Consider the following 62,093-nt stretch of genomic DNA (forward strand, 5'->3'; position numbering starts at 1 on the left):
TATGTTTACATGTTCTGTTGTGCTGCTGTACGTAATAATTTTATTGTTCTGTCTGGGATACATGACAATAAAACACTCTTGACTCTTAACTTACTGAGATTATTATATTCACAAATGGCGTTGGATAATGTCAGCTGCATGCAAGCAAAATATCCCCAGAAATATCCACTCCTTTTTTTTTTACAATTGTTAAATCAAGTTCTTTACCTTCAGTCTGAATAATCACACGTGATACTGGATTAGCACATCAGATTTATTCCACCATGGGGTTCTTCCCGAGAAGATCTCCAGACTCAACACTAGTGTCTGAAGAGATCTCAACTCAGGGCAGGGGAAGAACAACTTCTCCACGATTGTTTACATTTTTATACAGAAAAAGAGAGGTGTGACAAAAAGAAATCAAGGACCAATTACACATCTAATACAATGACTAATTACACATCTAATACAATTCCCATGGTTACAGAGAAGACAAAATCATTGATACAAGTCACATGCTTAGAAACCAAACCATTAATATAAGTCACATGTTTTTAGAGAAACGCATCAATTTACCTATAGTGGATTCAAAACTTTTCCTACTTTCACACGCACCCAAATAAGGAGTTGTTACTAAGAAAGAAACCTTCTTATCTCTATAGACGAGCAATCTCGTAGCTGCATGACCTTGCTTTACTGTTTCAATACACAGTACTCGCAGTCAGACAGAGTAGTGGGAGAGGACAATAGCCCATCTCTTCTGTACACTCCTTATCATTCGTAAAGGGACAAACACATTCTGTTCCCAAGGATAACATTTCTGCCACAAGCATCCATCTTACTGCTTTCCACTAAAATAAGCATTCATTTTATATTAGCTAAAACAACAAAAGAAACCATCTTTACTACAACAAAATATAATATCTCTAATTGACTATATCAGCTAATATCATAGATTCTCACAATCGCTAGAATTTTAACAAGAAACAGTCACAATCACAATGAAAACACATGTGTCGTACCTCTATGCATGACGTGTACTTAGGAAATGAGGCAGATGGTGATAATTTCTTGGTTTAGTGACTTTTTTTGCACTATTGCAAAGTGATCTAAATGGGACTCCATCTCAAATGAGGTCAAATCTTTCAGCAATTCAAAGAACAAGACCATCTAACAGAAATAAATCATCTGCTGGAGAGGCTATTGTGGGACAGTAAATATAGACTTCCGTTAAGATGACTGTAATCATTCATTCTTTTGCCCAATACCAGAGTTGTACTGATCCATTTAGCATTGACATGGGCAGCATGGTAGCGCAGTGGTGGAGTTGCTGCCTTACAGCCCTTGGAGCGAGAGCGGCAATCTCAACTACGGGCGCTGTCTGCACGGAGTTTGTACGTTCTCCCCGTGACCGCGTGGGCTTTCAGCAAGATCGTCGGATTCCTCCCACACTCCAAATTGGCTTGGTATAAATGTGAATTGTCCCTTGTGTGTGTAGGATCGTGTTAATGTGTGGGGACCGCTGGTCAGTGCAGACTCGGTAGGCCGAAGGACCTGATTCTGCGCTGTATCTCTGACCTAAACTAAATTAAACTAAATTTCCACAGTTCCAATCTAACTGCCTCTGATTAATTTTCCATTAGTACCCATTGAGCAAATGCAAAATGTAGACACAACGAACTGCAGGTTTCAGCCAAAGATAGACTCAAAGTGTCTGAAGAATAGTCCTGACCCGAAATATCACCTATCCTTTTCCTCCGGAGATGCTGCCTGGACTTGATGAGCACTTTGTGTCTATCTTTGAGAAAATGCAAATGTCAGGATCAGTATTGCCGGTTTTCAATTAGAAAAAAAACTAAAAGCTCAAACAATAGAAATGGTACAATCGATTATACTTCTGCTAATTCCCCATATACTAACTGGTATCGGGGCATTCACAGAATAGACAATAGACAATAGACAATAGACAATAGGTGCAGGAGTAGGCCATTCAGCCCTTCGAGCCAGCACCGCCATTCAATGCGATCATGGCTGATCACTCTCAATCAGTACCCCGTTCCTGCCTTCTCCCCATACCCCCTCACTCCGCTATCCTTAAGAGCTCTATCCAGCTCTCTCTTGAAAGCATCCAACGAACTGGCCTCCACTGCCTTCTGAGGCAGAGAATTCCACACCTTCACCACCCTCTGACTGAAAAAGTTCTTCCTCATCTCCGTTCTAAATGGCCTACCCCTTATTCTTAAACTGTGGCCCCTTGTTCTGGACTCCCCCAACATTGGGAACATGTTATCTGCCTCTAATGTGTCCAATCCCCTAATTATCTTATATGTTTCAATAAGATCCCCCCTCATCCTTCTAAATTCCAGTGTATACAAGCCCAATCGCTCCAGCCTTTCAACATACGACAGCCCCGCCATTCCGGGAATTAACCTAGTGAACCTACGCTGCACGCCCTCCATAGCAAGAATATCCTTCCTCAAATTTGGAGACCAAAACTGCACACAGTACTCCAGGTGCGGTCTCACCAGGGCCCGGTACAACTGTAGAAGGACCTCTTTGCTCCTATACTCAACTCCTCTTGTTACGAAGGCCAACATTCCATTGGCTTTCTTCACTGCCTGCTGTACCTGCATGCTTCCTTTCATTGACTGATGCACTAGGACACCCAGATCTCGTTGAACTCCCCCTCCTCCTAACTTGACACCATTCAGATAATAATCTACCTTTCTATTCTTACTTCCAAAGTGAATAACCTCACACTTATCTACATTAAACTGCATCTGCCATGTATCCGCCCACTCACACAACCTGTCCAAGTCACCCTGCAGCCTTATTGCATCTTCCTCACAATTCACACTACCCCCCAACTTAGTATCATCTGCAAATTTGCTAATGGTACTTTTAATCCCTTCGTCTAAGTCATTAATGTATATCGTAAATAGCTGGGGTCCCAGCACCGAACCTTGCGGTACCCCACTGGTCACTGCCTGCCATTCCGAAAGGGACCCATTTATCCCCACTCTTTGCTTTCTGTCTGTCAACCAATTTTCTATCCATGTCATTACCCTACCCCCAATACCATGTGCCCTAATTTTGCCCACTAATCTCCTCTGTGGGACCTTATCGAAGGCTTTCTGAAAGTCGAGGTACACCACATCCACTGACTCTCCCTTGTCAATTTTCCTAGTTACATCCTCAAAAAATTCCAGTAGATTTGTCAAGCATGATTTCCCCTTCGTAAATCCATGCTGACTCGGAATGATCCCGTTACTGCTATCCAAATGCTCAGCAATTTCGTCTTTTATAATTGACTCCAGCATCTTCCCCACCACTGATGTCAGACTAACTGGTCTATAATTACCCGTTTTCTCTCTCCCTCCTTTCTTAAAAAGTGGGATAACATTTGCTATCCTCCAATCCACAGGAACTGATCCTGAATCTATAGAACATTGAAATATGATCTCCAATGCTTCCACTATTTCTAGAGCCACCTCCTTAAGTACTCTGGGATGCTCTGGGGATTTATCAGCCTTCAGTCCCATCAGTCTACCCAAAACCATTTCCTGCCTAATGTGGATTTCCTTCAGTTCCTCCATCACCCTAGGTTCTCCGGCCCCTAGAACATTTGGGAGATTGTGTGTATCTTCCTCAGTGAAAACAGATCCAAAGTAACGGTTTAACTCGTCTGCCATTTCTTTGTTCCCCATAATAAATTCCCCTGCTTCTGTCTTCAAGGGACCCACATTTGCCTTGACTATTTTATTCCTCTTCACGTACCTAAAAAAACTTTTGCTATCCTCCTTTATATTATTGGCTAGTTTACCCTCGTACCTCATCTTTTCTCCCCGTATTGCCTTTTTAGTTAACTTTTGTTGCTCTTTAAAAGAGTCCCAATCCTCTGTCTTCCCACTCTTCTTTGCTATGTTATACTTCCTCTCCTTAATTTTTATGCTGTCCCTGACTTCCCTTGTCAGCCACAGGTGTCTCTTACTCCCCTTAGAGTCTTTCCACCTCTTTGGAATAAATTGATCCTGCAACCTCTGCATTATTCCCAGGAATACCTGCCATTGCTGTTCTACCGTCTTCCCTGCTAGGGCCTCCTTCCAATCAATTTTGGCCAGCTCCTGCCTCATGCCTCTGTAATCCCCTTTGCTATACTGTAATACCGACACTTCCGATTTTCCCTTCTGCCTTTCCATTTGCAGAGTAAAACTTATCATGTTGGTCCCTGGCATGTGTCCCTGGTATGTGGATTAGAAGCAGTTATTTGGAAAGATTTAACAGAAATCAATTGAAATTTCACTTACAAAATAAGACAATGCATGTTTCACGAAGTATGACAATAGATGAACTTTAAGTGGATTTATGCAATCTTTTTACTTCAATCACGCTTTGCTGGTTTAGCTTTCGACAAACAATTGCATGACTCATGGCTTCGGAATAATCATGACTGTATGCGGCACACATAATGTATACAAACAGGAGCAGGATTGTGAGAGGCAAGCAGTCATGAATTTACATTATTTGCCAGTGTAAGATGAAAATTTGCAACTCTGAAGAGTAGGAGTTTATTTTTTCTCATTTTACATTCTTGTGCCACAGTTTTGTTCCACTTATTCTAGTCTCCGAGATGGAAACAGGCCCTTCGGCCCATGGAGTCCATGCCGACCATCAATCTCCCATTCATGCTATGCCATTCTCCACTACCTAAACTGCTCTCAGATTATTGGCCAGTGCATTGACATGTATTATTTACACACAATTAGCCAACATTAAGGGCAGCATGGTGGCACAGCGGTAGAATTGCTGCCTTGTAATGCTTACAGCGCCAGAGACCCGGGTCCGATCCCGACTATGGGTTCTGTCCGTATGGAGTTTGTACGTTCTCCCCGTGACCCGCATGGGTTTTCTCCGAGATCTTCGGTTTCCTCCCACACTCCAAAGGCATACGGGTTTGTAGGTTAATTGGCTTGCTATGAATGTAAAATTGTCCCAAGAACGTCACCCATTCCTTCTCTCCTAGATGCTGCCTGACCTGCTGATTATTACTCCAGCATTTTGTGATACCTAAAATTGTCCCTGGTGTGTGTAGGGTAGTGTTAGTGTGTGGGGATCGCTGGTCAGTGCAGACTCGGTGGGCCGAAGGGCCTCTTTCCGCACTGTATCTCTAAAACTAATAATCTGATCGAGCTAAATTATGTACCGTTTAGTACTGAATGATATTACAGTCAAGAGGCTTGAAGGGATTTCCCTTAAGATTCCTTTAAATTGTCCTTGCCGGATTTTTACAGTGAAGCTATGAAATCATCGCCATAGAGTGAGCTGACGAGAGAACCACTTCAGTCACTAAACCACTGCCAAGATGTCAATTCCTATAATTGGTCAATCCCAGACTGCTGTACATCAAAGTGGACATTAATCGCAGATCTTCTTCGGGTCTACACACATCCCAAAGCAGCATTTGAAAATTGCTCTTGGTGAATTAAATATACAACTCAGTTAAAATAATAATATACCGAGATACTCAAATATCCCCAATACACTTAATGCAGATTCCTGCAACGTTCTACGAAAAGTTATCTCAAGTGCAAGTTTGAATACCAAACTGAGTTTAGAATCATGCACAGTGTGAAATTATTCAGTTTTTATATTTACTGCATTTTTTTATTTCACTGCTGCAATAAACAGTTAAAAGTCACGGTCCAACGACTCTTAATTTAAAATGGGCCTTTAGAATTTAAAACAATATTCGCAATTAATTTGAAATGGGTGATTAAATTATATAATCAACATACTAAAATTCACAACATAGGAACAGCACAGTGGTGTGGTGGTTGAGCGGCTGATTCACAGCACCAGGTGAAACTTCCTCACAGCCGACGCTTAGAAATCTCCCCTTAGTTCCTGCACGAGATGAGAATTGGCTCAAGATTTGGGGTGGCACGGCGGCGCAGCGGTAGAGGTGAGACCCGGGTTCGATCATGACCATGGGTGCTGCCTGTACGGAGTTTGTACATTCTCGATGTGACCCGCGTGGGTTTTCTCCGGGTGCTCCGGTTTCCTCCCACGCTCCAAAGACGTGCAGGTTCGTGGGCAAGATGTTGTTTCGATGAATAAAATGTACAGGGTTGATATTTATAACCTGCGTATAGAAGTATAATGGCAGTTTCTATACCATCTCGAAATCCCACTTCGATAGCCATTACTTCTCGGGGATGAAATGTAGTTATAGCTTACGCACAAGTCGCACCCTGACATGACAAAACGAATCTTCCAAACTTCTTTTCTTCATTAATTGGTTTTATTAAAGTAGCACAAATCATAGAGTAATTCATCAGTTTCCGTACTTTATCAACTGTTTCTTCTTCAAACAATATCTAGAATTCTTGCAGTTATTACCGTATGGTTCTTACAAATATAGCTATGGTACGAGCGCGTGTGTGTGGTAAAGAACTGTATGCTCACCATCCTCCGAGTCTAAACTGACCCACGACCTCTGTCCACACACTAGCCTCCCCTCCCATCTAGACACTCCCAATTACGCATTAAGTCACACCCACAAACGGGCAAAAAAGACATAAACTAGAAACATTAAAACATAGCCACAACACAACGACAGTAATTGAATTAAGCATAAATGGCTCCTACAAGAACAATAGACAATAGACAATAGGTGCAGGAGGAGGCCATTCGGCCCTTCGAGCCAGCACCGCCATTGAATGTTTAATATGGCTGATCATTCATAATCAGTACCCCTTTCCTGCCTTCTCCCCATACCCCCCTGACTCCGCTATCCTTAAGAGCTCTATCTAGCTCTCTCTTGAAAGCATCCAGAGAATTGTCTCAGAACATGGTGCTTTTACTTCAGTTGTCTCAGGACAGAACTTCAATGTCTCAGAACATAGAAGAAGAGTACAGCACACAGGAACAGGCCCATCAGCCCACAACATCTGTGCCCAACATATGCTGATCACGAATGAAAATATCCGTTAAAGTATAAAAAAGCAGTTCCTCTTGCTGCGGGCTTTAAAACATTTTCCGAAAATGTTTCCTGAATTACTTTGGAGCTTTGAGTTTACCTTTTGACAGGTTATTTACAAGTGTGGACAGTGCTGTACATCATGCACAATGATCTACCTTTGCAACGTTGCCGTTACAATTGAAAAGGCGTTCCAACTCAAATCAACTGATATGAAGAGCAAAGGTTTAGTCCCATGATCGAGGATGTTCAAGGCACGAGCTCTGAACTGACAGGTAAAACATAATATATTTTGGGGTGGAACAGCTTATTGCTAATATCAGAAATGATTCAGACCTGTCATGGAGTGACTATAAAAATTACAATTAATAAGATAAATGGCTCACCCCTAATCTCCTACTCCAACTATTGCATCTATTTTTGCTATCAATATTTATTTTGCAAGTATTAATTTATGACAACTTAATTTTAGTTTAGCAAGTCTGTAACAGGAACATCATTTTATCATCGTGATGTATTTTTCAAAAGAACTTCACTTAACCCGTCGAATGATGTTTAATGTCTCAGAATGTGTCCTTGTCAGTATTCATTAGTGTAGTTTAGTTTAGTTTAGATACAGCGCGGAAACAGGCCCTTCGGCCCACCGAGTCCGCACCTTAACCCTACACATACTAGGGCCAATTTACTCTCTCGAAGCCCTCCGTTTCTTCCTCGACCGTAGAACCAGCCAATCCCCATCTATTTGTGATTAAGGGCCAATTTACACATACACCAAGCCAATTAACCTACAAACCTGTACGTCTTTGGAGTGTGGGAGGAAACCGAAGCACCCAGAGAAAACCCACACGGTCACAGGGAGAACGTACAAACTCCGTACAGACAGCACCCGTAGTCAGGATCGAGCCCGAGTATCTGGCGCTGTAAGGCAGCAACTCTACCGCTGCGCCACCGTGCTACCCTTTAAACACAGCATCAAAATGCTGGAAGTCATTGTTCACATGTGAACCCGAGTCATTTTTATTTACTTCAATTTTTTATTAAATCAATTATAGTCCGGTTCTGGATTCCACTGGATTAAACGAGGCTGGGAAAAGAATTAGGATTTCTACATCTTAAATTAATAATATCACCAGAGCCTCCAGTTTGGTGTTTAAAAAAATAAATAAAGCCCGATAGCATCTTATGGTGAGAACCTTGGAGATTTTAAAAATGCAGTGGGAAAAAGTCATATTCATGTAATTAAACATCAATGCTCCAGAGATAATATCAAAGCCTCTTGCTCTACCTTTGAAGATTCACTTCAGTGAATTCAGTCTGCATTCATGTGTGGAAATGATTGCAATATTATTAAGAAGTACAGCAAAAAAGGTTGCTCTTAGAATCTATCTCGGTTCCCTCTGCCTCTTGAACTGAAAATGCAATGCAACCTCTGCTAACTTTTGCTCAAAACAAACTAAATTGCCCTGAGAATTAAATATATGCTTTTTTTTTTTTGTTCCTGCCCTTCCTGAGAAAAGAGCTTGTCAAAATCATAGACTGAAATCTAGGACCAGCAGTACATTACACTTTACTATTTGCCTAGTATACACGAAACAAATTGCTCCATTCAGATCATATTGTAAGCTTGTGAGCGCGACACAGAAGTTTTTTTTCCCCTTCAATATTTAATCAAAAATCTCCAATGCATGAAAAAATGTAAATTAAACAAAAGCTTTTTCATTCATTCGTGCATACTTTGAATTAGCATTCCCTCTGCCAAGAGGCCATCAAAACAAACTTAAATACCAAATCAGCCCTCTTTTCAGTGAAAGATGGGGTCTCTCATGTGTTAAGTGTCCATCGGCCCATGACCACAATAATGTGTAGGTTTTGTGAGCTTCAGCATTTCGTGGAATGAAGAACTGAAAATCAAAAAGGAGCCTGATAATGAATCCATGGAGAGCAGAATGATTGTGACTTCATGCTGAATATGAAACATTCCAACCATCGTAGTGCAGAGGTTAGCCGATAGCCTTCAATTATAACTGAAATAAAAGCTCCTTGTGATTTGGCCATGTTATACCTTGAGCGAAAACTCTCTCGAAACAATACATTCAACCCGTGGAGTTTTTAAAGTTAATTGGACAACAGGGGAATCAATTTTAGGCTCACTGTGAAGTCGGTTTTATATAATGACCATGGAAGGCAAGGGGGGACTGCATATGTAGGAACCTTCAGCAGAACACGAAGTGCTGGAGGAACTCAGCACGTCTGAAGAAGTGTCCCAACCCAAAGTGTTGTCTGTCCATTCTCACCGCAAATGCTCCCTGACCCGAGGCTCGTTAAGGCGCTGGTAAGGCCGCATTTGGAACATTGGGAGCAATTTTGGGCACCATATCTGAGGAATGATGTGCTGGCTCTGGAGAGGGTCCAGAGGAGGTTCACAAGAATGACCCCAGGAATGAGTGGGTTAACCTATGATGAGCATTTGATGGCACTGGGCCTGTACTCGCTGGAGTTTAGAAGAATGAGGGGTGAACCATATTGAAATGTACAGAATAGTGAAAGGCTTGGATAGAGTAGATGTGGAGAGGATGTTTCCACTAGTGGGAGAGTCAAGGACTAGAGGTCATAGCCTCAGAATTAAAGGACGTTCTTTTAGGAAGAAGATGAGGAGATTTAATTTTAGATTTAGAGATACAGCGCGGAAACAGGCCCTTCGGCCCACCGAGTCCGCGCCGCCCAGCGATCCCCGCACATTAACACTATCCTACACCCACTAGGGACAATGTTTACATTTACCCAATACATACTCCGTACAGACGGCGCCCGTAGTCAGGATTGAACCCGAGTCTCCGCCGCTGCATTCGCTGTAAGGCAGCAGCTCTACCGTTGCGCCACCGTGCCGCCCCCTAAGGAGGAACTTCTTTCGTCAGAAGGTGGTGAATCTGTTGGTGCCATTTTCAAAGTCGCAGATGTAGCTGGCCATGCATGTGGCCAATGGTTCATTGCCGCTGTCTCCATGATCTGCATTGACGATGAACCATTGTCCCTCGTCTCGACCAGCGATCCCCGCACATTAACACTGTCCTACGCACACTAGGGCCAATTTGTTTTACATTTAGGGCCAATTTGTCTCACATTTACACCAAGCCAATTAACCTACAAACCTGTATGTCTTTGGAGTGTGGGAGGAAACTGAAGATCTCGGAGAAAACCCACGCAGGTCACGGGGAGAACGTACAAACTCCGTACAGACGGCGCCCGTAGTCAGGATCGAACCCGGATCTCTGGCGCTGCAAGGCAGCAACTCTACTGCTACGCCACTCCATTGAAAATAATTGCTTTACAACACCTCTGCAATATTGCTGCTCCAGAACAGAACTGGGGAAGCAGAGAAAGCCTAATGTTCTGAATGCAATGCTTCAAACAGGAAACTCAGTGAAAAAAGTTTGAGTGAAAACCACCCCCAAAAAAATCGAAAAATCAATCATTATGGAAACAAAATTAAGCACGTTCTTCACTGCGGGATGTATAGTCACAAACAAATTAAGTTTCTTTTGCAACAATTTCCATTTGAAAATTTTATCCCAAGGTCTGTAAATCATATTGAAATTTTTAACATCAAACCCTTTAAAAATTAATAAAGGAAATATCACTGACTGAGCTTCCTATGCAGTCAAAATCAAATCACAGCGGCTGTGTGTTTGTCGGTAATATAAAAATGTTAATGGGCCCAAGTAATTGCTTAAAATGAGTTTTATGTTTGAGGATATATTTCAACTGTTTCTTCGCCGATGACAACCAGTTCTTGTGTGATAGTCAAGTAAAGAAAAGCGCTGGAATTAAAAACAGCAATAATCACCCTGGCAAGACGCTATCAGTTCTGTTTCGTTCAGATATACAGCATGGAAAAAAGACCCTTCGGCCCACTGAGTCTATGCTGACCATCAACTACCCATTCCCAGTAGATCAATATCATCCCACTTTCATATCCACTCCCTACACACATGGGGCAATGTTACAGAGGCCAATGAACCTATAATAGACCGGTTAGCCAGGCAGTGATATGGTAGACAGTCAGAACCTTTTTCCCCAGGGTGGAAATGTCCAACACTGGAGGGCACAGCTATAAGGTGAGAGGGGGGAAGTTTAATGGCGATGCGCGGGGCAAGTATTTGGTTTTTAAACGCAGAGGGTGGTGGGGGCCTGGAACACATTGTCACGGGTAGTGGTGGAGGCAGATACATAAGTGGCATTTAAGAAGTTTTTAGATAGGCACATGCACAAACAGGGAATGGAGGTATATGGATCATGTGGAGGCTTAAGCCCACACGACTTTGGGATGTGGGAGAAACTGAAGCACCTGGAGGAAACCCACGTGGTCAAGGGGGAATGTGCAAACTCCACTCAGACAGCACCCCAGGTCAAAATTGAACTGGGTTTCTGGAGGATGAGGGGTGATCTTCTGGGAGTGTATCAAATCATGAGAGGAGTAGGAAAATAACTGCAGATGCTGGTACAAATCGAAGGTATCACAAAATGCTGGAGTAACTCAGTGGGTCAGGCAGCCTCTCTGGAGAGAAGGAATGGGTGACGTTTCGGATCGAGACCCTCAGTAGATCGGGTTGATGCACAGAGTCTCTTGCCCAGAGTAGGTGAATCGAGGACCAGAGGACATAGGTTTAAGGTGAAGGGGAAAAGATTTAATAGGAATCTGAGGGGACACTTCTTCACACAGAGGGTGGTGGGTGTATGGAACGAGCTGCCAGCGGAGGTAGTTGAGGCAGGGACTATCTCAACGTTTAAAAAACAGTTAGACGGGAACATGGATAGGACTGGTTTGGAGGAATATGGGCCAAATGCGGGCAGGTGGGACTAATGTAGCTGGGGCATGTTGGGCCGAAGGGCCTGTTTCCACACAGTATCACTCTATGACTCTATATACTTGTTCATGCTTCAACTCTGACTTTATTCTTACATTATAAATTTGATGTCAACGCCAGACCAGGTTTATATTCATGAATGGTACTTTTGGAAAACATTTTTTTTTTACCACGTGGCACATTTACGTCACATTGTTCAATTGCCACTCTGTTCCTTTGTGAATACTTCATTTAATTGGAAGCTTCACACACGCTGAACTTAATAGTGAATGTAAAGTAGGTCATTAAAGCGGCAAAATTATCACTTCTTTTAACCTAAACACACAGTTAATGATAATAGATTTGTCTAGGTCATGTAACTGCACAGCACATATTCTGTTGTGATTGGAAATTTCCAAGTATCTAGTGTTTTCATTTGCTGATCTGGTGAGAACAATATTGAAATATAAAAGTGGAGTGGAGCGGTAGTGTTGCTGCTTTACAGCGAATGCAGCGCCGGAGACTCAGGTTCGATCCTGACTACGGGTGCTGCACTGTAAGGAGTTTGTACGTTCTCCCCGTGACCTGCGTGGGTTTTCTCCGAGATCTTCGGTTTCCTCCCACACTCCAAAGACGTACAGGTATGTAGGTTAATTGGCTGGGTAAAAGTAAAAATTGTCCCTAGTGGGTGTAGGATAGTGTTAATGTGTGGGGATCACTGGGCGGCACGGACTTGGAGGGCCGAAAAGGCCTGTTTCCGACTGTATATATATGATATGATATGATATGAAAGAAGCTCGGCAGCAAAATGCTGGAGTAACTCAGCGGGACAGGCAGCATCTCTGGGGAGAAGGAATGGGTGACGTTTCGGTTCGAGACCCCTTCTTCTGAGGGTCTCGACCCCGAAGCGTCACCCATTCCTTCTCTCCAGAGATGCTGCCTGTCCCGCTGAGTTACTGCAGCATTTTGTGAGTCTCTGCGGTGTACAACTAACATCTGCAGTTCCATCCTTCACAATGGAGAGAAGCCTTTTAGCTCAAGAACTTTCCATTAAATAATCGAGTCGAGGGATAATGTTCTCAATTTCCCAACAAACATTTACTTTTATGGAATCACAAGGAACTGCAGGTGCTAGAACCTTGAGCAAAATACCGAGTTCTGGAGGAACTCAACAGGTCAGGCAAGATCTGAGGGGGTAATGGACAGATTATGTTTTTAGGTCAAGATCCCAGTCTAAAACACTGTCCATTCCCTCCACAGATGCTGCTTGACCCACTGTTTTCCTTCAGCGATTTGTGTTTTACTGTTTTGGAATGTTAGTTTCCAAGACACCATCTTAAAAGAGATTGAGAGAGTTAATCCAAAATTCTTGCCAATATATATTGATCAATAAAAATATTGACAGCCAGTTATCTGGTCATGAGGACATTGTTGCACCATGCACTTTGCAAGATGGTTATTGGGCTTGCTACAATTGAGTTATAATAACCACACGGATTAATTAATGTCGGTAAAGGGCTTTGCAGCTTAATTTAGTTTAGAGAGGCAGCGTAGAAACAGGCCCTTCAGCCCACCGAGTCCACTCTGACCATCGATCGGCTGTTCACGTTAGTTCTATGTTATCCCACTTTCGCATCCACTCACTCCACACTAGGGGCATTTTACAGAGGCCAATTATCGCTACAGACCAGCACATCATTGGGATGTGAGAGGAAACTGGAGCACCCGGAGGAAAGTCATGCAGTCAGAGGGAGAACGTGCAAACTCGACACAGACAGCACCCGACATCAGGATGTAACCTGGGTCTCTGGTGCTGTGAGGCAGAAGCTCTTCCAGCCACACCACTATGCCGCCCTGTAATGACTTACAGTATATGCCCTGTATGGTAATGACTACACGTGTAAATTAATATCCTTTGAGAGCTTAGTAACATCCTGAAGTCATGGAAATCTCTACACCTACTTTTCTTTCTTTCTTTAGTTTAGTTTCGAGATAGTGCGGGGAAACAGGCCCTTCGGCCCACCGAGTCCGTGCTGACCAGCGATCCCCGCACACTAACATGAGCCGACACACACTAGGGACAATCTACAATTTTACAAAGCCAATTAGCCGACAAACCTGAATGTATTTGGAGTGTGGAAGAAAACCGGACCACCTGGAGAAAACTCATGCAGATCACAGGGAGAACGTACAAACTCCGTACAGACAGCACCCGTAGTCAGGATCGAACCCGGGTCTCTGGCGCTGTAAGGCATCAACTCTACCTCTGCGCCACCGTGCTGCCCCCTCCTTAAATTTTTTAATTTTTCCTTAATATTATATCAGTTGCCTAATTGTTGTTTGAGCTATGAAATAGCACTGTTGGAGTTCATTTATTACTTTAATTGTAAAGCCAATGTATGTTTACAAACTAATGCTTTAATTGGTCCAATACAACAACATAATGCTTGTAATCCACACCCTCAAAATGCACTCTAAATTAAACCAACACTGACTTTTAGAGTCTCTAATCAGAATGCCTTCATCATGTATGATTCATCGTGTTCATCTTGTGCTGATAAATATTATTTTCTATTAAATGAGAGGCTTGCAATCAACAAATATTTTTCAAATAAATAATGCATGAACAGTTCTGAACTACAATTTATCTTGAGAGTTTGCACAATATCACGTTATCCTAATGCTGAGGTTGCTCAAAATTTTGTATGCTTCGATGACTCAATGTGCAGACTGAGGAGTTCTTTCAATTTACCTGTCGGAAGGAACTGCAGATGCTGGTTTATACCAAAGATAGACTCAAAGTGCTGAAGCGACTCAGTGGTTCGGGCTGCATCTCCGGAGAAAAAGGACGGGTGACGTTTCGGGTCAGAATGAAGTCTGAAGAAGGGTTACCTGCTCGAAACGTCATCCATCCTTTTTCTCCAGAGATGCTGCCTGATGCGTTGACTTACTCCGGCACTTTGTGTCTGTCTTTTAATTTATGTCCTGAATCCAACATGTCAAAGATAGATGTGTGCATAACTATTCAAATTCCATGTGATATGTGTTCAAGATTTGAATGCAAAAAAAAGTGCCACGTTACATTCCAAAGACATACAGGTTTGTAGGCTAATTAACATATAACATATAACATATATAACAACTACAGCATGGAAACAGGCCTGTCCGGCCCTACCAGTCCACGCCGACCATTCTCCCTGACCTAGTCTCATCTACCTGCACTCAGACCATAACCCTCCAATCCCCTCCTATCCATATACCTATCCAATTTACTCTTAAATAATAAAATCGAGCCAGCCTCCACCACTTCCACCGGAAGCCCATTCCATACAGCCACAACCCTCTGAGTAAAGAAATTCCCCCTCATGTTACCCCTAAACCTTTGTCCCTCAATTCTGAAGCTATGTCCCCTTGTTGGAATCTTCCCCACTCTCAAAGGGAAAAGCCTACCCACGTCAACTCTGTCCGTCCCTCTCAAAATTAAAAAAACCTCTATCAAGTCCCTCCTCAACCTTCTACGCTCCAAAGAATAAAGACCCAACCTGTTCAACCTCTCTCTGTAGCCTAAGTGCTGAAACCCAGGCAACATTCTAGTAAATCTCCTCTGTACCCTCTCCATTTTGTCGACATCCTTCCTATAATTTGGCGACCAGAACTGCACACCATACTCCAGATTCGGCCTCACCAATGCCCTGTACAATTTCAACATTACATCCCAACTTCTATACTCGATGCTCTGATTTATAAAAGCAAGCATACCAAACGCCTTCTTCACCACCCTATCCACATGAGATTCCACCTTCAGGGAACAATGCACAGTTATTCCCAGATCCCTCTGTTCCACTGCATTCCTCAATTCCCTACCATTTACCCTGTACGTCCTATTTTGATTTGTCCTACCAAAATGCAGCACCTCACACTTATCAGCATTAAACTCCATCTGCCATCTTTCAGCCCACCCTTCCAAAAGGCCCAAGTCTCTCTGTAGACTTTGAAAATCTACCTCACTATCAACTACTCCACCTATCTTAGTATCATCTGCATATTTACTAATCCAATTTGCCACACCATCATCCAGATCATTAATGTAAATGACAAACAACAGTGGACCCAACACAGATCCTTGGGGCACTCCACGAGACACTGGCCTCCAACCTGACATACAATTGTCAACCGTTACCCTCTGGTATCTCCCATTCAGCCATTGTTGAATCCATCTTGCAACCTCACTATTAATACCCAACGATTTAACCTTCTTAATCAACCTTCCATGTGGAACCTTGTCAAATGCCTTACTGAAGTCCATATAGACAACATCCACAGCCTTGCCCTTATCAATTTCCCTGGTAACCTCTTCAAAAAATTCAAGAAGATTAGTCAAACATGACCTTCCAGGCACAAATCCATGTTGACTATTTCTAATCAGGCCTTGATTATCCAAATAATTATATATATTGTCCCTAAGTATCTTTTCCATTAATTTTCCCACCACAGACGTCAAACTAATAGGTCTATAATTGCTAGGTTTACTTTTAGAACCTTTTTTAAACAAAGGCACAACATGCGCAATGCGCCAATCTTCCGGCACCATCCCTGTTTCTAATGACGTTTGAAATATTTCCGTCATAGCCCCTGCTATTTCTGCACTAACTTCCCTCAATGTCCTAGGGAATATCCTATCAGGACCTGGAGACTTATCCACTTTTATATGGCTTGGTAAAAATTGCAAATTGGTAAAAATTGGTCATTTTCAATCAGTACCCCGTTCCTGCCTTCTCCCCATACCCCCTGACTCCGCTATCCTTAAGAGGTCTATCTTGCTCTCTCTTGAATGCATTCAGAGAATTGGCCTCCTGAGGCAGAGAATTCCACAGATTTACAACTCTCTGACTGAAAAAGTTTTTCCTCATCTCCGTTCTAAATGGCCTACCCCTTATTCTTAAACTGTGGCCCCTTGTTCTGGACTCCCCCAACATTGGGAACATGTTTCCTGCCTCTAATGTGTCCAACCCCTTAATCTTATATCTTATATGTTTCGATAAGATCCCATCTCATCCTTCTAAATTCCAGTGTATACAAGCCTAGTCGCTCCAGTCTTTCAACATATGACAGTCCCGCCATTCCGGGAATTAACCGAGTAAACCTACGCTGCACGCCCTCAATAGCAAGAATATCCTTCCTCAAATTTGGAGACCAAAACTGCACACAGCACTCCAGGCACGGTCTCACTAGGGCCCTGTACAACTGCAGAAGGACCTCTTTGCTCCTATACTCAACTCCTCTTGTTATGAAGACCAACATTCCATTGGCTTTCTTCACTGCCTGCTGTACCTGCATGAGTACCTGCATGGGTCATGGGGAGAACATACAGACTCCGTACAGACTGCACCCGTAGTCAGGATCGAACCCGGGTTTCTGGAGCTGTAAGGCAGCAGCTCTACCGCTGCGCCAACGTGCTGCCATTGCCAAAAAAGCTTTGTAACATTTTAAGCATGCTTCCTAATGCTTGCTAAAAGAGAAGAAATATATTGAAATTGAAAAGATAAGTTGGAAAATCTTCCCCAAATCTCTGTCCATTTGCTCCTATTTCTCCCAGCGTGATGCTTGGCGCAGTATTTTGCTGGGAGTCCATTTCTCAAACATGGGGTCCATCTCAGCCCAAGTAGGGTCTGCACTCACAGAAAGGTTTTAACAGCAAGTCATGCCCCCAATCCCCAGGCTTACCAGATGTTAATGCTATATTAAAAAAAAAAAAAGTTCATGAAAATGAGAGGGGACCTCTTTGAAACTTCAACAGTAAAAGGCCTGGACAGATTGGATGTGGAGAGGATGTTTCCACGAGTGGTTGAGTCTAGGACCAGAGGCCACAGCACAGAATAAAAGGATGCACCTTTAGAAAGGAGATGAGGGGGAATTTCTTTAGTCTGTGGGTGGTGAATCTGTGGAATTCATTACCGCAGATGGCGGTGGAGACCAAGTCGTTGGGTATTTTCAAGGCAGAGATTGACGGATTCCTGATTAGTAAGAGTGTCAAAGGGTTATGAGAAGAAGGCAGGAGAGTAGGGTTGAGAGGGACTCGAAGGACACTCAATGTGCTTAGTTTGATTTAGGGTTACGGTGCAGAAGCAGTCCCTTCAGCCCACCAAGTCCGCATCGACCAGCTATCCCCGCACACTGACACGATCCCACACACACTTGGGACAATTTACAACTTTTATCAATTTACCAATTGTACCTGCATGCTTCCTTTCAGTAACTGATGCACTAGGACACCCAGATCTCATTGTACCTCCCCTGTTCCTAACTTGACACCATTCAGATAATAATCTGCCTTCCTCTTCTTACCACCAAAGTGGATAACCTCACACTTATCCATACTTATGCCTTACAGCGCAAGAGACCCGAGTTCGATCCTGACTACGGGTGCTGTCTGTACTAAGTTTGTACGTTCACCCTTGCGTTTTGTCCGAGATCTTCGGTTTCCTCACACACTCCAAAGACGTACAGGTATGTAGGTTAATTGACTTGGTATAAATTAATTTTAAAAGGGCAGTAGGGATAAACCTGGGAACTACAGGCCGGTGAGTCTGACATCGGTGGTGGGGAAGCTGCTAGAAAAGATTCTGAGGGACAGAATCAGTCTTCACTTGGAGGATCGAGGGTTAATTAAGGATAGTCAACATGGCTTTGTTAAGGGAAGGTCGTATCTGACTAACTTGATTGAATTTTTTGAAGGGGTGACCAAGGAGGTAGATGGGGGTAGTGCAGTGGATGTGGTATACATGGATTTCAGTAAGGCTTTTGACAAGGTCCCACACAGGAGACTAGTCAAGAAGGTAAGAGCCCATGGGATCCAGGGCACCTTGGCAAAATGGATAAAAAACTGGCTTAGTGACAGAAGGCAGAGGGTGATGATAGAAGGGTGCTTCTGTGACTGGAGGCCGGTGTCCAGTGGGGTGCCGCAGGGATCGGTGTTGGGTCCCTTACTGTTTGTAATCTACATAAATGATCTGGATGTCAACGTACAGGGCATGATCAGCAAGTTTGCAGATGACACAAAGGTAGGGGGGGTGGTGAATAGCGAGGAAGGGATCTGCAAGCTGCAGGAAGATATAGATGAGATGGTCAGATGGGCGGAGCAGTGGCAGATGGAATTTAATCCTGAAAAGTGTGAGGTGATGCACTTTGGCAGAAATAACTTGGAGAGGGAGTACACCATGAATGGAAGGACCCTAGGGAAGACAGGGGTACAGAGGGACCTTGGAGTACAGGTACACAAGTCCTTGAAGGCAGCAGGACAGGTGGACAGGGTGGTCAAAAAGGCATATGGGTTACTGGCCTTCATTAGCCGGGGCATCAAATGTAAAAGTAGGGGGGTAATGATGGAATTGTACAGAACACTGGTGAGGCCACAGCTGGAGTATTGTGTACAGTTCTGGTCCCCACATTATAGAAAGGATGTGATAGCTTTGGAGAGGAGGAGATTCACCAGGATGCTGCCAGGGATGAAGGGCCTCGGCATGATCGAGGTGTACAAGATCATGAGGGGCATAGATAAGGTAGATGGCGGGGAACTTCTTCCACTGGTGGAAGGTTCAACAACGAGGGGACATAGATACAGGGTAAGGGGAGGGAGGTTTCGGGGGGATGTGAGAAAGAACTTTTTCACCCAGAGGGTGGTTGGAGTCTGGAACTCACTGCCTGGGGTGGTGGTGGAGGCGGGAACACTCACAACGTTTAAGAGGCATTTGGATGGGCACTTGAAATGCTACAACATTCAGGGCTACGGTCCAAATGCGGGAAAATGGGATTAAAATTAGACTGTGTTTGGTAACGGGCGGCACGGACACGATGGGCCGAAGGGCCTCTTTCTGTGCTGTAGGACTCTATGACTCTATGACTCTATGAAATGTAAAATTGTCCCTCGTGTGTGTAAGGTAGTGTTAATGTGCGGGGGTCGCTGGTCGGCGCGGACCCGGTGGGCTGAAGTTTCCACTCTGTATCGCTAAACTCAACTAAACTAAACTAAAGTGTTTAAAAACTTCTGTAGTGATCAGTAACACTAATTTACTCATCAGAACATGTCAGGTTCAGAAAGGAAATACATTTTTAACGGCAGTAAATTATATTATGTTGTGGTGATTTACTAACTGGTTCAGCAGCTCATGGTGTTAAATGATAAACTATTTCAGAGTTTATACTATCTCATCTATTTGTATTCAATTTTTTTTTAACGATAGAGGTTCGGATGTGCAAGTTAATATTAAAATGAATGTGATTCTTGCTTCTACTGTGGTATCAACACCATAGAAGAGATATTATATGTTTAACATTAATAGAAAAAAATCATTTGAGATATATATATATATAAATTATATACATATCATTTGAGATATATATATTTCTCAAATAGTTTTATTGTATTCTATACCCACACGCATATATGTATCTAAATGTATAAATTAACAAAATCATTTGATATATATATATATCAAATGATTTTGTTATTTAGATTTATTTTCGATTTTTAGAGATACAGCGCGGAAACAGGCCCTTCGGCCCACCGAGTCCGCGCTGCCCAGCGATCCCCGCACATTAACACTATCCTACACACACTAGGGACAATTTTTACATTTGCCCAGTCAATTAACCTACATACCTGTACGTCTTTGGAGTGTGGGAGGAAACCGAAGATCTCGGAAAAAAACCCACGCAGGTCACGGGGAGAACGTACAAACTCCGTACAGACGGCGCCCGTAGTCAGGATCGAACCCGAGTCTCCGGCGCTGCATTCGCTGTAAGGCAGCAACTCTACCGCTGCGCAGATTTAGATACATATATGTGTGTGTGTGTATATAATCTCAAATAATTACACATGCACATATATATATACACACATATTGTAATATATATTCACAAAATGCTGGGGTAACTCAGCAGGTCAGGCAGGTAATATATACATATATGTATATATACACATATATATACATAAATATATGTATATACACACATACATATGTGCGCATACACACACACACATATTTATACACACACAGATATAAATCTTGCACTACACGTTATGCCCTTTATCCAGTGTCTGTACACTGTGAACGGCTTACTGAATAGCACACGACAAATCACTTTTCGTTGTATCTCGGTACACGTGACAAAAATAAGCTAAAGTAAAGCCAGTAATTAAGGTCAACTACAGCAGCTGAACATTGGTGGTTGTTAATCGGTGATCTGTGCATAACATTACACGTGTTTACAGAGCTCTCCTTTACGAAGCTCTGTCGAAGAGCAAGCAACATTACCTCCCCTGCATGCTGCTAAATGAAAGATTAGTACAGCAGCATCAAATGCTTCAACAAATGTGGTGGAAACAGATGGTGAAAACATTTCATTAAATACTTCTTACACCAGGCACAGTTCTTGTTCAATATGTAATCTTGCTTTACCATTATATATTCTTCCACTTGTGGTAACCATCCATATCTGTTTGTATTTCGAGAAATCATTCAACGATTTCACGTGGTACATAGATGTATTGATAATATTGAGAGTAGCAAAAATTGTTCTTCCAAAGAGATTGGGTCTATCTTCCAGTACATGCTGCATCATGTCAGCTCATGAGAAAAATAGGTATGGGAATAATGAGTGTACAACGGGAGAGTGATTTGAAGTTGATCAACATCTAGAATTGACAGGAAATAGTGTTTTTGATGTTATTAAATATTTCAACAAATAATGTGATGAGAAATATAATCTTGCTTTCATGCGGTGATACAGCGTGGAAACAGGCCCTTCGGCCCAACTTGTCCACACCGGCCAACATGTCCCAGCTACACTAGTCCCACCTGCATGTGCTAGGTCCATATCCCTCCAAACCTGTTCTATCCGTGCATTGTTAAAGGTACCAAAGGGACCCATGTGCTTATTAAAGGTTTAGCTGAACTGTTTGCAGTAGATTTAAAGAAATAGGTATTGTAAATTAAAATATCTGTTGAAAGTAACTCTGTGCATTTGCTGATATCCAGAATAATGAACACTTCATTTGCAAAGACAGAATTTAAAAAAAAAACATTCACTTAACAAAAATGCACATTATTGTTCTTACCTTTCATGTCGAGCCAATCTGCTTGGAACTGCTACCCACTAACTCCCCTCACCTAAACTCTCTAGATCCAGGTGCAAAAATAGTGGGCAGCACGGTGGCCCAGCGGTAGAGTTGCTGCCTTACGGTGCCAGAGACCCGGGTTCGATCCTGACCACGGGTGCTGTCTGTACTGAGTTTGTCCGTTCTCCCTGGGACCGCGTGGGTTTTCCCCGGGTGCTCCGGTTCCCTCCCACACTCCAAAGATGTACAGGTTAGTAGGTTAATTGGCTTTGGTAAAGACTGCAATCGTTCCTCGTGTGTGTAGGATAGTGTTAAAGTACGCTGGTCGGCGTGGACTCGGTGGGCCGAAGGGCCTGTTTTCCACAAAGTATCTCTAAACTAAACCTAAAACTGAAACTGAAGCTAAAATGAAAACTGAAGCTGAAGCTAAAACTAAAACTAAAGCTAAAACTAAAACTAAAGCTAAAGCTAAAGCTAAAACAAAAACAAAAACAAAAACAAAAACAAAAACTGCCTACCTTGCTGACCTGAAGCCCAAATGCCTCCAATAGCAATAAGCATTGGGCGAGCCCCACCCTCAAACTATCCCAGGATGGTCAGTAAAGGCCCCACCCTGGTCTTTTACTGGCAGTCAAGACTGAGAGTATCACTTTATACTTTCTAAATGTTTTATCATTTCCTCAGCCATCAAAACTGATGTAGGTAAAAAAAGAAAAGTTGTTTTTCTTTTATAAAATGAAAGAAAAGTTACCTATCATGACCGAAAAACACAAATATTTCAAAGTTTTAAATTAATCTGAAAAAAATGTTAAAAAGCAATTGAGCTTCACTTTTGTCCCCAATCTACTGCTCAGCAATCCCAATAAATTGGCTCACAGTTTAGTTTTAGAGATACAGGCCCTTCGGCCCACCAAGTCCACGCCGACCAACGATCCCCGAACACTAACACTATCCTACACACGAGGGACAATTTACAATCTTTCACGAAGCCAATTAACCTACAAACCTGTATGCTTTTTGGAGTGTGGGAGGAAACCGGAGCTCCAGGAGAAAACCCACGCGGTCACAAGGAGAACGGACAAACTTGCTACAGACAGCGCCCGTAGTCAGGATCGAACCCGGGTCTCTGGCGCTGCAAGGCAGTAACTCTACCGCTGGGCCAGCGTGCCGCCCCAAATCTTGTGCAAATTCTCACCACATGCAGGAACTAAGTGGCGATTTGCAGTTGTATGTTGTGGGGGCTCTGTGTGGGTAGTGGAATCCAGAGAAATTGCGTACGTTGACGGATTGGCATTTAGTAAGCCCTGAGCATTTTTATTTGGTGTACATGTATGGAAGACCCACACTAGCTTGTATTTAGAGGCGTAAATATCAGCAGCTCATTGTGGAATAATTGACACTTGCCTACATTAAAATGGTTGGTGTTTGAACACTTGGATCTAGCATCTACAAAGCGCAGTTTATTGCTTTGACATCATCAATTTTATTGAGATTTAATGTACATCTGAGTCATGGGTTTTCATTGAAGTCTACTTTTATACGGAACATTAAAATGTTGGAAAATCACAATGCATTTATTACTCATAGCTGACAAAAACACCATCTGTACAGGAACATTAATTTACCATTTTTAATCAGTTTAATTATCTCTAGAAGTTTGGAGTTTATCGCACTTCAAAATGCAAAAAGAATTTGAAAGTGAGAAAAAGTCAGACATTTTTTTGTTTACTGGTTCTAATTCAGCGCTACGAGGTTAGTGGCTGCTGCCAATCTATAAACATTGCAATTTATCCCATATGCTGTTATTTACAAAGGGGTAACTTTAACAATAAGTCCATCCTAGCCACGGAATAATGCGGCATTGTGCGTTGTGAGAAACTCACTCACTCCAGAGATGCCGCCTGTCCCGCTGAGTTACTCCAGCATTTTGTGTCTACTCACTATCTTAACAGCCTACTTAGGGAACATCGATTTAATATTTCTCGATTTCTCTAGTAACTCTTGCACCCCCCTCTCTCTCCACCCCATCCACCACCCAGGTCGTACCAGCTTCAAAGTCGTCAGACACAAAATGCTGGAGTAACTCATCGGGACAGGCAGCATCTCGGGATAGAATGGGTGACGTTTCGGGTAGAGACCCGTCTTCAAAATCGTCTTATTGAATCTAATTGTCAGTAACTCATTTTTACACACAAAATGCTGGAGTAACTCAGCAGGTCGGGCAGCATCTTGAGAGAGAAGGAATGGGTGACGTTTCGGGTCGAGACCCTTTCATCAGACTGATGTCAGGGGGGCGGGACAAAGGAAGGATATAGGTGGAGGCAGGAAGACAGAGGGAGATCTGGGAAGGAGGAGGGGAAGGGAGGGACAGAGGAACTATCTAAAGTTGGAGAAGTCGATGTTCATACCACTGGGCTGCAAGCTGCCCAGGCGAAATATGAGGTGATGTTCCTCCAATTTCCGGTGGGCCTCACTATGGCACTGGAGGAGGCCCATGACAGGAAGGTCAGACTGGGAATGGGAGGGGGAGTTGAAGTGCTCGGCCATCGGGAGATCAGTTTGGTCAACTCAGCGCACAGCTGACAATGGCATGTTTCCTGTACCGTTACTGTCTTGCATTTCTTACATTCATTTGTGTAAGAAGGAACTGCAGATGCTGGTTTAAACCGAAGACAGGCACAAAAAGCTGGAGTAACTCAATGGGCCCGCTGAGTTACTCCAACTTTTTGTTTCAATCTTCTTTAATCCATTTGTTCTGTATCTCTCTGCATTATCGTCTATATCTCTCGTTTCCCTTTCCCGTGACTTTCAAACTGAAAAAGGGTCTCGACCCGAAACGTCATACATTTCTTTTCTCCAGAGTTGCAGTCTGACCCATTGAGTTACTCCAGCTTTTGGTGTCTATCTTCGGTTTAAACCAGCATCTGCAGTTCCTTCCTTTGCATAGATTTGCTATAATGAACATAATAATACATGTGGGTGAAAATAAACCAGAGCAAAAAAGAGACTACAGACTTTGGTTATTGAGTAGAACTATCACTTGTGGAAAAAAGCTGTTTTTATGTCTGGCTGTGGCTGCTTTGACAGTCCGGAGTCGCCTTCCAGAGGGAAGTGCTTCAAAAAGTTTGTGGCCAAGGTGAGAGGGGTCAGAGATGATCTTGCCCGCTCGCTTCCTGGCCCTTGCAGTGCACAGTTCGTCAATGGGGGGAAGGTTGCAGCCAACAACCTTCTCAGCTCAGGATCCGTTGCAGCCTGCGGATGTCGTGCTTGGTGGCTGAGCCAAACCAGACCATGATGGAGAAGGTGAGGACGGACTCAATGATAGCAGTATAGAATTGGACCATCATTGCCTGTGGCAGATTGTGTTTCTTCAGTTGCCGCAGGAAGTACATCCTCTGTTGGGGCTTTTTGACTGTGGAGTCGATGGTGGCCCCCCATTTAAGGTCCCTGGAGATGATGGTTCCAAGGAACTTAAATGACTCCACAGATGTGACTGTGGTGTTGATGATGGTGAGTGGGGGGAGGGGAGGGGGATCTCTTTGAAAGTCTACAATTAGTTCCACTGTCTTGAGAGCATTGAGCTCCAGGTTGTTGCGATGGCACCAGGATGCCAGCTGTGTCACTTCCTGTCTGTAGGCAGATTCCTCCCCATCCTGGATCAGTCCAATCAGGGTTGTGTCATCCGCAAACTTGAGGAGCTTGACAGAGGAGTCTGTGGAGGTGCAGTCGTTGGTGTAGAGAGAGTAAAGGAGAGGGGAGAGTACGCAGCCTTGCGGTGCTCCTATGCTGAGGGTCTGCGGATCTGAGATGTGCTTTCCCAGCCTCACATGCTGCTTCCTGTCCGTCAGGAAGTTGATGATCCATTGACAGAGGGGTTCAGGCACAGTCAACTGGGAGAGTTTATAGTGTAGTAGCTCTGGTACAATGGTGTTAAAAGCAGAGCTAAAGTCCACAAACAGAATCCTGGCATAGGTCCCCTTGCGGTCTAGGTGCTGGAGGATGAAGTGCAGGCCAAGGTTGACTGCATCATCCACCGATCTATTGGCCCTGTGTGCAAACTGCAGGGGGTCCAGCAGGGGGTTTGTGATGTTTTTTCAGCTGGGCCAGCACAAGTCTTTCAAAGGTCTTCATGGCTACAGAGGTAAGTGCGACAGGCCTGTAGTCATTAAGGCCTGTGATCTCCTGAGACGCTGACTGGCCTGCTGAGTTACTCCAGCATTTTGTGAAATAAATACCTTCGATTTGTACCAGCATCTGCAGTTATTTTCTTACAGGGCCAGTGATCCTTGTCTTTTTGGGTACAGGGACAATAGTGGAGACCTTGAAGCAGGCAGGGACAGTGCAGGTTTGCAGGGACTGGTTGAAAATGTCTGTATAGATCGGTGCCAGTTGATCGGCACAGAGCTTGAGGGTAGAGGGGAAACATTGTCCGGTCCTGGAGATTTCCGGCTTTCCTGTTTTCTGAATAGCCTCTCCACCTCCGCAATTCCTACTGTTAAACTGGAGTCATTCCGTGAGGATGTGCAAATTGGTATAAATTGGAATTATAAATTTTTCAGGCATTTCCATCTGAATTATAATCTGAAGTGTCCTGACCCAAAATGTTACCTGTCCCCTCCACTGATGCTGCTTGCTAAGACAATGGATATTTTTAAGACGGAGATTGACAGATTCTTGATTATTAAGAGTATCAGGGGTTATGGGGCGAAGGCAGGAGAATGGGGTTGAGAAGGAAAGATTGATCAGCCATGGTTGAATGGCGGAGTGGGCTTAATGGGGCAAAAGGCCTAATTCTGTTCCTAGAATTTATGAACTTATGACATGCTAAGTTCCTCCAGCACTTTGTGTTTTGCCCAAGATTCCAGCATCTACAGTTCCTTGTGTCAACATTTGCTTTCAGATCTTTGTAAAGCATAGTTTGACTAAAGATTTTGCAGGAAAATTCCAAGTATCGAAGCAGCCTTGTTGATCTGTGAATGGAAGCATGATGTTGCCTCGAGGGCAAGGCACACAAGCTACTTATGGAAGGAAACGAAGAACTGCAGACACAGACTCCACCAGTCGGAAGAAGGGTCTTGACCCGAAACGTCACCTATCCATGTTCTCCAGAGATGCTTCCCGACCCGCTGAGTTACTCCAGTACTTTATGCCTTTTTTTGCTTATAAAACCTTCAGTTAACTGTTTAAAATAAATGAGTTGTGAAAAAACATTTGTGTTACCAAATGTCACAAGAAACTGAGGTGAGATACGCCAATTTTCTCAGAATGCTTTCCCGTCATATAAAAAAAACCTGTATATAACTTTACCTTTCTAGTTTAGTTCAGTTTATTGTCACGGGCATCGAGGTACAGTGAAAAGCTTTTGTTGCGTGCTAACCAGTCAGCGGAAAGACAATACATGATTACAATCAAGCCATTTACAGTGTGTACAGATATATGATTAATGGAATAATGTGAATATCTATTCTGTTTATTTACTTGAGTTATTTGATACAGCTCTAGGTTTATTATTGTCAAGTGTACCGAGGAACATTGAAAAGCTTTGTTTTAGATGCCACTCAATCGAAACATCACCCATTCCTTCTCTCCAGAGATGCTGCCTGTCCCGCTGATTTACTCCAGCTTTTTGTGTCTATCTTCAGATAATATTATCCATAAATCCAATCAAGCTAAACTCAAGTATAATCGGTGGAGTGAAGGGGAAGATACAGAGTGCAGGACATAGTATAGTATCCAGCATAAGGGTGCATCAGTTCCAAAGACAAAGTCAAATATCCGCAGTTTCTGCCCAGCCGTTATCAGGCAACTGAACCATCCTCCCAACATCTAGAGAGCACTTCTGAGCTACCATCTAGCTCATCACTGTGGATGGCTCGATCGTGATCATGCATTGTCTTTCCGCTGACAGGTTAGCCCGCAGCAAAAGCTTTTTACTGTACCTCGGTACACGTGACAATAAACTACACGAAACAAAGGAAGAGGAGCATCAGACTGTAGCCTAGCTTATGTCAGGGGTTATGGGGAGGTCAGGGGTTATGGGGAGTCTGGGGTTATGGGGAGGTCAGGGGTTATGGGGAGTCTGGGGTTATGGGGAGGTCAGGGCTTATGGGGAGTCTGGGGTTATGGGGAGGTCAGGGGTTATGGGGAGTCTGGGGTTATGGGGAGGTCAGGGGTTATGGGGAGGTCAGGGGTTATGGGGAGTCTGGGGTTATGGGGAGGTCAGGGGTTATGGGGAGTCAGGGCCTATGCAGAGGTCAGGGGTTATGGGGAGTCTGGGGTTATGGGGAGCTCAGGGGTTATGGGGAGTCTGGGGTTATGGGGAGTCAGGTCCTATGGAGAGGTCAGGGGTTATGGGGAGTCAGAGGCTATGGAGAGGTCAGGGGTTATGGGGTGTCAGGGGTTATGGAGAGGTCAGGGGTTATGGGGTGTCAGGTGCTATGGGGAGATCAGGGGTTATGGGGAGGTCAAGGGTTATGGGGAGGTCGTGGGTTATGGGGTGTCAGGGGTTATGGGGTGTCAGGGGTTATGGGGAGGCCAGGGTTTATGGGGTGTCAGGTTTTATGGGGTGTCAGGGGTTATGGGGAGGTCAGGGTTTATGGGGAGGTCATTGGTTATGGGGTGTCAGGGGTTATGGGGTGTCAGGGGTTATGGGGTGTCAGGGGTTATGGGGTGTCATGGGTGATGGGGAGGTCATGGGTTATGGGGAGGTCATGGGTTATGGGGAGGTCATTGGTTATGGGTTGTCAGGGGTTATGGGGTGTCAGGGGTTATGGGGAGGTCAAGGGTTATGGGGAGGTCAGGGTTTATGGGGAGGTCAAGGTTTATGGGGTGTCAGGGGTTATGGAGAAGTCAGGGATTATAGGGAGAAGGCAGGAGAATGGAGTTAGGAGGGAGATAAAGATGAGCCATGATTGAGTGGCGGAGTAGACACTTGCTGGGCCGGATGGCCGAATCCTGCTCCTCTCACTTATGACTTTATGGTAGCTGTGAAGAGAATAACAACTTACTGTTGGGTGGGCTGTTCCAGTATGATATCCTTATCCTCAGCATCAGAAAGTCTACCAATCAATGCTTGTCTTTAACATTTTTAACTTTGTGTCTCATGGTGATTTAACCAGCCAGCCTGTGGGCTAAGGCTGCTAAATTAAACTGTCAAAGTGGGGAAAAGAAGCTACACACAGCAGTGAATTTGAAAAGCTTGCTTGGTCCAGTTCAATGCATCCGTGTGCTTGAACTAACGACGAATGACAGATAAGGAAAAAAACACGTTGATTTGGGTGGTAATTGTGAGATTCGTTCCCGTAGTGAAGGAGTCTTGAATTGGTGACACTGAGTCAGGGTAAGAGCATTACATACAAGATCGAGATAAGAGGACATTTCTTTTATTTTCTCAGATGACGGTGAATCTTTGAGATGCTTTTCCCAGAAAGCTGTGACCACTAAGGCATTAAGGTTGACGATTTGTGTTTTAGTCAAGAGGAGAAAAATTACAGGTGTGGGGTGAGAAAATGGATTTGAGGACTATAATCAATCGTAGAAAACAGAACAGTGCAGCACGGTAATAGGCCCTTTGACCCGCAATGTTTGTGCCGAACACGATACCAGGTTAAACTGATCTCATCGGCCTGCTCATGGTCGAGATCCCTCTTCTCCCTGACCTTCCACGTGCCTAACTTAAAGCCTCTTAAACGCCACTACCAACACCTCCCTGGCAGCGTGTTCCAGGCACCGACCACTCTCTGTCCAAAAACAAAATTGCCCCTTGCATCTCCATTAATCTTCCCCCTCTCATCTTTACGGCTACGCCCTCTAGTGTTGGACATTTCTACGCTGTGAATAAGGTTCTGGCTGTCTACCCTATCTCGTTCGGCCTCTCATAATGTTATACGCTTCTAACCAAGTCTCCCCTCAACCTCCGACCTTTTAGGGAAAAACCTAAACTATTCAACGAAGCTGTACCAAACTGTCATGAAGCATCTGACATAAGTGAACAATTTCCTTTTGGTCTTAAAACTCTAATCAGTTTGAGAAGCCCTCAGCTACTGGAGGTTTCCTGTGGAAGTGGAAACTAATTTATTTGTTTCCTGAACGCTCCTTATTTTAAAAAAAGATGTTAGAAAAGATTACTTAGACAAGTAATAAACAAATTGTCCAAGCCGTCTGCAACCGGCAATCACATCTCTATAATTGAGAGTATAATTCTTACCCCTCACATCCTGAAGATTGTGGTAACACGCTGGAAGACGTTAATGTTTACTATCCTGGAATGAGTAGGAAACATCTCAATCTCTCCTTGTATCCAAACCTCTCAAATCCAGCCGACTTCCTCCACTATTTCTTACATATTTATCCATTGACTAATGGAATAACATAATAGTCATTTTCATAGATTTTCTGAAAAATTAGCAGCACCCGGAGCTTTTAATTGGCAGGTAAATGACATTGCCTTAATTTTAACTTCCAAGTCGTTCTTCATTTAGTTTCAGTTTTTAGTTTCGAGATACTACTACATCGAACCAGGAAGACCATTCTTGCTATTGAGGGAGTAGGTTCACGAGGTTAATTCCCGGAATGGCGGGACTGACGTATGTTGAAACTGGGCTTGTATACTCTGGAATTTAGAAGGATGAGAGGGGATCTTATTGAAACATAAGATTATTAAGGGATTGGACACACTAGAGGCAGGAAACATGTTCCCAATGTTGAGGGAGTCCCAAACCAGGGGTCCCAGTTTAAGAATAAGGGGTAGGCCATTTAGAACGGAAATGAGGAAAAACCTTTTCACTCAGAGAGTTGTGAAACTGTGGAACTCTCTGCCTCAGAAGGCAGTGGAGGCCAATTTCCCTGGATAGTTTCAAGAGAGAGTTAGATAGAGCTCTTTCCTAATGATAGCGGAGTCAAGGGGTATGGGGAGAAGGGAGGAACGGGGTACTGATTGTGGATGATCAGCCATGATCACGGTGAATGGCGTTGCTGGCTCGAAGGGCCGAATGGCCTCCTCCTGCACCTATTGTCTATTGTCTTTTCCGCCCACTGTCGGCAGGCGTGGAAAATTGTCCCGTTCTGAAGGTTAACTCTCCAAAACAGAACAGTACAGCACAAGAACTTGTCCTTCGGCCCGCCATTTCCGTGCCGAACACAATAAACAATCATTCGGGTTAGGCAGGAAATGGTTTCATTAGGCAGGAAATGGTTTTGGGTAGACTGATGGGACTGAAGGCTGATAAATCCCCAGGGCCTGATGGTCTGCATCCCAGAGTACTTAAGGAGGTGGCTCTAGAAATAGTGGAAGCATTGGAGATCATTTTTCAATGTTCTATAGATTCAGGATCAGTTCCTGTGGATTGGAGAATAGCAAATGTTATCCCACTTTTTAAGAAAGGAGGGAGAGAGAAAACGGGTAATTATAGACCAGTTAGTCTGACATCAGTGGTGGGGAAAATGCTGGAGTCAATTATAAAAGACGAAATTGCTGAGCATTTGGATAGCAGTAACGGGATCGTTCCGAGTCAGCATGGATTTACGAAGGGGAAATCATGCTTGACAAATCTACTGGAATTTTTTGAGGATGTAACTAGGAAAATTGACAAGGGAGAGTCAGTGGATGTGGTGTACCTCGACTTTCAGAAAGCCTTCGACAAGGTCCCACATAGGAGATTAGTGGGCAAAATTAGGGCACATGGTATTGGGGGTAGGGTACTGACATGGATAGAAAATTGGTTAACAGACAGAAAGCAAAGAGTGGGGATAAATGGGTCCCTTTCGGAATGGCAGGCAGTGACCAGTGGGGTACCGCAAGGTTCGGTGCTGGGACCCCAGCTATTTACGATATACATTAATGACTTAGACGAAGGGATTAAAAGTACCATTAGCAAATTTGCAGATGATACTAAGTTGGGGGGTAGTGTGAATTGTGAGGAAGATGCAATAAGGCTGCAGGGTGACCTGGACAGGTTGTGTGAGTGGGCGGATACATGGCAGATGCAGTTTAATGTAGATAAGTGTGAGGTTATTCACTTTGGAAGTAAGAATAGAAAGGCAGATTATTATCTGAATGGTGTCAAGTTAGGAGGAGGGGGAGTTCAACGAGATCTGGGTGTCCTAGTGCATCAGTCAATGAAAGGAAGCATGCAGGTTCAGCAGGCAGTGAAGAAAGCCAATGGAATGTTGGCCTTCGTAACAAGAGGAGTTGAGTATAGGAGCAAAGAGGTCCTTCTACAGTTGTACCGGGCCCTGGTGAGACCGCACCTGGAGTACTGTGTGCAGTTTTGGTCTCCAAATTTGAGGAAGGATATTCTTGCTATGGAGGGCGTGCAGCGTAGGTTCACTAGATTAATTCCCGGAATGGCGGGACTGTCGTATGTTGAAAGGCTGGAGCGATTGGGCTTGTATACACTGGAATTTAGAAGGATGAGGGGGGATCTTATTGAAACATATAAGATAATTAGGGGATTGGACACATTAGAGGCAGATAACATGTTCCCAATGTTGGGGGAGTCCAGAACAAGGGGCCACAGTTTGAGAATAAGGGGTAGGCCATTTAGAACGGAGATGAGGAAGAACTTTTTCAGTCAGAGGGTGGTGAAGGTGTGGAATTCTCTGCCTCAGAAGGCAGTGGAGGCCAGTTCGTTGGATGCTTTCAAGAGAGAGCTGGATAGAGCTCTTAAGGATAGCGGAGTGAGGGGGTATGGGGAGAAAGCAGGAACGGGGTACTGATTGATAGTGATCAGCCATGATCGCATTGAATGGCGGTGCTGGCTCGAAGGGCTGAATGGCCTACTCCTGCACCTATTGTCTATTGTCTATTGTCTATTGTTTTTACATAAAGAACAAAGATTATTGTGAGAGACGAACATAAAAAAAAAAGAGAATGAGTTAATATTCTATCATTTATTAGTGCCCAAGGTCAATAATGATAGGATAGATTCACCAGCAGGCTCAAAGAACAAATGAAACAATATATAATGAGAAGACAGAGTTAATGCTTTAGATCAACAGCTGTTAATTATCTATTGCAAAACAGCGGAATTTACTGCTGATATAAATCTTTGCAAACTGCTTATAAACAAACGGTGAGGTTTGTAATCTCAAGAGCCACTTCGGCGGCCCAGTACTTCGTAGCTTCACTAACCCAGATTTGCTTCTATTCCCAGTCTTCCAGTCCTAGTCCTGCTTCCATCAACGTGCAGCGTAGGTTCACTAGGTTAATTCCCGGAATGGCGGGACTGTCGTATGTTGAAAGGCTGGAGCAATTAGGCTTGTGTACACTGGAATTTAGAAGGATGAGGGGGGATCTTATTGAAACATATAAGATAATTAGGGGATTGGACACATTAGAGGCAGGAAACATGTTCCCAATGTTGGGGGAGTCCAGAACAAGGGGCCACAGTTTAAGAATAAGGGGTAGGCCATTTAGAACGGAGATGAGGAAGAACTTTTTCAGTCAGAGAGTGGTGAAGGTGTGGAATTCTCTGCCTCAGAAGGCAGTGGAGGCCAGTTCGTTGGATGCTTTCAAGAGGGAGCTGGATAGAGCTCTTAAGGATAGCGGAGTGAGGGGGTATGGGGAGAAGGCAGGAACGGGGTACTGATTGAGAGTGATCAGCCATGATCGCATTGAATGGCGGTGCTGGCTCGAAGGGCTGAATGGCCTACTCCTGCACCTATTGTCTATTATCAACGTGCAGTGCTGTGTCTGGGGTGGGAGCTGCTTTATGTCCTCGTCGTGCACCCTGTGTAGTTCTACGGAACTGGCAAAATCTGCAGCAAACCCTCAACTACAGTACTCTGAAGCACCGATTGCCACTTTTGATTGTTGTAGCTGACATACGAAAGAAGAAGTGCTGTGTCTTATTCCACTCTTCCCCCATTTTAGTTCAACAGCACAACTGCTTTGCCATCCACGGCCCTGGTCTCATTCCCAGCTTCAGGACTCTGCTTTCCTGTTCTAACTGGGCCTCCACCAATACATCTACAGCCCTCAGTCTTGCTCTGTGTACTCAATTTATAAGTTAATACTGGCACTGAAATGAGAAGAGGCAGTGGCAGTATTCCAACTTCAACGTTGCCCTGGGTTACATTTAAACATATCTGAAACAAACTGGGGCGTGCGGCACGCTAGCAGTGCGCTCTGCCTTACAGCGCAGAGATCCAAGTTCGATCCTGACTACGGGCGCTTTCTGTGCAGTTTGTACATTCACCCCGTGACCTGCGTGGGTTTTCTGCGGGTGCTCCGGTTTCCTCCCACACTCCAAAGACGTACATGCTTGTACCTCAATTGACTTCGTTAACATTGTAAATTGCCCCGAGCGTGTATAGGAGAGTGTTAGTGTGCAGGGATCGCAAAACTAAATGAAACAAAATCTCTATTTATCTAAATCACATGAAACATTTTGGACACTGAAGTGTTTTGCATTTATTAAAACATTTAAATTGAATAGAATGGGACATCTTAATGTTCATAAGTTATAGGAGCAGAATTAGGTCATTTGACCCATCGAGTCTACTGCACCATTCAATCATGGCTGACCTATCTTTCCCTCTCAACCCCAATGACAATAGGCAATAGGTGCAGGAGTAGGCCATTCGGCCCTTCGAGCCAGCACTGCCATTCAGTGTGATCATGGCTGATCATTCTCAATCAGTACCCCGTTCCTGCCTTCTCCCCATACCCCCTGACTCCGCTAGCCTTAGGAGCTCTATCTAGCTCTCTCTTGAATGCATTCAGAGAATTGGCCTCCACTGCCTTCTGAGGCAGAGAATTCCACAGATTCACAACTCTCTGACTGAAAAAGTTTTTCCTCATCTCCGTTCTAAATGGCCTACCCTTTATTCTTAAACTGTGGCCCCTGGTTCTGGACTCCAATGACTTGGCCTCCACAGCCATCTGTGGCAATTAATTCCACAGATTCATCCCCCTCTGACTAAAGAAATTCCTCCTCATCTCTTTTCTAAAATGTACTATGTTGTTAAATACACTTCAGAAAATAAACCACTAAAAACCGAGTTGCCATTCTAGAAATAATGAATTTCAATTTAATAAGTACAGAAATAAGAACACATTTTATGAAAGACATTTTGTAATGTATCGGGTTCGAATTTTTAAATTTTACATATTTTTATAAAAAGTTAAAATGAATGAAGCTTTAACATCCACTCTCTCAAAATACAGGACCTTCTCTTGAAGATTCGTATAATTCATAATGTCAAGTGCATAACAACGTACGATCACAGAAATACTTGGTTATAATACTTAGGTGAAGAAGGTTCCTTTAGAAAGAAAATATGCAGCAAATACAAACTATAACTATGGACGGCACGGTGGCGCGGTGGTAGAGTTGCTGCCTTACATCGCTTACAGTGCTGGAGACCAAGGGTCGATCCTGGCTACAGGTGCTGTCTGTACGGAGTTTATACATTCTCCCCGTGACCGCCTGGGTTTTCTCCTAGAACTTCGGTTTGCTCCCACACTCCAAAGATGTACAGGTTTATTAGTTAGTTGGATTGGCCTAAATGTATAAATTATCCCCCGTGTGGGATAGTGTTAATGTGCGGGGATCGCTGGGCGGTGTGGACTCGGGGAGTCGAAGGGCCTGTTTCCGCGCTGTATCTTTAAACTATTCTAAACTTATTGGGAACTATAACAGACTTGCAAAATTGGCACTCAACAAAACTGCCTCTCTCTATCAGATTCCATTATTTATTAAATAACAGATGTCTCTTTCCAGTTGTAAACAGCTAGAATTTTCTGAAGAACAAGTTTCTAATAGCATCTGTCTTTATTTAGACATGCCCTTGTCTGCTTAATGTCACAAATATTTTATATGGTACATTTTTGCAAATGGAAAATGGTAAAGACACCAGCAAAGCAAGAGCAACTGAAATTTGATTGCACAGGGAAAGCATGTTTATAAAGTCAGAGTCATACAGCACAGAAACAGACCCATTTGCCCAACTCATCCATGTTAACCAAGATGCCCCATCCAAGTTAGGCCCAATTGCCCTCATTTAGCCCATATCCATCTGGAACTTTCCTATCCATGTACCTGTCCAACTATCTTTTAAATGATGTTCTACCTGCCTCAACTACCTCTTTGGTCATAAGTGATAGAAGCAGAATTAGGCCATTCTACCCAACAAGTCTACTCCGCCATTCAATCATGGTTGATCTATCTTTCCCTCCTAACCCCATTCAATCATGGCTGATCTATCTCTCCCTCCCAACCCCATACTCCTGTCTTCTCCCCAGAACCCTTGGCACCTGTACTAATCAAGAATCTATCCATCTCTACCTTAAAAATATCAATCGACAGCCTCCACTGCAGTGAATTCCACAGATTCACCATCCTCTGACTAAAGAAATTCCTCCTCATCGCCTTCCTAAAGGAACATCCTTTAATTCTTCAGTCCTAAATCCCCCTAGACATTCCCACTAGTGGAAACATCCTCTCCACATCCACTCTATCCAAGCCTTTCACTCTTTTGGCAGCTCGTTCCAAATATCCACCACCTTCTGAGTGTAAAAAAGTTGCCCCTCAGGTTCTTATTAAACCCTGTGTTCTCTGGTTCTTGATTCCTCTACTCTGGGTGAGAGGCACCATGCGTTCAGCCTATCTACCCCCCTCATTATTTATTTGCCTTTATAAGATCATCCCTCAGCCTCCTGCGCTCCAGGGAATAAAGTCCTAGCCTGCCCAATCTCAACCTCCCAACAGTTCAGCCCCTTATTTACTCCCTTAGCTAATCAAAGTGAAGAATTGTAAAATTACTGTCACATGTTTGGAACAGTAAGTGTGCAAGTTGATGAATTCTATGCCAGATCAAGACTGTGCAAGAAAGGTAATAAAAATGAAAGACTGGATTATGAATAAGAAAGTTTCCATTTAAAATTTCACATATAAAATCGGCAATAGTTGAAGCATGTGGTGTGATATTGTTTCGTTATGCTAATTGTTGTGTGTGGCAGACATTACGAGAATCTATGAAAGGCAAAGTAAAATTAAATAATTGTGGATATTGACAGATTTTAACCATGGCTCCCTGCAACATTTCAGTGCTGCACTAGCCAAGTAAGTAATTGCATGGGTGCAACAACTTTACACTGGCCTCTTGATTTTATAATGGACCACAGCCTGTTTCAAGTCCACCTCCCGTACTGGCAACAGTTAGAGCTAGCCGGAGGTTTCGACAGGAAAAGCAAGCATTCTCGAGTAAAACTGAAAGTTAGAATCCGGGAGAAAAATTCATGCTGTTAAGTGATAGGAGCAGAATTAGGCCCATCAAGTCTACTCCGCCATTCAATCGTGGCTGATCTATCTTTCCCTCTCAATCCCATTCTCCTGCCTTCTCCTAATTACCCCTGATACCCATACTAATCAAGAATCTATCAAGTTCTGCCCTAAAAATATCCATTGGACTTAGCCGCCAAAGCCTTCTGTGGCAAAGAATTCCACCCTCCAACTAAAGAATTCCATCTCCTTTTTAAAGGTACATTTGTTAATTCTGAGACTATGGCCTCTGATCCTAGGCTCTCCCACTAGTGGAAATATCCTCTCCACATCCACTCTATTCAGACCTTTCACTATTTGGTAAGTTTCAATGGGGTCCCTCCCATCCTTCTAAACTCCAAAAGAAGAACAGGCCCAGTTCTATCGAACGCTCATCACATATGTTTACCCAATCATTCCTGGGATCATTCTTGTAAACTTCCTCTGGGCCCTCTCCAACGCCAGCACCTCCTTCCTCAGATATGGGGCCCCAAAACCGCTCAGACCTGAAGGGCATGGCAACGGAAGATGAACAAATATGGAGGAGAAAACGCTGTTTAGAGTAAATCTGGCCATTTCTGGTGTCTTCTGGATCATTGAGGGAAATCTTCCATCAACATCATTGATTACTCTTCGTTAAGAGGGCACCAGATTGGGATCCCTGTAAGACCTTGCCTTCAATTCCTCAGTGCTCCCTCCCACTTAGACCAGACTTCCGAAGACAGGTAAAGACTGCATCTGAAGAAGAGCCTTGACTCAGAACATCGCCTACCCATGTTCTCCAGCGATGCTGCCTGCCTGACACTTTGCTAAGTTCCAGTGGTTGCTATGACTTTTCACTCTAGGCCGTGACCTTTCTCATTTTTAATTACGCAACTCATGTGCGTGTCTGTGTTTGCATGGGTGGGGGGGGGGGGAGAATAGGGGGGGGTGGGGGGGGGGGAGAATAGGGGGGGGGAGGGGGGGTGAGAGTGGAGGGAGGATGACATGATTTATGTGGCACAGTTAATTGAAATCTTTTATTTTTTTTTAAGAAAAAAAATCATCGATGGCAAGCTTTTAAATCATATTTGTTCTATGTGATATTGCAGATATAGTCTTTAATGCGATATGTTACATGGCATGTAAACCATTTAAACCGCAATGCCATTTTACAGAAGTGAATCTTACTGCTTATGTACTGTTACACCGGTCTTTTCTGTTGTTGTAAGCGCTGAACTTAGATTTCCAGTCTGACATGTAAGCATTCCACCTGTGGAATTCCTCTTTCCATTGTTGCTCCACTTCATCCATGTGTGCTGAGATAAAGATGGTGTAATTCGTCATTACAACCCCCAATTGACAAATTATTCCAGTACAGAACATTTGGTATTACATCGGCAGTGTTAGGCTTATTAATAACAATGGAAGATCAACAATTTAAGACTGAGATGAGGAAAAACTTCTTCACCCAGAGAGTTATCTTCTCTATTTTAACTTTAATTTATAGAAACATAGAAAATAGGTGCAGGAGAAGGCCATTCGGCCCTTTGAGCCTGCACCGCCATTCAATATGATCATGGCTGATCATCCAGCTCAGTAACCTGTACCTGCCTTCTCTCCATACCCCCTGATCCCTTTAGCCACAAGGGCCACATCTAACTCCCTCTTAAATATAGCCAATGAACTGGCCTCAACTACCTTCTGTGGCAGAGAATTCCACAGACTCACCACTCTCTGTGTGAAGAAATGTTTTCTCATCTCGGTCCTAAAAGACTTCTCATCTCGGTCCTAAAAGTTATATGCTGTAACTGTAATTATTTTTTTGCACAATCCGCAGGTGTTGCCACTTTCATTTCACTGCACATTGTGTATGTGTATGTGACAAATAAACTTGACTTGACTGTGGAATTCTCTGCCACCGAAGGCAGTGGAGGCCAATTCACTGGATGCATTTAAGAGAGAGTTCGATTTAGCTCTTTGGACTAATGGAATCAAGGGATATGGGGAGAAAGCAGGAACGGGGTACTGATTCTGGATGATCAGCCCATGATCATATTCGCTCTATGGGCCAAATGGCCTACTCCTGCACCTATTTTCTATGCTTCTATATTTGGAGGAGAAAATGGCCTCTGTTTGGAGTAAATCTGGCCTTTTCTGGTGTCTTTTGGATCATTGAGGGAAACGTTGCACAACATCATTGATTACCCCTAGTTAAGAGGGCACCAAATTGGGATCCCTATTAGATATGCCCCTTGCCTTCAATTCTTTGACCAATTTTGACCAATTTCCATGTTTGACCGATTTCCCTCCTGGGATAAATAAAGTTCTATCGTATCATATCAATAGACAATAGACAATAGGCAATAGACAATAGGTTCAGGAGTAGGCCATTCGGCCCTTCGAGCCAGCACCGCCATTCAATGTGATCATGGCTGATCATTCACAATCAGTACCCCGTTCCTGCCTTCTCCCCATACCCCCTGACTCCGCTATCCTTAAGAGCTCTATCTAACTCTATCTTGAAAGCATCCAGAGAATTGGCCTCCACTGCCTTCTGAGGCATCTAACATCGACATCAGCTCTTGGGGCTAGTGGAATCAAGGGATATGGGGAGAAGACAGGCACGGGTTATTGATTGTGGACGATCAGCCATGATCACAATGAATGACCAACTATATTGCTGGCTCAAAGGGCCAAATGGCCTCCTCCTGCACCTATTTTCTATGTTTCTATCATTGCAAAATTATTAAACTCGAATATCAGCATTGCAAATATATTTTAAGAAAAGGTTTGTGGTAAATTATACTGCGCTGGTTATGGTCTATTAACATTTTTAGAGGATTTTTTGCAGCGGTTTATAGCTCGGTGATAATTTTGTTCTGAAAAACACCAAGGAGTTATTTCATTGCAAACTGTGTTCCATACGGCATTTATCCTTTTTTGGCTCTGTAGCTCATCTATGTAAATACCAGCTACTTGGGCTGACGTGGATGTACAGAAAGCTAAGCGCACAATTCCTGGCTCCTTTCCCATTACTATTACACGGATGGAAAAATAAACGCCAGAGACACAAACAAAACTGATAAACATTAACTCAATTTGCCTCATATCATCTATTGATCATTACCTAGAACAGCACAGCAGAGGAAGAGGCCCTTCGGCCCACAACGTCTGTGCTGAACACGATGCCATGTTGATCTAATCTTCTCTCCATTCCCTGCATATCCATGTGCCTATTTAGAACTCTCTTACATGCCCTTATTGCATCTGCCTTCACCCTCGTCTTTGGGAAAGTGGGGGAAAAAACGAGCACTCAGTTTGGTTGGCCCCTGTAAATTGCTCCTGGTGTGGCAGAGAGTGAATGAGAAAGTGGGATAACATACATCGAGCATGGATTCAGTGGGCCGAAGGGCCTGTTCCATGTTGTATCTCTAAGCTAAACCTACTGGTACTGAAAACGGGAATGTTTTTGGAGGTTACTCTTGCTTTTACAGCGAATGCAGCGCCGGAGACTCAGGTTCGATCCTGACTACAGGTGCTGTACTGTACGGAGTTTGTACGTTCTCCCCGTGACCTGCGTGGGTTTTCTCCGAGATCTTCGGTTTCCTCCCACACTCCAAATTCGTACAGGTTTGTAGGTTAATTGGCTGGGCAAATGTAAAACAATTGTCCCTAGTGGGTGTAGGATAGTGTTAAGGTGCGGGGATCGCTGGGCGGCGCGGACCCGGTGGGCCGAAGGGCCTGTTTCTGCGCTGTATCTCTAAATCTAAAAAATAAAATTGTATGGGAGGCGCGTTGTACCCCTGTACAATGACAATAAAGATATATTGTATTGTATTGTATTGTATTATAGTCTATTGTATTGTACTGTACGAGTGCAAAACTATAATCTGATCCACTGACGAGTGTATCGCTCAGATCTGGCTGTTACTCGCTCTTGGGCACACACACATTCTGTACTCCTATGTCACAACTCCACCAGGATGCACCTCATTTATAAGTAAGCCTGCTTCTGCCGCCTTCATGCCCTTTTCGAATCTCTGTTTATTCCTCTGGGGTAAATGGTAGAGTTTCGTGAGATTACAAATCAAAAACAAATCAGCCCATTCTATCAAGAATAAGAATGATACTTCAAAAATAGTGATAAACAACGGCCCTCGTTCTGCAATAAGTCTTTCTTACCTGTCTGTTGTAGTAATTTTGGAAGAAATAGATTCCAGAAGGCACATTGCTGAGCTCGGTATTTCATATAAATTCTCGTTGCTTCCGTGTTCAAAGTTATAAATTGTTGGTCAGTGTGTTGATATTCAGGCCATGTTATTCCTTGCATTTTGCGCTCATTTGGGTTACTTTAACAGAACAGGGGACAAAAAAAAAAAGAGGCAATTAAATCGTCATGTGTACCGAGGTACAGCGAAAAGCTTTTTGTTGCATGCTAACCAGTCAGCAGAAAGACAATACATGATTCCACGGCAGCTCCGGTTTCCTCCCACACTCCAAAGCCGTACAGGGTTGGGGCTTGATAAAATTGTAAAAATTGTCCCCAGTGGGTGTAGGATAGTGCTAATGTGCGGGGATCGCTAGTCGGTGTGGACTCGGTAGGCCGAAGGACCTGTTTCCACTCTGTATCTCTAAACTAAAACGAAACTAAACTAAATCAATCTGCTTTGAGGAAATCCAGAATGCAATACCATGAAGGCCAAATCACAATACAACTAGAACTGGCTGTGAAACATCGACTTCTCCAACTTTAGATAGTTCCTCTGTCCCTCCCGTCCCCTCCTCCTTCCCAGTTCTCCCACTGTCTTCCTGTCTCCACCTATATCCTTCCTTTGTCCCACCCCCCTGAGATCAGTCTGAAGAAGGGTCTCGACCCGAAACGTCACCCATTCCTTCTCTCCCGAGATGCTGCCTGACCTGCTGAGTTACTCCAGCATTTTGTGAATAAAAACCTGGCTGTGAAAGAAGGTGGAATCAAAATAATTATAAATGCTATCTCCTTGGCTAATGCATTGATAGGAAGCAAAATTACATGCTTAAAGCATTTCCAACAATGCCTCTGAACTTGTGGAAGGTTATTGATTCCCCATTTCAGTATAACCCACTCTTGTGCATCAGATTTTTGGTTACACTTGCGAACAAATAATATTAATCTTTTTATTTGCTAAACTCACACGTGACTTCACTTCATCAATACTTCCAGAAAATAATAAATACTTGTTCAAAGAAAAATCAATACTGAACTTTAGTAAACAGATGTTTAAACTGCCTTCAAATGATGAAAGGAAGAATTACCACATCAAGGCAGTAAACCAATCTTTCCCAGTAACAACAAACCATTGCCGGGAAAAGAATAACAAGAGTATCCAGAAAAGAAAATGTGTGTTCAAAAAGGAACATACTGCTTTCAAGGGCGGCACGGCGACGCAGCGGTAGAGTTGCTGCCTTGCAGCGCCAGAGACCCGGGTTTGATCCTGACTATGGGTGTTGTCTGTACGGAGTTTGTACGTTCTCCTCGTGACCTGCGTGTGTTTTCCCTGGAATCTCCGGTTTCCTCCCACACTCCAATAGCGTACAGGTTTGTATGTTAATTGGCTTCGTGAAATTTGTCCCTACTGTGTGTGGGATTGTGTTCGTGTGGGGGAATCACAGGTCGGTGCGGACTCGATAGGCCGAATGGCCTGTTTCCACGCTGTAGCTCTAAATAAAATTAAAAAATAAAATTTCTGTAAATAAGAAAATAGAAGCAAATATAATCACCCACCCCTTCAAGTCTGCCCTGCCATTCAATAAAGAGAGACATAAAAGTACTGGAGAAACTCAGTGGGTCAGGCAGCATCTCTGGAGGAAAAGGATTTGCGATGTTTCGAGTCTGGACCCTTCTTCAGACCAGTCAATGATATCTGCTCCAGACTCCATCTCCTCTACCAATTCCACTTTGCCCTCAATTCCCCACTCTTTCAAAAATGTCTCCACTGTCTCTTTAAATACCCTCACCGATCTAGTTTCTGCAATTTTACTTTTGCTTAGAGATACAGCGCAGAAACAGGCCCTTCAGCCCACCGGGTCCGTGCTGACCAGTGATCCCCGCACATTAACACTATCCTGCACCCACCAAGGGCAATTTTTACATTTACCGAGCCAATTAACCTACAAACCTGCACGTCTGTGGAGTGTGGGAGGAAACCGAGGATCTCGGAGAAAACCCACGCAGGTCACGGGGAGAACGTACAAACTCCGTACAGACGGCACCCGTGGTCGGGATCGAACCCGGGTGTCCGGCGCTGCATTCGCTGTCAGGCAGCAACTCTACCGCTGCGCCACCGTGACCACGACCGACCGGATTTTTCATCAGCCTCAGGGGAGAGATTTAATAAGAATCCAAGGGGCATTTTGTTTTCACACAGATGGTGATGGAACGACTTGCCAGAGGAGGTAGACACAAAATGCCGGAGTAACTCAGCAGGTCAGGCAGCATTTCAGAAGAAAAAGAAGAGGTGATGCTTTCTGGTCGGACCTGAAACGTCACCTGTTCTTTTTCTCTGCCTGGCCTGCTGAGTTACTGCAGCATTTTGCCTCTATTTTTGGTATCAAGTAGCATCTGCAGTTCCTTCCTACACATTTTGTCTGCCAGAGGAGGCAGTTTTTTTATTTTTAGATTTTTAGAGATACAGCGCAGAAACAGGCCCTTCGGCCCACCGAGTCCGCGCCGACCAGCGTTCCCCGCACACTAACACTATCCTACACACACTAGGGACAATTTTTACATTTACCCAGTCAATTAACCTACAAACCTGTACGTCTTTGGAGTGTGGGAGGAAACCGAAGATCTCGGAGTAAACCCACGCAGGTCACGGGGAGAACGTACAAACTCCGTACAGGATCGCACCTGAGTCTCCGGCGCTGCATTCGCTGTAAGGCAGCAACTCTACCACTGCACCACCGTGCCGCCCTAGTTGAGGCAGGTACTATAACAACATTTAAGACGTTTGGACAGGTATATGGATAGGAAACGTTTAGAGATGTAGGCCAAATGCAGGCAGGTGGGACTACTGTAGATGGGGCCTCTTGGTTGGCACGTGCAAGTGGGGCTGAAAAACCTGCTTTTGTGCTGTGTACCTCTATGATTAACGAAGGAGATTGTTATGTTCCTTGGTTTTAAATGTCTGCCCCCTTATAATCTGTATACTAAAACTCTTGTTTGTTTGTTTGTTTGTTTGTTCCTGAACTACAGCCAAAACGGTACATGATAGCACGACAATTTTAGGCCCACCTTACTCACCGTCGTCCCATTGGTCCTAATGGAAGAAGTTTCATTGAAATCGGTTATATTTTTTAAGTTATTCACATTTTAAAGTTTAAATCTATCTCCTCGGGAGGGTGGGAAGGAGGTGGAGGGAGGGGAGGAGGGGGGTGGAGGGAGGATAAGAGGGGGGTTGAGGGGGATGGAGTGGGGGGGGAGGTGGGAGGGCGAGGGAGGGGTGGAGCGGGGGGAGGGAGAAGGGGGGGACCGGGAGGAGGGGGGCTGTGGGGGGAGGGGAGGAGGGGAGGAGAGGGTGCTGCACCAAAGCAGGAGAGGTTTGGGCCCAACGGGTCCACTTGGTCTAGTTATAATTATAATTATGTTCCCTTATTTGTGATTCTATATCCTGTAGAAATATCTCAACATCTCCCCTCTCATGCTGCTAAGCTCCAAAGAACATAGATCCAACAGTGGTAGAGTTGGTGCCTTACAGCGCCAGAGACCCGGGTTCGATCCTAACTCTAGGTGCTGTCTGTACGGAGTTGGTACGTTCTCCCTGTGATTACGTGGGTTTTCTCCGGGTGCTCCGGTTTCCACCCATCACTCCAAAGACGTGCAGGTTTGTAGATTAATTGGCTTCCGTAAAGTAAATTGACCCCAGTGTGTGTAGGATAGTGTTGGTGTATGGGGTGGTCTCTGGTCAGTGCAGACTCAGTGGGCTGAAGGGCCTGTACCCACACTGTATCTGTAAAGTCTAAAGTCTTTTTCTCAAATTAGTGATTGTGAATTCTGTATGAGTAAATTTCCATAAGCCCGAACATCTGTAACACAGGATACACACAAAATGCTGGAGTATCTCAGCGGGACAGGCAGCATCTCTGGAGAGAAGGAATGGGTGACGATTCAGGTCGAGACCCTTCTTCAGTCAGACTGTAACACAGGTTTTGTCTACTTATTATTTGGGGGCCATGGTATTCCAGGCAATGCTAAATGATTTAAAATAAAGTATTCTACGTTATCTTACACACAGGATGAATGACTGTTTTAAACATAACTGTTTATGTCTGCGTACAATTTGTGTAAACTCCTTTCAAATTGACACTGACGTAACTTGGGCGGCATGGTGGAGCAGCGGTAGAGTTGCTGCCTTATCGTGCTGGAGTCGTGCCGGAGACCCAGGTGCGATCCTGGCTACTGGTTCTGTAGGAAAATAACTGCAGATGCTGGTACAAACCAAAGGTATTTATTCACAAAAATGCTGGAGTAACTCAGCGGGTCAGGCAGCATCTCAGGAGAGAAGGAATGGGTGACGTTTCGGGTCGAGACCCTTCTTCAGACTGAAGAAAGGTCTCGACCCGAAACATCACCCATTCCTTCTCTCCTGAGATGCTGCCTGACCCGCTGAGTTACTCCAGCATTTTTGTGAATAAATACTGGCTACTGGTTCTGTCAGGTACGGAGTTTGTACGTTCTCCACATGCCTTGGTGGGCCGAAGGGAATGTTTTTGTGCTGTATCTTTAAACTAAACTAATAACAGCATAAATAACAAAAGCGCAAAAAGGAATGAAAGCAGTATTGTACTTGCAGGATGCAGCAAACTCTTATCTTGTGTCGATCAATAACTTACCCGGTTTTCGCAAAGGTTGCCCAGTAGCGCATGATGCTTCTGCTGAGGTTTTCCTCTGCTACTGTATAATTAAGCTTTCTGTCAAGGGGAATTCCAAACACAAATTCAATCTCATAACCGTGCATGACTCCCATCCACTGAGGCCAATCTGCATTAGATGCGTGGTGGTCAAACAAATAGACATAGGCCGCGTTTCCACCTTCAGCCATCTTGTCAGCAAAGTGTGTCAAGGGGCATATAAAATTGCGATCGCCCGCCACGTCAACTAATGCGTCGCGGGTTTTGGTCGCATTGTTCACGTCTGTCCAGTCCGTGTATTGGAAAACTACCGCCTCCACTCCAATCTCACCGGCGTCCGGGATTGTCATCTTCACGCCTTTGAGGAACTCCTCACGAGTAATGAGACTTTCAGAGTCCTTTTGGAACCCTGGAGCCTCGTAGGCCAAAAAGTAACTCCCCTCGTCTTTGTTCACTCCTGCTAGGATTTGGACTTTCTTGGATTTGTTCGTTCGAATTAACTCATCGGGCAGGTCGGTGAGAAAATCTCCGTCGACCACAGGCATGAAAACATATCCCGACAAAAGGCGTCCCGTAACGATTCCAAGACTCTTGGCCACTATCTCTTCGGGACGCTTGGCATGCAGACAGCTCACTAGCTCTGTATCGTTACTGAAGGCACACTGCAGGCGTTGAGCCAAGACGGACGCTCTGTGCTTTGCTTCGCCATCTTGCAACACGGCCCAAGGCGCGTTGGAAGAGCCGCTCTGCATTATGGCTCTGGTGAAGAGAGGATGGCTTTCCGGAGAAAGAATGTGGAGGTGCACTGAAGCCGATCCGGCGCTCTCTCCAAACAGGGTCACGCTGTTGGGGTCCCCTCCGAACGCAGCGATATTATCTCGAACCCACTCGAGCGCTAAACGCTGATCGAATAACCCCATGTTCCCGCGAACGTCGCGGCTTCCGGGCAAGGCTAGGAAGCCGAAAGCACCCAGCCTGTAGTTCATGGAGACCACAACGACTTTCTCCATGTAGGCCAGATTTTTCCCGTTGTAGACCGCGAGGGAAGAGGTGCCCGATACAAAGCCCCCGCCGTAGATCCATACCATAACCGCGGTCCTGTTTGGCTTCGGCGACGGAACCCACACGTTGACATAGAGACAATCTTCACTGAGCGGAGTGTTAGGGTTCCACATTTCCTCCCACGCTAAACCAGAAGCAGCATAGTTCACGTACTGGTAGCACGTGTTGGGATACTTGTCTGCATTCCACAGTCCAGACCAAGGCCTTCGCGGCACTGGGTTCTTAAATCTAAGGTCACCGGTGGGAGATTCTGCGTAAGGTATCCCCAGGAAAGCGGTGACTGATCCCGACAGAACATTTAGTGAAGTGCCTTTTACTTTTCCTTGTTTGGTCGTGACGACCAGCTCTCCTTCGCTTAGTGTACAGTTCCCGGGTTCACAAGCCAGGAGGATCCACAGCATGGGTAGATGGCATGTTACGAAGGCCAGACGCAGTTTGAGCCTCAGAACCGATTGTGCATAGAACTGAAAAGAGTTAGTCACAAACACAAGATTACATTTTGTTTTAAAAAAAAATTGAAATTAAAATGTGACCGTTCAAGAACATGGTTCAAATGCATCCATTCCACAGTTTTGAAAGTTAACATCAGGCAAAGGATCAGAATTAGGCCATTCGGCCCATCAAGTTTGCTTCGCCACTCAATCGTGGCTGATATTTTTCCCTCTCAACCCCATTCTCCTGCCGTCTCCCTGTAAGCTTTGATGCCCTTACTAATCAAGAGCCTATCAATCTCCGCTTTAAAAATGACCAATGACTTGGCCACCGCTGCCAGCTGCGACAATGAATTCCATAGAACCACCACCCTCTGGCTAAAGAAATTACTCCTCATCGCCATTCTATAGGTACGTCCTTTTATTCTGAGGCTGTGTGCTCTCTGATCTAAAACTCTCCCAATACAGGAAGCAATCTATCCACGTCCACTCTATCTAGGCCTTTCATTAATTAGTACGTTTCAATGAAATGCCCCCTCACCTTTCTAAACTCCAGCGATGACAGACTCAGAGCTGTCAAACACTCCTCACACGTTAACCCAATCATCCCTGGCATCATTCTAGTAAACCTCCTCTGGACCCTCTCCAATGGCAGCACATCCTTCTTCAGGTATGGGGCCCAAAACCGCTCACAATACTCCACATGTGGTCTGACCAATGCCGTGTAAAACCTCAGCATTAAATCATTGCTTTTACATTCTAGTCCTCCCGAATTAGCCTTCCTTGCTAACACCGACCCCCCTGCGGAACACCACTAGTCACCAGCCACCGAGCACGAAAGTCCCCCTTGTCTCACAAGCTTTGCCTTTCTGCGTGCCATCAGTCACCTACCCATGCCAGTACCTTGCCTCTAATCCTATCTTGTTCCGCAGCCTCACGTGTGGCACCTTATCAAAGGCCCCCCCGGAAAATCCAGATAAACAACATCCATCCTTGACCTAAAAAATTCAATTATCTGCAGGTTTATCCAGACCTCCAAATGTCAAATCTAAAAAAAACATTGCACTACATTGCAAAACAGTGACAGTGAATTAGTACCGGATCTGGTTGAATTGCAACAAATGCCCCAGAGGATATTTTCCATCAAAGCTATTATTTTTGATTATCCAGAGTTAAATATAACACAATACTGGAAACTCTACTACGAGATTCACAAAATCGAAAAATGGAATACCATTTGCCTCTCTGATATCAGACAGTTAGAACGGAGATGAGGAAAAACTTTTTCACTCAGAGAGTTGTGAAGCTGTGGAACTCTGCCTCAGAAGGCAGCGGAGGCCAATTCCCTGGATGGTTTCAACAGACAATAGACAATAGGTGCAGGAGGAGGCCATTCGGCACTTCAAGCCAGCACCGCCATTCAATGTGATCATGGCTGATCATTCTCAATCAGTACCCCGTTCCCGCCTTCTCCCCATACCCCCTGACTCCGCTATCCTTAAGAGCTCTATCTAGCTCTCTCTTGAATGCATTCAGAGAATTGGCCTCCACTGCCTTCTGAGGCAGAGAATTCCACAGATTCACAACTCTCTGACTGAAAAAGGTTTTCCTCATCTCAGTTCTGAATGGCCTACCCCTTATTCTTAAACTGTGGCCCCTTGTTCTGGACTCCCGCAACATTGGGAACATGTTTCCTGCCTCTAATGTGTCCAACCCCTTAATAATCTTATACGTTTCGATAAGATCCCCTCTCATCCTTCTAAGTTTCAAGAGAGAGTTAGATAGAGCTCTTAATGATAGCGGAGTCAGGCGGTATCGGGGAGAAGGCAGGAACGGGGTACTGATTGTGGATGATCAGCCATGATCATGGTGAATGGCGGTGCTGGCTCAAAGGGCCGAATGGCCTCCTCCTGCACCTATTGTCTATTGTTACAAATTCCAGGCAGAAAATGGCAATAATCATTAAGTATTTACCATTAAATATGACCGGGATCCTACAGCAAATAACTTAGCTGGAAGAGCACAGAAGGACACAGAAATAATAAGCATTAGCTGTTTTCCTACCAGGATGTCCATTGCATTAAGCACAGGGTGCTGGGTTGTATAGAGCTGGTAGAAAGAATCCCAGCCTCACCGACAAGGCTACCTCATTTCATGCAAGATGCCCCTGTTGATCTCCCCTTCATTCTGTAAATTAGAAAAAAAAACCACTGAACCAGGTTTGTTAAAGCACCTCAGATCGGATTCATTTCATGTTCAGTTCAGCGTAGTTTATTGTCACGTGTACCGAGGTGCAGTGAAGAGCTTTTGTTGCGTGCTAACCAGCCAGTGGAAAGACAATGCATGATTACAATCGAGCCATTCACAGTGTACAGATACAGATGTTCCAACATTGAATGTGTAAAGATAGACACAAAATGGTGGAGTAACTCAGCGGGTCAGGCAGCATCTCTGGAGAACACGGTTAGATGACATTTTGGGTCGGGACCTTCCTCCAGAGATGCTGCCTGACCCGCTGCGGCACTCCAAAGATGGACTCACAGTGCTGGAGTAACGCAGTTGGCCAGGCAAGCAATATCTCTGAAGAAAAAGACTGAACTCTGAAGAAGGGTCCCGACCTGAAGAGTCAGCGATCATTTTTCAACAGAGATGCTGCCTGACCCACTCCGTTCCTCCAACACTATTTGTCTACCTTTGGTATAAACAAGCATCTGATGTTCCTTTTTATTACAATTTGAATGAGTAAAATTGTCCTTCGCCTAAATACCGGATGACATAACCATTAGTTTTAGACGCACAAGTTTCTTGCTCGGCCACCAATTAATTGCATCACTCTCCCTGGCAACTGCTTGGAGCCCTGCCAGGCCGTTCACATCCTTGGCATCATGTTTCACTCTGACATGAGCTACAAACAAACTCCCATTTCTATCACCATCACAAAGCCATCTGTTTCAGATGATCCATTGCTGAAACTGTCATTGCTAACTTCAGTTCCAATGATTACCTGTCGGGCCTCGAAGGTATCACAAAATGCCGGAGTAACTCAGCGGGTCAGGCAGCATTTAGTCTGAAGAAGTGTCTCGACCCGAAACGTCACCCATTCCTTCTCTCCAGAGATGCTGCCTGACCACTTTTAGTTTTTCAGACGCTGCTCCAGATGTCAACTTATTTACATCGGCGAAACCAAGCGCAGGCTCGGCGATCGCTTCGCTCAACACTTGCGCTCGGTCCACGTTGGCTAAACTGGTCTCCCGGAGGCCGAGCACTTCAACTCCCCCTCCCATTCCCAGTCTGACCTTTCTGTCATGGGCCTCCTCCAGTGCCATAGTGAGGCCCACCGGAAATTGGAGGAACAGCACCTCATATTTCGCCTGGGCAGCTTGCAGCCCAGTGGTATGAACATCGACTTCTCCCACTTTAGATAGTTCCTCTGTCCCTCACTTCCCCTCCCCCTTCCCAGATCTCCTTCTATCTTCCCGTCTCCACCTATATCCTTCCTTTGTCCCGCCCCCTGACATCAGTCTGAAGAAGGGTCTCGACCCGAAACGTCACCCATTCCTTCTCTCCTGAGATGCTGCCTGACCTGCTGAGTTACTCCAGCATTTTGTGAATAAATACCTTCGATTTGTACCAGCATCTGCAGTTATTGTCTTATACTTTTAGTTTTAGAGTTAGATCAAGAAGGAAATAGGCCCATCAGCCCACCAAGCCCACACCGACCAGCGATCCCCGTACACCAACACTATCCACTAGCAAAAGTTTACTTTTATTTTTACCGAAGCCAATTAACCTACAATTCTGTTCGTCTTTGGGATGCGGGAGGAAACCGGAGCACCTGGAGGAAACCCACACGGTCACAGGGAGAACGTACAAACTCCGTACAGGCAGCAACCGTACTCAGGATCAAACCAGAGTATCAGCTGCTGTTAGGCAGCAACTCTACCGCTGCGCCACCGTGCTGCCCAATTTATCTTTCAATTTGTTTTAAAACTCTGCCAGCGGCAAATGTACTATTTTAGAACACAGTGGAGACTTATACTTTATGATCTTTACAAGCAGAAAAGTGCAGATAACATATCAAATATTAAATATACAAGTGAGAATACATACAGGGTCTTATTCGACTGTTATGGGTCAATTTTATGCCTACTTTTAGTACTAGTTGAAAGCAATTCTCAGCACCAGCTTTCGTGGCTACACATTGAACACAGTATGTGAATCTTCATTAATAACATCAGAGCTCTTAACAGACAGGCTAAGAGAATTTGTACCCTGTTTTTGTTCTTTATATTATGCCTAAACTGTAATATAATTTTTCAGGGTCTTTGCGTAAACAATATGCTATTGAATCTTTGTCGTTTCAGGAAAAGGCAACTTTGAAACCTCATTGAAGCTTACCGAACAGTGAAAGGCCTGGATTGAGTGTATGTGGAGAGGATGGTTGCACTAGTGGGAGAGTCCAGGACCAGAGGCCACAGCCTCAGAATAAAAAGACGTACCTCTAGAAAGGAGATGAGGAGGAATTTCTTTAGTCAGAGGGGAGGGTGTGAATCGGTGGAATTCTTTGCCACAGACGCCTGTGTTAATATGAATATTTTTAAGGCGGAGATTGACAGATTCTTGAATCTTCCTTGTCAGAGGAAAAGACAACGTTCTAAATCTTTGCACAGATTAATTTCTAGATGGACTAGCATGTGTATTGTAAATGTAGAGATATTGGATTTATTAGCTCACTTCTTTGCCCAAGCATGAGGAAAAAAAGACAGTTTGACTGTATGCGTTTTAGCCTTCTTAAAGAACAGGAAAGAGTTTGTTAAAATGTAGAAAAAATAAATGGATTATAAAATTCATACCCTTGGGTTCTCTTGGTTATAATTAATACTGTAGTTTCACCGCCATCTGAATATACAGCAGCAGAATAAAATGTAACAGGCAGCAATTGTAAATCAAAGAAAATATTTTTCATGTTTTTAAGTAACTGGATTTCACGATATGAGAATGTAACAATATTTTGTAAAACATTGCTTTTAAATGTCTTGTTATGGTGTTCTTGACTTGAGAATGATAATAAATTCATATCTTGTGATCTTCTGGCTGAAGGGATATTTTAGTCTTATTCCATATGTGGAGTAATAAAGTACATAGAAACATAGAAACATAGAAAATAGGTGCAGGAGTAGGCCATTCGGCCCTTCGAGCCTGTACGCACCGCCATTCAATATGATCATGGCTGATCATCCAACTCAGTATCCCGTAACTGCCTTCTCTCCATACCCCCTGATCCCTTTAGCCACAAGGGCCACGTCTAACTCCCTCTTAAATATAGCCAATGAACTGGCCTCAACTACCCTCTGTGGCAGAGAATTCCACAAATTCACCACTCTGTGTGAAAAAAGAAATTCTCATCTCGGTCCTAAAAGACTTCCCCCTTATCCTTAAACTGTGATCCCTTGTTCTGGACTTCCCCAACATCGGGAACAATCTTCCTGCATCTAGCCTGTCCAACCCCTTAAGAATTTTGTAAGTTTCTATAAGATCCCCCCTCAATCTTCTAAATTCCAGCGATTACAAGTAACATAGCAGTCGCAGCTCACAGTATGTTATCACCATTGTCGAGATGCCCATGTTCCAAGATTAAAACATGTAGCTTTGTATTGTGTAATGATGTTGTTGTTCTTTCCGGGTGGTAAGCATTGCATTGTTCCATTCAGTCAGTTGTTTTCAATTGTTTTCAATAGAAGTTTATCCCTTACTAGACCCGTTGGGTCCAAAGCTCTCCTGCATTGGTGCACCACCCTGTTCTCCTCCCCTCCCCTCTCTCCTCAACCCCCCCCCCCCTCCTCCCCTCTACCTTCTCCCCCCCTTCCCTCCTCCCTCCCTCCTCCCCTCCCCTCCTTTTAAACTTAAAAATGTGAATAACTTTAAAAATATAACACCGATTTCAATAAAACTACTTGCGTTATCACTAGAGTGACAATGGTGAGTAAGGTGGGCCTAAAATTGTCACGCTATCGTGTACCGTTTTGGCTGAAGTTCAGTCACAAACAAGATAACAAACGAGAGCTTTGGTATATAGATGTGAGGGAAATGATCATTGACGAGAATAATCTCAGGAACGATTGGGTTAACATATGATGTTTGAAGTCACTGGGCCTGTACTCGCTGGAGTTTAGAAGGATGAGGGTGAACCTCATTGAAGCTTACCGAATAGTGAAAGGCCTGGATAGAATGGATATGGAGAGGACGTTTCCACTAGTGGGAGAGTCTAGGACCAGAGGCCACGGCCTCAGAATAAAAGGAAGTACCTTTAGAAAGGAGACGAGGAGGAATTGATTTAATCAGAGGGTGGTGAATCTGTCTAATTCATTGCCACAGACGGCTGTGGATATGGATATTTTTAGGGTGGAGATTGACAGATTCTTGATTAGTACAGGTGTCAGGGGTTATTGGGAGAAGGTGAGAGAATGGGGTTGAGAGGGAAAGCGAGATCAGCCATGATTGAATGGCGGAGTTGAATTGATGGGCCGAATGGCCTAATTCTGCTCCTAGAACTTAGGAAAATAGCTAGTATGATGACCACTTGACAAATTGGCCTGGTTTTGACAAGTGATGCAAGAGTTCAACATTGTCTGAGAATTTACACGTTAACCAACAAAATCACAGTCATTACAAAATACCATTACAAACATATTTATAGATTAATGCACACTTTCGAAGAACTTAAAAATGCAACAGTATTGTTCATTTTACAGAACACTATGCTCTCCAAGAATTCCTAATCCTTAGTTTATTCTGCAAGTGCAGTCTCTGACTTAGCCCCCCCTCACCTTTCACCCATGATCGGCCAAGCTTTATCCTGCCCCCCTCCCTTCTAGCCTTCATCCCCCCACCCTCTGCAATCGGTCTGAAGAAGGGTTCTGACCCAAAACATCGCCTATCCATGTCTAGAGATGCTGCCTGACCCGCTGAGTTACTCCAGCACTTTGTGCCTTCTCTTGACTCATTACAGAGCACCGATTTGTGGGAAACGTAACACTCAAGTGAAGTGGTACAAACCCACTGACTCCCACAACTACCTCGACCAAAGATACTAGAACAAGATAGACCACTCGGCCCTAAAAACCGTAGTACGTCACGGCGCCGTTTTAATAATAATAATAATAATAATGCATTACATTTATATAGCGCTTTTCAAACACTCAAAGACGCTTTACAGGGATTACTAGAACATAGAGAAGTGAATAAATAGATAAATAAGTAAACGAACAGAAAAAGGAGACAGAAGGTGAGGTGACGGTCAGTGGTTGAAGGCAGTGCTGAACAGGTGAGACTTCAGTGGTGTTTTGAATGTGGTGAGTGAGGAGGAGTCTCTGACGGTTTGGGGTAGTGAGTTCCAGAGGGTGGGAGCGGCGATGGAGAAAGCCCTGTCCCCCCAGGATCTGAGTTTGGTCCGGATGGGGGGGGACAGGAGATTGGCAGCAGCAGAGCGGAGGGTGCAGGTGGGAGTGTGCCTGTGGAGGAGGTCAGTCAGGTAGGATGGGGCCAGGTTATGGAGGGCTTTGTAGGTCATGAGGAGGATTTTGTACTGGATTCTCTGGGGGATGGGGAGCCAGTGGAGTTTGCAAAGGACGGGGGTGATATGGTCACGGATCGGGGAGTGGGTGAGTAGACGGGCAGCGGAGTTTTGAATGTATTGAAGTTTACTGATGATTTTTGAGGGTGAGCCATAGAGGAGGCTGTTGCAGTAGTCCAGACGGGAGGTGATGAAGGCGTGGATGAGGGTTTCTGCAGCTGTGGAGGAGAGGGATGGACGGAGACGGGCAATGTTTTTGAGGTGGAAGAAGGCTGTCTTTGTGATGTGTTTGATGTGTTTGTCGAAGGAGAGGGTTTGATCAAAGATGATTCCAAGATTCCGGATGTGAGGAGAGGTGGATACTGGGAGACCATCAATATTGAGGATGAAGTTTTGGGTGGATTTGGTGAGCGTTTTTGGACCAATGATGATGATTTCGGATTTGTTGCAGTTGAGTTTGAGGAAATTTGATTGAAGCCAAGATTTTATTTCAGTGATGCAGTTTGTCAGTGTAGAGTGTGTGGTGGTGGAGATTGACTTGGTGGAGATGAGGAGCTGGATATCATCGGCGAAGCAGTGGAAGTTGAGACCAGTTTTAGTAGGCAGAAACTTGCAGAAACATTTAAAAAGAAAAATAACAAAAATCTGTGAATTGATAGATGAGATATATTCTGCATTTTAATGGTATCATCACACATACTGTTCCCCCAAAACACTGATTACACTGCGAGAGGCATAGCGAACGGCGGGTTTTGCCTTCTAAAATGGCTCCCTTTGCGTTCCACACTTCAGTATAGGCGATTTCAACGGAGTGGTCCATCTTGTTCCTCTAGTATCTTTGATCTCGGCTACACTTCTTCCCACCCTGCTTCCTGTAAAGACTATCCCCTACTCCCAATTCCTCCGTCTACGCCGCACCTGCGCCCAAGATGAGGTGTTCCATACTAGAACATCCGAGATGTCCTCATTCTTTAGGGAACAGGGGTTCCTCTCTCCCATCATAAATGAGGCCCGCACTCGTGTCACCTCGGTACCCCGCAGCTCCGCCCTTGCTCACCCTCCCCCTAGTCGCAACATAGTCCCCCTAGTCCTCACCTTCCACCCCATCAGTCGTCGCATACAACACATAATCCTCCGAAATTTCCGCCACCTCCCGCCACTAGCCACATTTTCCCAACTCCACCCCTTTCTGCCTTCTGCAAAGACTGTTCCCTCTGCAACTCATCCCATCCCACCCAAACCACCCCTTCCCCAGGTACCTTCCCCTGCAACCGCAAGAAGATGCAACACCTGTCCCGATACCTCCTCCCTCGACTCTGTCCAGGGACCCCGACTGTCCTTTCAGGTTAGGCAGAGGTTCACTTGCACCTCGTCCAACCTCATCTACTGTATCCGTTGTTCAAGATGTGGACTCTTGTACATCGGCGAGACCAAACGCAGACTGGGCGATGGTTTCGCGGAACACCTTCGCTCAGTCCGCGTGAACTAACCTGATCTCCCGGTTGCTGGACACTTTAATTCTCCTTCCCATTCCCGCACAGACCTTTCTGTCCTCGGTCTCCTCCATTGTCAGAGTGAGGCTAAACGCTAATTGGAGGAACAGCATCTCATATTTCGCTTGGGCAGCTTACAGCCCAGTGGTATGAATATTGATGTCTCCCACTTCAGGTAGCCCCGGCATTCCCTCTCTCTCCATCCCTCCCCCACCCAAGTCGCACCTCTCCTCCACCATTACACTGAGCACCAGCTCACCACAGGGCTGTGTGTTGAGCCCCATCCTTTACTCCCTCTACACTCACGACTGCGCCCCCACCCATCCCACCAACACCATCATCAAGTTCGCGGATGACACGACTGCGGTTGGACTCATCTCAGAAGGAGATGAGACAGCCTATAGGGATGAAATCCAAAGGCTGGCAGCATGGTGTTCAGTGAACAATCTGGTCCTGAACTCCTCCAAAACAAAGGAACTTATAATTGACTTTAGAAAAACCAGTGGAGATTACGACCCACTCTACATCAATGGGGTCTGTGTGGAAAGGGTACCAGCTTTCAGGTTCCTGGGTACGCACATCGCAGAGGATCTTACCTGGTCTACCAACACCATCACCACAGTAAAGAAGGCACAGCAGAGACTCCACTTCCTGAGGATCCTCAGGAAAACCAACCTGCAGGAGAAGCTCATGTTGTCCTTCTATCGCTGCTCCATCGAGAGTGTGCTGGCATACTGTATAACCACATGGTATGCCAGCTGCTCAGAAAAGGACAGGAAGGCCCTTCAGAGCGTCATCACGACGGCCCAGAAGATCATCGGCTGCTCACTGCCCTCCCTGGAGCACCTGTTCAGCCTACGCTGCCTCAGTAGAGCAGGCAAAATAATAAACGATCCATCCCACCCCGGCCACCGTCTGTTTGTTCATCTGCCCTCTGGTCGACGTTTCAGGTCGATCAAATCCCGAACAAACAGACTTAAGAACAGTTTTTACCCCAGGGCCGTACGAGAACTGAACACTACCTTTGCACTAGGCAACACCGTTAAAAAATCTTGTACTTAATATAATTGTATTTAATTGTATTTATGTATTTATTTGTTTTTGCATTTATTGCATATATGTTTGTACGCACCGTCAGGATTGGCTATTTTTTAATTTCGTTGTACTCGTTGCAATGACAATAAATGAATATTATTATTATTATTATTATTATTATTATTATTATTATTATTATTATTACAAACAGCTGACAATGGCCTGTTTCCTTTATCTCTCCACATCACCATCTATATCTTTCGTTTTCCTTGTCCCTAACCAGTCTGAAGAAGGGTCTCAAATGAAACGTCGCCCATTCCTTCTCTGCACAGATGCTGCCTGTCCCGCTGAATTATTCCAGCTTTTTGTGTCTGAGCGGTTGGTACACATGCCCCAGTTGGCATTGATGTTGTCGAAAAAATTCGTAGGAGTAAATATCACCGACAACCTCTCCTGGCCAACCCATATTGAAACATAGAAACATAAAAATTAGGTGCAGGAGTAGGCCATTCGGCCCTTCGAGCCTGCACCGCCATTCAATATGATCATGGCTGATCATCCAACTCAGTATCCCGTACCTGCCTTCTCTCCATACCCCCTGATCCCTTTAGCCACAAGGGCCACATCTAACTCCCTCTTAAATATAGCCAATGAACTGGCCTCAACTACCTTCTGTGGCAGAGAATTCCACAGATTCACCACTCTCTGTGTGAAAAAAAACTTTCTCATCTCGGTCCTAAAAGACTTCCCCCTTATCCTTAAACTGTGACCCCTTGTTCTGGACTTCCCCAACATCGGGAACAATCTTCCTGCATCTAGCCTGTCCAACCCCTTAAGAATTCTGTAAGTTTCTATAAGATCCCCCCTCAATCTTCTAAATTCCAGCGAGTACAAGCCGAGTCTATCCAGTCTTTCTTCATATGAAAGTCCTGCCATCCCAGGAATCAATCTGGTGAACCTTCTCTGTACTCCCTCTATGGCAAGAATGTCTTTCCTCAGATTAGGAGACCAAAACTGTACGCAATACTCCAGGTGTGGTCTCACCAATGCCCTGTACAACTGCAGCAGAACCTCCCTGCTCCTATACTCAAATCCCCTCGCTATGAATGCCAACATACCATTCGCTTTCTTCACTGCCTGCTGCACCTGCATGCCTACTTTCAATGCCTACAACAATTGCCAAGAAAGCACACCAACGTCCTCCTTCCTTAGAAGGCTTATTAGGAAGTTCCGCATGACCCCAACAACTCTCACCAACTTCTACAGATGCGCCGGAGAAAGCATGTTGTCAGGATGCACCACAGCCTGGTTTGGGAACAGCTCCATCCAGGACCGCATGAAATTGCAGAGAATTGTGGACGCAGTCATCACCACTCAAGCCAAACCTCCCTTCTCTCCAGAGGTGCTGCCTGTCCCGCTGAAGTTACTCCAGCATTTTGCGTCTATCTTTGATTAAAACCAGCATCTGCAGTTCTTTCCTCCACTTAGATATCCCCCAAGATGTTTGCAAGCATGTTGCGTAATTCCAGCAGCGGTTCATTCTAAAATATTACAACTTCTGCACGAAAACGCAAGGGCAAAACACTACTGGCACCTCAGGATTTACATGACTATGATAATGCAATTTAAAATTTTAACTAGTGCGATTTTTTTTTGTTGGTACATTCAGTTGATAGGTTGGCAAGGATACTTCAATTTATTCATAATATTCCATCGATGAGAAGGTTATTAATTTTATGCCACTCTTACAAAATGTTGTGATCCATTCAAATTTCAATTTACAATTTCTGGAACTATCTCACATTATTGAAAGCTTACTGACACAAATATAAATCATCACCACCTTATGACAGTGGCAACATCTAATGCTTTGTTGCAACCCATAAGTGGTCAATTTTCTATCTCGTGTACAAAACTATATCCAAAAATCTTTTATGAGTGAAGGTAGACACAAAAAGCTGGAGTAAGGGGTAGGCCATTTAGAACGGAGATGAGGAAGAACTTTTTCAGTCAGAGGGTGGTGAAGGTGTGGAATTCTCTGCCTCAGAAGGCAGTGGAGGCCAGTTCGTTGGATGCTTTCAAGAGAGAGCTGGATAGAGCTCTTAAGGATAGCGGAGTGAGGGGGTATGGGGAGAAGGCAGGAACGGGGTACTGATTGATAGTGATCAGCCATGATCGCATTGAATGGCGGTGCTGGCTCGAAGGGCTGAATGGCCTACTCCTGCACCTATTGTCTATTGTCTATTGTCTATTGTAACTCAGCGGGTCAGGCAGCATCTCTGGGGAAAAGGAGTAGGCGACGTTTCGGGTCGAGACCTCTTCTTCTGACCCGAAACGTCACCTATTCCTTTTCTCCACAGATGCTGCCTGAGTTACTCCAGCCTACCTTTGGCTTAAGCCAGCGCCTGCAGTTCCTTCCTACACATTTCGTCTAATCTTTTCCGAGTGTTGTTTTCATGGATAATTACAATGTAAATCAGGCAAATTGATTGAAATTGTGGTGGAAACCACAACCCTTTGTCAGTTCAAACTGATAATGATATTTGCCTACCTTGCCATTATCACTCTTACGGGTTACCACGATGGCTTTGTATTTGTTTAAAAACATAAGCATCGATTTTGCATTCACACCGTGTACGTTTCACCAGGACTCACGCGTCTACAAAAAAACTGGTCTCAGCGAGGACTCTCAACCTGCCATCAGCTTGTTTGAGAGGAAGTAACTTTGCGGCACTACTTGCACTTTGAGTTTACAATTCCACTCTCGCTAGGATCAAGAGTCAAGAGTGTTTCATTGTCATGTGGACCGGAAAACCAATAATAAAATTCTTACTTACAGCAACAGTACAACAGGTTTGTAAAGACAGTACTCAATAATGTAATGAACAAAAACAAGTCAAATACATTGAAAAAAACCAAATCATTAACGTCAGGAAAAAAAAACGCAGGAGGATAAGTGGTGATTATTTGTAATCTCACTTAATATAAACCTAAAGGACCAAGTTTTGAAATGAACAGAGAGAGAGAGGGATAAAGAGAGGGGAGGGGGGGGAGAGAGAGAGAGAGGGGGGGAGGGAGGAGGGAAGAGAGGGAGGGGGGGAAGAGAGGGAGGGAGGGGGGGAAGAGAGGGAGGGAGGGGGGGAAGAGAGGGAGGGAGGGGGGAAGAGAGGGAGGGAGGGGGGGAAGAGAGGGAGGGAGGGGGGGAAGAGAGGGAGGGAGGGGGGGAAGAGAGGGAGGGAGGGGGGGAAGAGAGGGAGGGAGGGGGGGAAGAGAGGGAGGGAGGGGGGGAAGAGAGGGAGGGGGGGAGAGAGGGAGGGAGGGGGGAAGAGAGGGAGGGAGGGGGGAAGAGAGGGAGGGAGGGGGGGAAGAGAGGGAGGGAGGGGGGAAGAGAGGGAGGGAGGGGGAAGAGAGGGAGGGAGGGGGGGGAAGAGAGGGAGGGAGGGGGGGAAGAGAGGGAGGGAGGGGGGGAAGAGAGGGAGGGAGGGGGGGGAAGAGAGGGGGGGAAGAGAAGGAGGGAGGGGGGGAAGAGAGGGAGGGAGGGGGGAAGAGAGGGAGGGAGGGGGGAAGAGAGGGAGGGAGGAGGGGGAGAGAGAGGGAGGGGGGAGAGAGAAGGGAGGGGAGAGAGGGAGGGAGGGAGGGAGGGGGGGAGAGAGAGGGAGGGAGGGGAGAGAGGGAGGGAAAGGGGAGGGGAGAAAGAGGGAGGGGGAGAGGGGTGAGAGATGCTCTCTCAGTTGCAACAAGCCAGGGACAGTTCTCCTTTGCCTGCAAGCCTTGCAAATGAGACGTGACAATTTGCCATTGTACAAGACACTGCAGCCGGCCACAGTGACCGCAGCAGAGAGAGAGGAGAGAGAGGGAGAGAGGAGAGAGAGGGGAGAGAGAGAGGGAGAGAGGGGAGAGGGGGGAGAGGGGAGAGAGGAGAGAGAGGGGAGAGAGAGAGGGGAGAGAGAGAGAGAGGGGAGAGAGGAGGGAGAGAGGAGAGAGAGGGGAGAGAGAGGGGAGAGAGGGGAGAGGGGGGAGAGGGGAGAGGAGAGAGAGGAGAGAGGGGAGAGAGGGGAGAGAGGGGAGGAGAGAGAGAGAGAGAGAGAGAGAGAGAGAGAGAGAGAGAGAGAGAGAGAGAGAGAGAGAGAGAGAGAGAGAGAGAGGAGGAGAGTGGGAGGAGAGAGAGGGGGAGAGAGATGGGGAGAGAGAGGGGAGAGAGAGGGGAGAGAGAGGGGGGAGAGAGAGAGAGAGAGAGAGAGAGAGAGAGAGAGAGAGAGAGAGGGAGAGAGGGGAGAGAGGGGAGAAGAGAGAGAGAGAGAGAGAGAGAGAGAGAGAGAGAGAGAGAGAGAGAGAGAGAGAGGATGAGAGTGGGAGGGAGAGAGAGAGAGAGAGAGAGAGAGAGAGAGAGAGAGAGGGGGGAGAGAGGACAGTGAGTGCAGCACATCAGTCCCCAGCCGCGGGTGA

The 62,093-nt window shown here is 44.9% G+C and overlaps 1 protein-coding gene across 2 annotated transcripts; it reads right to left on the reverse strand.

Moving 5' to 3' along the window:
- Positions 1 to 34,752: 34,752 nt before the first annotated feature.
- LOC144599685 (cholinesterase-like) lies at positions 34,753 to 60,594 on the reverse strand. 2 transcript variants are annotated; one of them, XM_078410877.1, is made up of 5 exons: positions 60,485 to 60,594; positions 49,611 to 49,733; positions 46,036 to 47,579; positions 41,347 to 41,513; positions 34,753 to 38,480 (listed from the first exon to the last, which is right to left on the reverse strand). In XM_078410877.1, the coding sequence occupies exons 2-5, from the start codon at positions 49,620 to 49,622 to the stop codon at positions 38,356 to 38,358; spliced, it is 1,848 nt and encodes a 615-aa protein (XP_078267003.1). In that variant the 5' UTR covers positions 49,623 to 49,733; positions 60,485 to 60,594; the 3' UTR covers positions 34,753 to 38,355. The 2 variants fall into 2 exon arrangements, with proteins under 2 accessions (XP_078267003.1, XP_078267001.1); XM_078410875.1 differs by lacking the exon at positions 60,485 to 60,594 and adding an exon at positions 60,199 to 60,290.
- Between the last annotated feature and the right edge of the window lie 1,499 nt (positions 60,595 to 62,093).

The sequence above is a fragment of the Rhinoraja longicauda genome, chromosome 13 (genome assembly GCF_053455715.1).
Source record: "Rhinoraja longicauda isolate Sanriku21f chromosome 13, sRhiLon1.1, whole genome shotgun sequence".
NCBI lineage: Eukaryota > Metazoa > Chordata > Chondrichthyes > Rajiformes > Arhynchobatidae > Rhinoraja > Rhinoraja longicauda.

Bases quoted from the DNA above. Each gene is read 5' to 3' on its own strand.
- LOC144599685 (XM_078410877.1), bottom strand. The intron at 41,514-46,035 runs GTAAGTTATTGA...GTTCTGTTAAAG, and splicing joins GCAACCTTTGCGAAAACCGG to TAACCCAAATGAGCGCAAAA. The intron at 38,481-41,346 runs GTAAGAAAGACT...TCTTTATCTCAG, and splicing joins AAAATTACTACAACAGACAG to CACACATGGATGAAGTGGAG.